The sequence below is a fragment of the Nipponia nippon genome, unplaced genomic scaffold, assembly GCF_047370975.1.
Source record: "Nipponia nippon isolate SJK-2023a ecotype South Korea unplaced genomic scaffold, ASM4737097v1 scaffold_4, whole genome shotgun sequence".
Taxonomy (NCBI): Eukaryota; Metazoa; Chordata; class Aves; order Pelecaniformes; family Threskiornithidae; genus Nipponia; species Nipponia nippon.
The window spans coordinates 50,197,362-50,269,450 of record NW_028262358.1 but is presented as its reverse complement, the minus strand read 5'-3'; the positions used below and the strand labels follow the sequence as shown (position 1 = coordinate 50,269,450).

The window sequence follows — 72,089 nt, the reverse complement described above, 5'->3', positions numbered from 1 at the left end:
TCCCTGCACACCCACGTGTATGTGGTCAATGGCCGGGGACATTTTAGAACATCCCGTTTCTCAGGTCAGGCAGTATGATGCCCTTTGAAAATCCCTATGTCAGGGAAGAAAGGCGGAGGGGAGTTGGGAGGGATACTCATGTTTCACAAAGTCCACAAACTGCAGCCAGACTCAAAAGCGCTTAAGCACAGCCTGACTGCAAAAGGAATTCAATATTCCATTCTCCAGAGTGAATGACGCTGATCAAAGAAGCTGCATCTGAAAAGACAAACTCTCTGCTGTCCCCTTCACTTCCAGACTTGAAGGAAAAAGTACGAAAGATCACTGTGCTGCAGAACTGCCCCCATTTCTGTGGGGAAAATCCTTTTTTTTTTTTTTTTTTTTGTACCAGCCTTCCTTTCTTATACCAAAATAGTCATATTTATTTTTAAAAAGGGGAACACTTAGCTTTACTTGTACTGCAAAACTGGCTTCAAAAAGGGTAGGACAAATTCAGGGTAGAAAAATCCATCAGGAACTGCTAAGCAGCTCTAAACAGAGCTGCAAGTGCAATCTCCAGATAGACACTGGGAGCATATAGCACAGAAGTGCAACTCTGTGCGTGCCCCTGTGCTTCCAGCCTCGTGGTGATACCTACGCTTGTCCCCAGGCCACTGCTGCTGCCGTTGTCAGAGACTGGCTAGGCAGACCTGTGGTTTGACAGAGGACAGGCATCGTGTTGCCTTACCCTGGTAAACATGGAACAAGATTCTTTCCCTGCTACAAAGAAGGGACAGATCCACAATGTCTTCTGTCCCCCTGAGGACTCATCCTGCACACTTAGGCGTTTGGGAGCTGATAAAGCTGTTAGTGCTGAGCACCTTCCCTAGGAGCATCCTGCTCCTGTTGTGCAGCAGCTGCTGCCCAGGGATGCCGTTTGTGGCCGTGGCCACCTCTGTGGCTGCTTAAGGTGGATGTTTTCAAACTCCTCATCCCTGTGCAAGAGCATAGAGTGTTGGAAACGATTCTGCGCAGGGAGCCAGATATAATCCTCCAGGCCTCAGAAGGACCCTCAGAAAGGTTTACATTCAGAACACCAATGCTGAAAACATTAAAGCGTAAAACTGCATCAGATGAAATAGTTGTAATTATAGCAAGCATATGAGACAAAACCTATTGTCATTTATCTCTCTGGGGACACCGCACTTTTTGTTTGAGCCCTATTATTGGTGAAGTATGAGTTCTAAAATTATAATAATTAAAATGATGATTATAAAGTGTCAGGGATTGTAATTTTTTTTTTTATAGCTGGGAACAGTCTGTTCATTACTGAAGCGAAGAATTGGCTTTAAATTCACATCAGTTTAAAAGACAGTGAGAGGGGGAGCATGTTGTGAATGCAGTGAGCATGCCTGAGTGCTGAGGCCCCTTATCGTGCTGCAGACTGGATCCCCTTTCTCCTCTGTTAGGCATGGAGAAGAAGGGAGCTGTGGTGAGGGACAGTTCTGGACAGTGGGCTGGAAACGTGTCACTGCTTGACCTTCTGGGAGCCTATTTGTGACTACTGCTGCTTTGTAAACACCAACTGGGTGGCTGCTGCAGCCCGCTGCTGGGATGTGGGAGCAGGCAATACGCTGTTCCCATTTTCTGGAAAGAGAAACTGAGGATGAAAAATCTAAGAAAACCACTAGACGCATCAGCAACTGGAGCACAGGAGCCCCTTAATATTGAATGCACCTTCAGTCCATCCCTTTATGTTGTGTGTCTCATGCAGGAGCTGCTTCTTGTCACGAACTCAGGGCAGAAGGTGGCATGTCCCCGGCCAGGGCAGCAGCCTGTGCCAAACATAGTTGCCTATCTCGAGGAGCTGGTTTTGAGCTTTGTAGGTTGCCAGGGCTAGACTGGGTAGCTCAAATAAGAAAAAGTCTTGAATGCCTGAGATTCAAAATACTTTGCATTTTCATATCGGCTCAACTTTGGGGATGAAAAGGCCCCAAAATGTCAGCTATGTCTGTTCTGTGTCAGAAATAAATGAAGGCTGAGATGAGTGTTAGCTTCGGGCACCCATCCAAGGCTGTGGGAGAGAGGAGGAAATCTATACCATAGATTTCAAAGAGCCCATATGTCTGATCTAGGACTTGCTGTCTGTCCTTTGCTGGATCGGGCCCACCTCTATGAAGAAGAGGCTGGGTAGCAGCTGGGGGATGGAGGGGAAGAGGAGGAGAAAGGAAAAGGAATCAGAGAAACATTGATAAATTCTATTTAGTGAATAACACAATGCATGTAGCAGCACAATGGCCTTTTCTGCAGGCAGATTATCCCAGCCAGAGTCTTTGCTATATTAAAAAGAGGGGGGAAAATAGAGCACCAAAGAAAAGGAAAGGCGGGCTGTACAGCAGCAATCAATGCTGCCCTTTGTGCTGCCTGACATTTGAGGGACTTGTTATCAACGATTGCTGGCTGCTTTATCTAAATGTATCTCTCCAGCTGCCAGGCACAGCGCTGATAGGCAGCGGGACGTGCCGATGGCCCCAGCTGATACCGCGACCGCCCAATTCACCCGCCTGCCTTGCTGTCAGGGGCCCGACGGCTTCTGTCACTCCGCTGCTGGCATGCTTCTACCTACCCCCTAAAGGGGAGAGAGAGGACATTTTTCCCCCGCCACTCCTCCCCTTTCCTATCAGCCACTTCTTTGTCTTATAAAAGGAGAAGGAAGGCAATGAAGACCAAAAAAAAAAAAAGTCAAGAAACTTGGGATGAGTTGAGGAAAGGAAAATTTACTTTATTTTTTGTTTGTCCTGCAACAGCTCTGTCATCTGTTGCTCTGGCAGAAATTGCCTTATGTGCGCTCGCCTCCTCTGTCCTGCTTTACTGCAAAAGAGTGATAAGAATAATCTACTGCTTGGCTGCTGCTAGGTTGTCTCTCAGTGTGGAAAATGCCTCTCTAATATTTTCTGTTTGTTTATACAACATATTTACTTGTGTCGATGTAATGCAGGGAGCTGTACGCACAAGTTTGCATGCAGTTACTATTAATTTTTATGACCAGAAGATGATGATTGGGCATAAAATAAAGGTTAGCTTGTAGCAGCTCCTAAATCCTGGAGGGTGTGTGTATTTAAAAAAAAAAAAAAAAAGTGTGTTGTAGGCCAGTTCCAGCCAGAAAGTAGCTGCTCTTAGGTGCAAGCTGCCTAAAGACAGTTTAATTCTTGCTAAAAAGTAGCCAGTTATTGACAGGTTTTAAAGTACAAAAGCTCTGGATTGCTGTGGCCTCTTATTTCAAGAGACAGCTTAAATTATTACCTTTGCTGCTAAAAAGGTTTTGAGGTCTGCATGGAAATGTCAGCTCATAGGCCTGCATGTATATTTACTCTTGCTTGGTGCTAATGAAGCCATTAAAAATGCAATATGGCACAGCTGAAAGATTTCCCTAAAAATGAGCATTTTCTGCTGTCTGTGACTTCTTCTGAAGAAGCATTTGGGAAAAAAAGTAATACATAAGCACAGTAATACAGAGGCCACTATATTAACTGATCTGCTTTTAATGATTCTTTGCCAAAATCTGAAAGTAATTAGAACTCTCAAAAAATAGATGATTCCAGGAGAATAGAATAAATTCTTATCTGTCTCATGTTCAGCCGTCTTATGTTAATTTGTGTCTTATGTTAATTTGTGTATTTAGCATACATTTATTGGTTACAGACCCGATTTTAAAGTGTGTGCAAATTGCTACCTTGACCATAATTGAAAACTTCACATGCATGTAGAGAAAATTAATCTTGTTAGTGTATTTTGAGGAAATTCAGGCCTATTTGAAGCACCACATTTTTTTTTTATCATTGCTGTCTCAAGGAAAGACTTCTGGCATGGTTCTCCTTGCATTTCTTCTGTAGCAAATTACACCTACTTACATCAAAAGAGCCAACGAGGAGAAAAGTAAACATGCGTGAGGGGTGTTGCAGACTAAAATCCTTCTGGAGAGCCAGAGCCAAAGCCCAGGTACCAATATGTACCCGTTTAACAGAAGAATAGCAGGATATTAATAAAACAGAAGATTTGCCTTTCAAAAATGAGACATGTTAGCGCTTCAAGTGTCCAAGCTGAGCACAGATGCTGGTGAAGGGTCTTTGATAAAGCTCTGGCTGAGAAAGCAGCATGTTGAGAGTCCAGCCCTGACCTGTGAACTGGGTACCCTCACTCCCCTCCGCAGCTCCTGGTTTTGACTGGGTCGCAGCATTCTTCGTGGAGCCAGTGCTGCTCTTCTGTATGAGAAATGGGAACAATTTCACTATGTAGTGTGGAGCGATGTTAAACAGAGGCCGTTCTGCCTAGCTTTGTAAGTCATCCAAAATATGACAGAAGTGCTTTTAATTAATAAATGCTGGCCAGCGCTGAGTCTGTTTGCCTTCCTCCCTGACCACGCTGAACAAGGGGAGAACATCCCGCACCCCCCGTTACTCCTCAGCCCTTTGCAGGCACAGGCAGAACAGCTTATGGAGCACAAGCTCAGACATGCACATCGTATAACCTTCCCGAGCATTTCTCTTTCTGGGCATTAGGAAGCCAATTCCTCCCAAGAGCATGTTTATATCAAGCTAAAATTCATTTTGGCTGAAATATTTATGATTTTTGGGGGGGAGGCAGGAGGTCTGGGTGTTGAGTGTGGTCAGATCAAGTTAGCTTCAACTGGCAAGGTTGACAAAAGTAGTAATCTCTCTGTCCCTCCTCCTGTACCTAAATGAGCATTTATTCCAAGCTCTTTCTTAATGCTGTAACATAATTCATTAGGACAGCCTTAATGAGCTGGTAATTAGTCTGGTGGGAGGGGGTGAGGAGGGGAAATAGAAATGCTAGACAGAGAGAAAGTCGAGCAGGCTGGGGCACCTTAAAGAGCCCTGAGAGAGCCTTTTGTCAACAAAATGGATCGGGCTTGCAGGCAGTAAAACTTTCAAATGACCTTCGTGTCAAAATATTAGGCTGCTATTTTTCGCTAGATGGTGTTTTCATAAACATAAAAAGCGCACATATCATTCAGAGTGCTGTAAAATTTGTCTCAAAGATGCAGTGTTTTCTTCCCTCCCCCCCTTTTTTTTTCTTTTTTTTTGTTGCAAGATGAATATCACCTCTACGCGGTATGAGTGGGGGATGGGGTAAGGGGAATGGCATCTAATACTGCAAACTTCTGCTTAGTCTGAAAGTAATGTTAATAGCAGCTCATCTTTGTTCCGATGGTTTTGAGTGCTTGGTCTTTCTTTTTTTTCTTTTTCTGGAGGAAAAAAAAAAAGTAAAATACGTACATTAGTATACATGCTAGAGACAGATATTGAGAGATGGTGACATTTTCACTTGTAAAAATCAGGAAAATTACTTATATGTTTATAATTTATGGCAAAAGCTAGATGTTAATATTGCTCTGTGATTTAGAAGACAGATGTGATATAATAAGTGTATCAAAAACAACAACTCATTTCTGGAGAAGTGAAGTACCAAAACAGTTGGCTATTTAAGTGTTTTCCCTTCTGTGAAATCTTTATTTCCAAGGTTAAATTTTGATGTGGGGTTGGAGGGTAGAGGGGCGACTGTTTTCCACAAGGCTAGGAAACGATTACTCAAAGCATGCACTCATTTTGCATTGTGCTCGTCTTTAGGCTCCTTCCCTTTCTGTCCTTATCTAACAAGCCCCAGAGCAGTGGGACTTGTGTAACTTTAAGTAGCAGAAGGCTGATAACACATCGCTTGAGTTGAACTATAGGAACATGCAAGCAGCAATAATGGGGGTAAGTAGCCAACTTAGTAAAAGCAAAAACTAAGGAGATAGCAGAAAGACACGAGAACTTGACTTACCGCTCTGTTGTGCAGTTAATTATTTCTTTTTCCACCATCACATCACATTATGTAGAAGTGTCAAGCTGTGCCCTCTCTGCCTCCTGTTTCTCACCTGTATTTCCCCTTTGAACACCTGAACCATTTATTGCTTGTGAATAGCCATTGCAGGTGATGCACTGGCAGCCAGGCCACTGCCGGGAGGCCAAATCTTCCCCCAGAAATGGCCATGACTGGTGATCACAAAACTTGGGTAAGGGAAAGCCAGAGCTGGGCTTAATAGAAATTTGGCCCAGCTGTCTGGCCACTGGTCTGACTTGGTGTAATTGCTTGGTATAGGAAGGACAGGCATCATATGAAATATTTCTGATGTGGCTGGAAGTATCAGGACCTGATACTGTCTGAGGAATTTCCTGCCCCTTTGGTATGCCAAACAGACTTGCCTATGGCCAGTTTGTGGCTGAGGCTGGAGACTGACTGGGTCCGAGCCTGCGTGTAAAGGCCACGTGGGGCTGGCTGCCTCGGGGATCTGCGGGTTGATGGGCTTTCCCTTTGAGATCTGAAGGCCATCTTTCCCACATAAAACATGAAATTAAAAGAGAAATTTAGACAAGGATGAGATGATGTCTGACTTCTCATAGACACAAGCAGAACAGGAAATTTTACTTGAACTTGTGAAAAGTTTAAGCCTGGAGTTTCACATTACTCTTATTATCCATTGTGCGGAAAAGAAAACAACTTGGACTTTTTTTCCCCGCTACTAGAATTAATCTCAAGTACTTTGCCAGTGTTGCAATCGTGGTCTGTCAGAAGAGCTGAATATGGATCACAACGACCTCTGGAGAACAAGTTGTTGAGTTAATAAATGAGAGGGGTGGTTTGTTTATTTTTAAGCTAACAGGAAAGATACACTCTATCTTACAGCATCAGTAGCCTACAGACCCATTCAGAAAGGCTCCAGGTATGATCAGTTTAGCATGGAGCAAAACATTGGTGTTGCCCTCCAGTGACATTGAACCCTGCTGGCTCGCTACATCAAAGCTACTGATGAAACGCTATTTGTTTCCCCCCTGCCCCCCCTCCACTTTTTTTCTTTTTTTTTTTTTTTTTTTTTTTCTTTTCCAGCCACTTACTGGAATAGGCAACAACTTCTTTCACCTTCTAACATATTATATTCAGGATGCTCCAGGCACACAGTGCAGTAGTAAAGTGCCAAAGCTCAGTAAAGAAACTGGATCTGTTCATAAAGCGCAATGCAATGTTTCTGATACATAACATGCCTATGATATGACCCCCAAAAAAGTGTCTTCCAAAATCTGCTTTTTACAGTACAGTTGAGACTTGGAAGGTTCTATTGCATAAATAGCTGGTGAGGCTGCAAGCTCTGCCTAGCTCTCCTTATTAGAAGATTTTTTTCTTTCTTTCTTTTCTCTCTCTCTTTTTAATATTTATTTTTATTCCCCAAACCTTGACTTGGGCTGAAATTTTCCCTGCTGGGTGTCTCCTGCAGAGTGAAGTTCATCATTCTCAGGAAAAGCAAATTTTAGGAGGGTTAAGGGAAAAGTACATGCTAAATTCTAGTGACTTTTCTTTTTAAAGTCCTACCATCACCAGTCAGGATTGAAAGACAGGATTTAGAGTGGGGCCTTGCATTGTTTTTAGATGGACATATTCTCTGTCCTTCTCTCTGATGATTTGACAAATTTAGCCAAATTCTTAAGTTTTTTAAAATCTGCAGCATGTATAAGCTCAGTAAACATTTCTCAGGTGGCAGAAAAATGTCCTAAGGAGAGGAGAAATAAAGCTGGAGGGGAGAGAGAGGCTGAGAGAGGAGCTCAGACAAAGGAGCTAAAATCCTGCTGGGAATGAGGCTGGGGCAGCGCATGCGGGATCCAACAGGTTTTGAGGAATACACAGGGGATGGAGCCAGGGACCTGGCTTGCCAGGCAGGAATTAATTGCCTGCGTTTAAGTGCCTGAGGAACAGAGGAAGGAAGCACCTTGGTGAAGAGAGGGGGACTGTGAGGGAGAGGCTGGACAGATTAGAGCAGAAATGAGCAAGAAGGTCACGTGTTGTGTCAGTAAATACAGAGTTATCTGTGTCCATTGCAGCAAATGCCTCCCTCCCCGCACCAGAGTACCAGGAATAGAATCTCAGGTCCTTGAGTTCCAGGATTTGTCTGCTACCAGCAAATAGCCACCACATCGATTGGCAAAGCCTTCCACCCCCTCTGAAAAATCAAATCGAGTCCCAAATTAGTGGTTCCTTTTGGCTTAATATCCCCGTGACTTGCCTTTATGTACCGTGGAAGTAAATTAACTGTGAATTAGTGCCAGAGCCATAAGGAACTCACACAGAAGTTAATAGTTCTGTCTTCATAGCAGGGACTGAATAATGTGCAGCAGAGTAAGAGCTAGGCGAGTACATAGAAGAATACAAACAAAATATTGAAGAAATGTGGTCTGTGCTGAGGCAAGGGTTCCCAAGGCAAAATATACGATTATGTAATTAAGAGAGGTATCCTAATGTGGAGGCAGTGAGTAAAGGCTCTGCAGGCATCCTTCATTCTAGCGTGACCTAGCTCTGCTTTGCCACCTGAATAATGATCTTTAACTTACACATTTTGTGAGATATATTTATCATTGCACTTTTCACCTACCTCCTGCACAGTGTTGAGTGTCAGCAATTCACTGTACACCATCCCTCAGTAGCAATGTTATTTTTCTTGCTCTGGAAATGCCAAAGCTAAAGTTGCCCACATAACCGCAATTCTGGTCCCCTGTGTAAACACGTTACAAGACAGTCTTTAATTACATGAGCTTATTTTTTTTTTCCCTGCTGCATGATGCTCAGAGACATCTGGCCATATCATTCAAAGTGTGGCCTAGGCCTTATTTACCTCACACCATCCAAACAGTGTACTGAATACAAAATTATTGATTTGCTCTTGGGAGTTTCAGCTGTGCTCTCAGCAGAACATTTGAGTACTTTATAGATACACGTGGATTTGAATTCACAGCACCCCCGTGAGAGAAGAGGGTGAGAGTATTCCCATTTTACAGATGGGGAGCTGAGTCACAGGGAGATTAAGGTCAAAGGACCCACTGATTGTGGGGTCCCAGACTGATGTTTCTGAGTACTTGGTGTTTTTATAGCACAATATATGTTCAAAGCACACCTCCCAGAGACTTCAATTACAGCTTCCAGCACTCAGCACTTTGCAAATCAGCCCCCAGGGTTTCAAGTCAGGCATCCAGAAAATGAGGAACACACAGTTAGTGACCACCTGTGGTTTATAACTTGGCCAAATGTGTGTGGATTTTCATGGTAATAGCAAAAGGCACCTCTCTTATTCCTGGGTGATGCTTTTCTCTCTCTGTCAAGCCTGCAGTAAAACACAGAGTGCTGCTAAGGTCTCTCAGTGGAGCAGTCCTGCACCTTGTGGAGGAGGGATGCAAGAGGAGGGGACCATTGTCATTATTAGCAAAACAATACTGTTTTCTTTGTCATTTGTGACAACAGCTGAAATCACTTTTGTGAAAATTTTAACATGGCTTTTCAGTTTCTAAGATGCAGCAACTCACTTCCAAAGTCTTAAGCCTCAACAGTAAAATTGGGTAAAGTTATGGGAGACTGAAAGCATGATCTCAGACTGGGAGGTAGTGGGCTCCCTGCTGCAGGGGCTGCTGCCTGCTCTACTTCTAGTGCTCTCTAGCAGTATACTGAAGGTGAAGGGGTGATAAACCAACGCCAATACTCTGCTTCTGCATAGTATTGGTGTGGGAAAAGGAGTACCTTTTAGCTGTGTTCAGCCTTGACAAATTTTTATGGCAGAGTGATGAAACCCCTGGAAGTGATATTTTTAATAGAGACCTCCCTGGCACACCACAATTATAGCTATGCAAGTGGCTTTCATAAAAAGCATTTAAAATTTGAGCAACATGGAGCTGGAATGTCCAGACATAGGTCACTACCTTTGATAGTATTAACAATAGAAAGATAGCAGTGAGTATGGTAGGGAGGATGCAGTATACAAATATATAAATATGATTTGTTTTCTTGAAATCAGAGAGTTAAAACTGAATTAATCTCGTGGTTTTATCTATGTTCCACATCTTGTTCTCTGTGTTGGCAGATGCTTATTGCTGAATAAGGTGAAACATAGCTGATGAAATGAGCTGGAGGTTGCTTCAATTTCACAAGGAGAGAAATACTTGAAATATCAACTCATAGAATTGTGTAAACTGGGGGGAGTGCCACTGTGGGGAGAACAGGAGGCGCGATGCACTGAAAGATGCAGATGGTTTGGACTGAGAGAGGAAAACTACATTGAGAATTGATCCCTGGGAACTGGTGAGATCCTGGGAAAACTCAGAAATTATTTCAAAAGAAGTCAGTATAGCCAAAAGAAAGACAGAAGACACTGGGAATGGACCACTAAGAACTCACAGAAATCCAGCCTCCTTAGAGAAGCAATATGTGTGAAGAAATGGCTGCTCTTAATTTGCTGGGTTTCTTGTTTACCGTGAGTTCGTGGTGCTGGTGATGAGTTGTTCCTTAGCAGCAGCATCGTATTTTGCTTATTAGTTTTTCCACTGTTTCACAAGAAAACTGAGAGGGATCGCTGGTGGGCAGAGTCAGATCGCAAGGCAGCAGGTCCTCCTGCATTGACAATAATTGAAGTCCTGCTCGTATGTTCACACTTGCTGTTACCATTGCAGGCCATTCAAGGTACAATGGACTGTCTAGCATCATATCTTATTATCATAAAAGCTTGGAAATCTTAGATCTCAGAGAAAGTAGTGGATAGATTTCTCCCTGCTGTTTCCAAATAATTCCCCTTGTTGTCTCTAGGTTGGAAAGTATGTTCTGAAGAACAACATTTGAGACCATGCCTTAAAAACATAGAAAAAGGAGAAAAAGATACCTGCAAGGACTGGAACAGGGAAGAAAACATCTTCCTTACCTGAGTTGGGCTGAATCCTACTCACCTTTTGTGAGCAGCTACCTTATATCAGTGAAATTACTTGCACCAAGCAGGTGAGCAGGATTTGTTCCCTGGTAATGTTCAGAGAGCTCGGAGAAGAAGCAGCCTATACCCAAAGGAAATGAAAACAAATACAAAAGAAACTTCCCAGCTTCTTTTATCAGCAGTCCTTGACAGGTCACCTTTAAAAGGTTTGCATTTATGGCATCAGTATTTGAACTTCCTTTCTGTACAATCTGTATGTGTAGGCTGAAGCAAGAGTACAAGTGCCTGAAAAATGCAGAGGCTAATTACAGCAGTGTGAAAGCAAAATAATGAGAGCCTGAGAATGTGAGTGATAAGCAGTTAGATAATAGGCTAACAAGCAGGATGTCTATAGTCCATCAAAGGGCTAATGAAGGTCTCTATGTCCTCTGCTATTGCCTGCGGAGGATGTACAGATGGAAAATATCCCAGAAATGGCATTTAAGGATATACACCATGTACTGACTGCGTAGTGATATAATGACTGGATTCAGTGAGTGCTTAACCTATGGATAAAGTAATTACTTGATTAAAAAGTGCACACTAGATGCTGATAACCAAGTGGGACATGCTTGAAACAAATGTTTACAAAGGAGGTGGTGCTTGGTTTCTTTGCACTGAGTATTCTGCATGCAGTCCAGCTACCTGCCTGCTGAGCTGGGATTGCAGCCTGTGGTGCTGTGTTGGTTTCGGTGCCCCAGCAAGGTGGCATGGCAAGACTCAGAGGGACTGGTGCCTGGGGGTGGTCAGCTTGGGAATGGGCAATGGAGCTGCTGGTCTTAGAGTTAAAAGGGGCATCTGGCTCACATGCTCACGTGCGTCCCTTCATGTGTCACAGTAATGCAAGAGGACCTTTACTGATAACAGCTCTGTGAACATTGATGCCTCGGCTTTATTTTCAACCTCTGTTGGCTGACTGACTTTTCTTGGTAAACATGCAAACTCTGACCCTTTGGGGCGAGCTGTTCCAGACAGGGAAATTGGGGGGTTGAGCACTCTGGCAGGCTCAGAAAATGGCAAGAAAACAAAAGAACAAACAAGCAAACCCATGACCAGAAAAGATTAATAAAAAAAGACGTTTTGGCCATTTGGTCATAAATAGTACTGTTCAATAGCACAAGAAATCATGCAGACTGTGCAGGGAGACATAAACCCACTGAATTATGTATTAATATGTCATATAAAAGGAAAAAGTACTAAAGAAATACTGTAGGAAAAATAAATAAAACCACCATTAAAAGTGAACATGTCCCATTTGGTCAGTTATGCCAAACATAAAACAACAGAAAGCACCATTTGGAAGTTAACAACACTTTTAATTTTACTACTGACTTTTCCATTATAAGCCATACAAAGGTGTGGTTAGACCATAGGCTCAGGAATTGATTTTATGTCTGTGCTTATCTAAATCAGTGGGCTTTTAAAATATATATCTAGGTCTGTATCTCTCTGTAAACATGTATGAAGGAAGAGAGGAAGAAAGAAGTTGGAAAGCTAGGGATGTGTGAGCTGGCTGATGTTAAATTGGAGCTGATACCCTCTCAAAGGGGCTGTTTGGATGAAAGAAGCTGGAGCTGAAATCTGCTGGCAGTGGCCGCAAGGCTGGTGCTTTCCAGCCGTGGGGTCTGCAGCGGTGGGACACATGCACACGTGGAAAAGTGATGTCCTGCTCGCAGCAGCCCAGGCTGTCCTGTACAGAGGAGGCACTGTTCAACAGTACCTGTGGGGGAAAGCTCAGCCCCGCCCAGGTTGCAGCTTCAATTTCATTCCGTCCCTCAAATGTCCCTGGCTTTAATGTGAGATGACAGGTGCCGCAGCTGGCCGGCCTTGCGGAGTTAGCTCTGGAAGACTGGCAGGATGCGGGAAAGGGGCTGCCCACGTTTGCACAGCTGGGCCCGCTGTGACAAGGCTCCAGGACCACCAGTTTGCCCACCGAGCTGCCCGGTGCATCGCTGAGCAGGCTCTAGCTGCCCCTTTTCATGCAGGGGGGCTGCGAAATGTATCTGTCAAGCCTGGACTGCTCAGATCTGGATGCTGCTTCAGGACCATCAGCTGCTGTGAGTCTTTCCCTTGCTGTGAAAGGCAGGGCTGCAGACCACAGCGCAATGCTGCCTGGCCGCAGCCAGCTGATGAGCCCCTGCTCAGCTGCGAGCGCCAGGGTCTCCTCTCTCTCACACAAACCTCTGGAGGGATTAAAATGAAAAAAAAGGGGGAGGAAAGGTTTTGCTAGCAGAAAGCGCAAATGACACGGAAACTGCTGTGCCGCTGCTTCATTAAATACATTGGCCTGCTAGAGCTGCATTGCAGATATCCTCTTGGTGTATATTGAACAGCAAAATTCCCTTTGGTTGACTGCTACAATTCGCCTGCTTTTCTTAGTCAGCCCATGGTGATGCTGGTAACATCTTTGTTGGGAGGGGAGAGGCCGGGAGCTGCGGTGGTGACAGCTGGAGCTGGGCCAGGTGCTCCGGCACCTGCGCTGGGGCTGCTCCCATCTGCTGCTGCTTGTTCCTGTTCCCCAGCTGGGGCCTGATGAGGCTGTGCTGGCTGCACTGGTTAGAGGCTATAGACCAACACCAAACGGAGGCAGCGAGACCTACCAAAGCTTGTCTTCCCTCGTGGGGATAAATGGGGACAACTGTAAAATGCGCTGCAGTGGATGTGTCACCTCTGCGGTGGGAAAAAGGGCCTGGCTTGGCTTTGGCGTGCGAATTCCCAGAGCTGGGTCTTCAGGGTCCTTTTTGGCAGAGCCCATCTCCAGCACTGAAAAAACACTGCCTTTTGATACTGTTTTCCTTTAATTTTAGAAGCCTGGGATGGTGCTATAGAACATGAGAGCAGAGAGAAAGAAAGAATAGGAGGCAAGTATGTAAATAATCACAATTAATCTGAAGGTCTAATGGCCTGCCTTGCTTCCCACTGTAATTTACCATATGCTCTAGTACTTGTGCGAGACTCCCCGGCTCACGTGTTGTTAGTTTATGTAAGTGTGTACAGACCTTTGGCAAATTTGTATTTTTATTATGTAGAAGCTCACATTTAGCTTTCTTGTTGTGGGTATGTTGTAGCATATGTTAGTGTTTATGTTGCAGGGAAAATGAATCTCTTGACTAGAAAATACCTTCTTCTAATATTCTAGCAATTTGTTATTTTGACCTTTTTTGTAATGATGTTTTGTCAATAGCAAAGGCAAAGCTGAGTGGGATGGGCCAGGTAAAGGCTAGTCATTTGTGTGTGACACCCATGGTATATTATTTCTTCTGGATCCTTGAGGGGATAATCACATCCAGGCATGATTCAGAAGGTCAACCTGAATTGGAGGGAAATGATTTCTCAGAAGTGGATATGTAATGGGATGTGTTTGGTTTTTTCTTTTCTTTTTTTCTTCCCCATTTCAGTTGGCAAAACCTATATATAGCAGGGATGCTACACCTTTTTTCTTAGTTTTCTGTGTATATGTGTTACTCTTTGAAAATTTCTTTTCAAGACAATTTTCCTTTTAACTTTGTCATGGCAAAATCTTCAATGTTTTCAGTGGGAAATTTGTTTACATCATTGATATCTGTTTTCTCCAGGGCCAGCAAAGAGGAGCCCACAATATGTCATTACTGGACCAAGGCCAATAGATAACATGCTGTGATTTTCCACAATTAATGAGAAAAAAAACCTTAGTTCTAGCAGCAGTTTGAAGTGTTTCAAAATTTGTGGTCTAGTTTTCTTCCAAAAGCCTGTGTGGGAAATGTCAAAACTTCTCTGAGTTCCAGGGTACCTGGATTGGGCATAAAGCCTGAGCCAGCCCTAATGGTTGGCACCGCAGCCAAACCAAGAAGGAAGTCCCCGCAGTGGGCTCTTTTTGCGCCCTCAGACCGAAGCCTGTCCTCTGTGGTCCCCAGGCTGGAGCAAGTGGGCGTAGCTTGGAGTAGCTCTCTGAGGCTGCTCCCATGTCTGGAAAAGCCATCTGCCTGTTAAAGGGAGAGTGGGATTGGTCTGTCTTTTTCTTTGGTTCCCATTAATTTCATTTTACATCATTCCCATGTGCTCTGGGCCTGACCTTTGGTGTGTTTTTGGAAATATCTGCCTTCTGTGTTCACAGAAAAGTCTGATTTGATTATCTGCAGTCCTATGACTTTGTATGCTGTGTTCAGATCAGATTCAGTAATTATTGTCTATAAGTTAATAGCTGTGGGTTTTTATGTCCTCATGTGATGTCTCAGGCAGTGCATTTGAATTCGCAATGAACAGTGACAAAGGGTGCTTTTGCCTGCGTGAATATTAGGTTCTGCACTTGCAGCACTGTGAGTGTTGCTGCTTGTGACTTCCATGCAAACCAGACCGGAAAAACACATGGAAATCTTTTCAGTTCAGAAACAAAGTCTCTTTGGACTCTGTGTGACAGGCTGTTTGGGAAATTTTCCCTTTATTTCCTGCAACCTCGATTTGACTGCAACACGTACACATCTAAAACTATGCTCTGTGTTGAAAATAATGTGACGTATTATGATTGAAGTCCAAAATAATTACTACCACAAGGATTAGAAAAGAAATTATTGTTGAAATATGCTTTTAACCTTGATGTGACAGTATTTATAGAACTGATGTTTCCTGAATCTCTGCAAGCAGTATGTTCCAGGGCTGCTGGACATAATACGAAAAGACTCTGACACTTACTTATTTATACCACTACGGTGTTTCTGTAGAAGCTGCAGCCCAGTATCTACCGAGTACAGAACATGACCCAGGCAACAGGGAACCAGAACCTCATTTAGTTATATGGAAGCCTAAGTTGAGCAGTGGTTTAAAAATCAACAGGATCTTAAAATGAGTCTTGTAACCCACTCAGCAGCAAGTGAAAGATTTTTGGATGTGAGGAGGGTGTTTTTGACCAGCTTTAGGCTGCACTGAAGCTAGGACAGCTGGATTCTATGCAGCTCCCACTCCAGGCAAGCCTATGAGAAAAGACATATCCGTAATCTGGTAACTGTCCCTGTTTCCATTTTTAGCTGTTTTGTCTCTTTGGATGCTACATCAGAAACAGTTTTTTGTTTCTTTCCAGCCAGTTTTATTGTAGCCACCCCTTCAGTGTTCTCTAATGTGATACTAGGAAGCAGAAATCTTGCTTCCAAATGATTTGCCAAAAATGGCAAGAAAACAGAAAATCTGAGGCTCTCTGGCATAAAGCCATCCATATGCATTCTCATTAGATAAGGTTTGCTGGGTTTTGGTTTTGCTTCCCTTTAAATGAGAAGTTTGTTGACCCACGGATAATAAGATGTCACAAACCGCCCTAACTGATGTATAATGGAAATGTTGAGATGAGCTCTCTGCGTTAGATGAGCAAAAAAATACATGTGGGGGAAAATATCTGCACAACTATGACAATCTTCTGTATGGTGCATAGCTAGCATACAGTCACATTGTGAAAGCATGAGATAGTAAACAAGAGGCTTGAATATCTTGGTATGAGAGTTTTCTAACAGTATTACTTTTTCTTACTTGGGTGCTTTCTGACATGTACCACAAAGACAGGGGGATGTTTACCTAGGAACGGCTAGATGATTTTGTGAGTAAAACACCAAGGAAAAGGACCAGATCTTCACTGTGGAAACTCTCTACACTGTCGAGTCTCCAGTGTCTTCAAAGCACTTACCAGGTGGTGCAAGGCAACAGTTATTAATAATGCACTGTCACAGCCTGCTCAGCCTCTCCCTCTTGGATACACACCAGCCCACTCTGGGTGTATCCCCCAAATTGGAGCCATGTGTCTTCAAGCTGTCTTAATTTGGGCAGAGTCCAGGGATTGTCTCCAATCTGGGTTTCTAGGAACATTTTTGTGGCATGGAGTCTTTCTAGGACTGCTTTCCGAGCTGAGATCCCAGAAGCACAGAGTTGTTCTTTTCCTAACATCTGCAGCCCAGCGTTCCCCATGATCAGCTCTGTTAGTTTTCCTGCAGGAAAAAGGGTGCCCTGCAGTACAAGCAAATGCCTTCTGATCTCCCTCTCCTGCCTGAGATTTATCTCATCTCCTGCTTTTCCTTGCCTTGCTCTGTTCTTCAAAGCCCTTGGAGAAAAATGTTTCTTTATAATTTTGTTCCTGCTAGTTAAGATCGATGGTGGTGCTGATAGTCCTGACTGAGCAATCTATTCTGAGACAGAGATGTAGCCACCACTAAAAAAAAAAAAATACAGGGCATGGACTTATAGCAAGTATTCATGAGGGTTTCAATGTACAAAAAGTCCGTGATCTCAAAGAGAATTCACAAGCTGCACCTCGATTCCTTGATCCGTGGCACAGAGCTACTTACCCCATGTCTGCACCACAGTAGCTGTGGTTTTTAGAATGCTATATTTGCAGACAGATTTTTCTATGCTTTCTAAGCACACCTTGAAGAGGTTTTGGTTTGTTCTGAATAACCAGCCACATCAACAAACCAAACTGTTACATATGTCTCTACTTCTGTGGAAATACAGTACATGCTGGTAAGTCTGACCTACTAGGTGCTATTTAATGCTGTTAAAACGTTCCCATGTAGGATTTCTTCTGGGCAAAATCCAGCTTTCTATGGAATACAATGCATTTGAATTGGAACAGATTGTTCCTCCTCAGTCTATCAGTAAAACCATTGCATTGGCCTGACGTAGCTGGAAACAGCTCTCTCTAACATCTTTAAGCCAGAAAGATCTGAAGTTGACAAAGTGTTTGTGGCATCTCTTGTTTCTTGCTATTTTTCTCAATAACTAGGCTCTGGGGAAAAGTCTTCAAATCCTTAAACAAGCTGAAGAAAATCACTCCCTCTGATCTGCACTCCTCAGTGGAAACTCCTCACTGCTTGCTCTGCACTTGTCAGTGGAGGAGCCGCAGATGGGACACCAGTGGCTGTTCCACCTGCAGAAAGGGCACTTGCTGTGGAAAAGGGCCCAGTGGCTGCACTGGCCAGGAGGAGGGATTTTTGTCTCCTTGATGAAGCTTTGTTGGCTTGAGCAAAAGAAAATGTACGTTTCCAGAAAAGCTTGAAAGGATGCCTGGTCTGAAAAAATGAATGAGTCTTCCAGATTCTTGTTTCTTCCCTTTCCGAGGGAAAAATTGAGGGACCTGTATAGTTGATACTTGACCCTTTGCACAGCAGTGTCAGACGCTAGCCACTGTTTGCTCTCCAATAATAAGCGTAACTGCTATGATTTGGCACAATATAGGTAAACGTTCCTATTTTTGCTTTTTATGTTCTATCTAAACTTTTATACCGAATTTCCTACCATGAACTCTGAATATAAGTTTGGTTATGGGCCAGTTAAATACAGCATATATAGCCACTTGGAAACTTTTATTACAAAACATTTGCTTAACTTCTTACTGCACGTGTGCCATTAGAACAACTGAATCACAGTAATATTTTGCATCATGGTTGCACCTGGCAACTGAGGATCTTGAAGCGTTTATGAAGTAACTAGATTTACTCTGACTATATTTTGCCAGGCATCTGTTTTTTCCAATTTGTATAAGATCTCCATGAATAATTCCTTTTACAGATTTGAGCTTTTTCTCTGTGTGAGGAGTCCAGTCCAGCACTTCTTCCACTTCCTTGGTGGTTCTTGTAAAGAATTATTGCTGAGCAATTCTTGATCTTTATACCGATCACGCTGATCAGACACATAAGTAACTCAGTGTGACTAAGGGCCTGATTGCAAAAGTCACGCTCAGTAATATCTACCTTACATTTTTATCTTTCAATTAGTGTTAGTTATAAGCTAATATTCATTATAAACTATTAATAAAGAATACTTGCCTAAAATTTACTCTCATGGGAATTCCTAAAAATTTAGGATATATAATGAAAAGGGAACACAGAAAGTGTGCATATTTTTGAAATTTTGGAGGTATTTGCATAACAATAGTTATGAAACCGGTGCTGAGAAACCTGAGGCCCAAGCATGGCACTCTTTTATTTTTCCTTTTATTGTTTAATGTCATCCAGCAGTTTTGTGACAGAGTAAAGTTGGAACAGCCTTCAAACTCGAACTCTTATCACTGGACGATAGTTCCTCATTTGGAAGAGCTGGAAGGAGAACAGATGCGTACAGAAAATGTGCAAGGAAAGGTTTCCAAATCTTTCTGTGCACATCCAGGACTAGCGACGCCTTAGGGGCTCTGCAGGTATTCTCCGGGCAAAACTCCTGCTCCACCACTGAGCCGATCCTCCAGCTCTCACTGCTGGAGGAGTTCTTTCATGTTACTTCTCCTCTTTTTCATCTATGGAGAAGCACAGTCAAAGCACATCATTAAAAACTCTGAAGCACTTGAACATTTCTGTAAAGGAAAAGATGCCGGTTAGTAACAATATCTTACCACAAACAGTCATGTACGTATGTGTGACCTTGACATGTATCAGAAACCTCAGAAAGCTGTTCATAGTAATGCTTCTCATTTTTCCTGGAGGCAGAGAACATACTGGCAGTTCAGCGTTTAGGAATTGCTTTAAGTTGGGAAAAGTCAACGGACCAAGCTACATTGTGCTGCAGGTGGGTAAAGCTCCTTTGAAAGAAGTACTCGTTCTCTTCAGTGATTTTGTTCCTGCAGCAGTGAATTTGTTCCACTGTCCCTGGCTCATGAGACCACCTTCTCTTTTTCTAGTCTCTCTCTCTCTCTCTCTCTCTTTTTCTTTCCCCTTTATGTCTTAATTCACTGCTGTCATGATTTATACTAGCAATACAATGTGCAAGACGTGAAAATCTATACATCTATCATATCCCCGTCTGAACACTGGGACATGACATTTCAAAATTATTTTTTCCCTATACATTTATCATACTTTTTTTTTTTTTTTTTTTCTTCAAAAGGAGACACTGTCTTCTGTGGATTGAGCAGGCTGAAGATGGTCCAGCACCTTTACTCTCCTATTTCATGTACTCCATGTGGCTCATGGGGTAGAGAAAGGGACAGGAACACTATTCTGCTGTGGTTCTCTGTCTGTTCCTTTGGCCAATATTGTGGAGTGACATATTTTATGATTCTTGTAGAGACTAAGGTATGTACATTTAGCATGTTGTCCATCAGTGGCAATTTGAGGTTTAGTGTAAATGTAAATTGTTCTTTAGGGAAGCGTAAGGATCTGTGATGGCTTGTTCCTGCAACTGGCTGATCTTTATCTGCCTTGTGACAGTCCCACAGGGACAACTGGTTGTAATTAGCTCATTTATTATTGATTTAGTCTTTGGACAATTAATCAGAATTAATCAGGGTTCAGCAGTGTTTTAGAGGTCTGAAAATATGTACATAAGAGCTAGGGATGCCTGAGCGTGCTGAAGGAAGCACGAGGTGAACACTGACTCAGGAACCAAATGCAACTGCATTTTTCAAGGTTTGGAAACAGGTAGCAAATTTTTGAAGATATCTTTTGCTTTCTCTCCCTCATCTTCACTTCCCTGTACAGTGTAACTCTGGGAGAGGCTGAGCATAAATGACAAAACACACTGAGAGAAATGGTTCTTAAAAAATTTCCAGCCCAATCTTAAATCTTTCTTCCCTGGTCACTCCCTCCGTAGGCAAAGTCCTGCCTCCCAGAAGCTGTAAGGCACTGGAGCCTGAAATTAGCTGTGTGATCTTATTACTGCAGCCCTTGTGCTTTTTTCCACGCATCCACATACTGGTAGTTACTCTCGTTCTTTGTAATTTAATTTTAGACATAACATAATGTTGTTGGAATAAATGCTTGTGTCTCTTTGCATATTTTTTTTTTTTTTTAAATAAAACATGAACTGTAGTGTCTAGATGCTAGGGAAGAAAGTTGGTGTAGTGTAAGGACCAGATATAAACATGTTGTAAAATCCTTTAACACTTCTAATGTCTGTTAAAAATGGTCAAAAATTTTGACTGGAAAATGAAAGTCTTTGACATAACTGGGATCTGGTTAGAAATAGTTTTTCACTTTTTTTTTTTTTTTATATGTGGAGCTTCTGAACACAATGGAAAATTATATTTTGTTTCCTCTGATATCCATATGTTTTAGAAATGAAACCTTTTTTTAAAAGTGCAAATAGGTTTTTGAGTTAGGAAAATAAGCCATCATCTGTCTTCATATCAGAGTGTTTCTTGGAAAAGTTTTTAATGTACATTTTTCGTGAAAGAAATTGCCTCCTCTTCTCCCCACTCCCAACTATTTTTGTCTAACTTACACTTGGATTGGAAATACCCTGAAAAAATATTCTGTGATTTTGCAGGCAGTGTGATAGATAATTTGGAAAGGAAAAAGACAGACAACTGACTAATCCTATAAAAATAAGATATTGCTAAATGCTGAATTTTGCCTGGATGTGCATTAATTCTGTTTATATTAGATCTAAGCTAAGTACTAATTTTACTAGCAGCAGTAAGTCTAAAATTCAAATATATAGTAAAGTGGAGCAAGTCAATATCTGTTATTGGAACAAGAGTAATTAGTTAAGTAATTAATTGAACCATGCTTGAGGTTTTTTTTCACTAGAGCTATTTAAACTGAATACGTTGTTCTTTATCTCATCATAACGAGTTGTTCACAGAATGTGTATGTTACATTCTGCCACTGACATACGGATTCTACCTCATGTCATTAATACAGTGGTTAACATCCACAATTAATTAAATAGTTTTGGCACACTATCTCATCCAAGTCAATGAGCAGAACCAGATCTAATTTGAAGATTCAATGCATTCTCCTGTGTGTTTGAATTTTCCTCTGAAGGGGGTGGAGATGCTTGGGTGAAGAGGCTAAAGTTTTGTTGAATTACTCCCATTTTTGAGGTAAAGTACCCTGGCGTGTAATTAAGACTGAGGTGTTGGTGCATTATAAAATTATTACCAATGACATGTAGTATTTGAGATTAATTTAGCCATAAGTCTTGTTGTCTGAAAGATTTAAGAGTAACATTTTAAATTAGAGTCCCAATTATGCATTTAATTTAGATTTAATATGACAGTTATTTGTTCTGCTAATAAAGGCCCCATTGCATATTAAAAACATATTAATTGAGGATTAACACAGATGTAGTAGATTTAGAAATCTTTGATGAAAGCATTTTAAAGCATCAGTTGGCATTTATGATTACTGTAAATATATTAATAGCATTAATGTGACCATCTACTTATAAATCAAGCAGATTTTGTCCAATTCAGAACAGAATGCTTCTGGTGCTATGGCCAGCCATCTCAGTTGAGTTTTTTTACATGGTGTTTAAATTATTGCCTTTTCACTACTGTTTGTAGGTGCAGCCACTGCAGATGTGCAGCCGCTTTGCTGGTCTGTCAACAGAAACTGTAACTGTGCACTGACTGCGAAGATCACGTACATCAAGTGATGCCTCCTTGCAAAACAAAGGTATTTCAAAACAGACACTTCAGTCTCTTCTGGAGGGTGGAAGCCTCCAGTGAGGAGGTATTTGTATATTTGTATGTGCATAGTGATTGTATCACTCAACTGGAGTGGTCGTATGCAGAAAGTTGCTATAGCTTCATTGCAGCATGGTACAGGTCAGCCTGGGGCATCTCACTGCCCTGCCTCAGCGGCATCCTCTGTGCTCTGTAGGGAACTTAATTAATCTAGCTGTCGGTGTTTTGTAGTTCATAATTTTCTGTGAAGTATCATCTGCTGGGGAAAGCCTCTGACTGTGTTAATTGACAAGGTAAGGACAACCGGAGCTGTTGGTGGAGTCTTTCTGTGGACTATGCTAAACTGATGTCCTGTGTTCCCGTTCTTGTCTTTTTGGACGATGTGATTTATGACCCAACTTGCAGAGGAGTGGCTGACGAGATTGACCTTGCAAGCCCCTCGCTGAGGGATACCTTAGCTTGAAGCCTGCTGGGAGGCAGGAAGGAAAGGAAAGACTACATCTCCTCCGGGAGATCTTTTCATGGAAGATCAGGGAATGCTACAGGCCTTGGAAGTTGTGGGATAACGTTTTCCCTCTGTGTGTGTATGAGCAATTTTTTTAGTTGGTTGGCTGTTTTATGAGATGGCAGTCAGTGTGAAGGAGGATGTGCTTTGCCAGCACAATAGTCTTCTGCTTTTCTTCTAACTTTTAAGGAGATAAGAAGAGAGCGCACTATATGGCTGTGCTGCTCTGTGGCTCCAGCCAAACTTGTCCTCTGCTTTCTGCTTTGCACAAAAAGTAGCCCTCTCTGGCTCTGCTGATCAGTTAATGCCTCAGCAACACCCTGTCCTGTTATTCTCCTACTACTCCTGCTCAACAAGCTGTGAGCCGATTTCAGGAAGGCACCAAATTTGATCTGATGACAGCAGCATTCCCTAGTGCGCTGCAAGACACTGGGCAGGCAGTACACATGGTCTTGCCTTGAGGGCTGTAATGCAGCCTTGTAGTAGGATTTAGTAAGGATGTATTATTATAAATCCTTATCATGTTTATTTCACTTTTCATTCACATTCCTTCCAATCTTTAGATATTTAGCCTCGGGCAGATTCAGCTATATATCTAAAGATGCAACTTTACATTGAATTAATGTGTATCTCTTTGCCAGTGAAGAAGTTAACAAAAAAGGAGTAGGTGTCACTATTTTGCTTATGGTGGGAATTTGACGACGCACTGAACCAAGCACAACACACTTCTAGAATCTTAACTAGTTTGATTGCACCATCGACACTGTTATTTCGACAGCCCCGCTCTCTGGCATCTGGCGTAATTGGAAGCAGCAGCCAGCAGGTATCAGATGTCAGTATGAATTGTCTCCTGCTGCGTGAGCACTGACTATGAAATTGATTTGCTGTCTTTTTTACGCAGTTTTGTAATGAAAGTAACGTAAAGTCCCAAACAGACAAATTCCGTATTTGTGTACATACAATTAAAGTAGGCATATGTATAAAAATTAGAGAGGGGGAAATATATCAACAGGAAAGCAGTGTAGCACCATCGGGCACAGGCGGTTGTGGTGGCAGTCCCCTCTGTGTTTCTAAAGAAGCTGAGCTAAACCACTAGCTGAAACCCAATTTCTTTGGGTGCTTGTATGGATCAAAAGCATAAAACATGAGAAAGAAGAGCCCTTCAGTGAGTGAATTTATATCTCTATTTTACTCACTGCCGATAATAAGGCAAGAGAGAGACACTGTGGAAAACAAGTCTCCAGCCTGGAGCAGATTTTCCCCTGATTTGTCATCAGGATGGTTGAGACCCCTAGGACAAAAAAACTGGCCTGAGCCAGTCAATGGCAAATTTCTGTTGATTTACTATAGCCAGGATGTTGCCTTAGGGCACATCAGAAATAAACGACTGTCAGCGTCTTCAAGATGCTGTCATATAGAACAATTTCGTACATATAAAGGTAACATCTGTGAGACTGGGTTTTTGACCACCAATTTGAGGAACTATAAAGGAGGATTAGACCAGGTACAAAAGCGGTGCCATTACCCTGAGCCTTGATGAAAACCTTTGAGCACTCCTTAAGGATTGCTGACATCTAGGTGATGGCAGTAGGAGCACAAAAGGCCAGGCTTCGCTGGCAAGAACTGTCGCCTCTTCTATAGCAGGGTTACAACTGGCTATGAAACAACCGTGTTTATGGGCTTCTTCCTCAGCTTGAGGCAATACTTGGCTTGGATACAAGGAGGTTTAATCAGGTCCTACTGTAATCAAATTATTTAAGATTTTTCAAAGAGCAAATTGCAACAAGTTCTCTTCCTAAGAAGTCAGGGTCAAAAATCTTTTTAGCAAAATCAGCTTGAGTATTGGTTACTGACTGTGGCCACCTTTTAGACAAATGCAATGAAGAAAAGCTTTCTCAACATCTGGTTCAGTGGGGCCTACGTCCAGTGTTTAATTGTGTTTTTGCTCTGACACCCAGTTGCATAGCAATAAGGGCGAGCATATGATACAATAATCTATATATAGGATAGGTGGGGCCGAACCTTTGACTGGAGGCCAGCTAGTCTGGTATTCCAGTCTTGGTGCTGACACGAAGGCAGCCAGTAGCCTTCGGCGGGTCACTTGAAGTTCTTCCCAAATTTCAGAATCTCTGTTGACAAGGGACCAGTCTGTAACTGTCTTGGGATTGACAGTTGTCATAACATGATCCAACAGGCTATTTCACACACAGACAGATCATGGGTGCCCAGAAAATCTTTCCCCCCATCCTGGATAATCACAAGATAATTTACAGGGAGCTGGCTGCTCTGCTCAGAAGGCAGTTTCCCCACAGAATCAGCAATATACTGTAGTTTTCTTCCCTGCAGAAGCAACCAACCTGGTTTGAATCTGACCTCAGGGGGAGATAGAGGGCAGTCATTTGAGCAGCTGGTCCCCTTCTTTTTCCCCACACAAGGCACAAGTAATGATGCTTTGGCTCCTCATGATACCTGGACTGCTTCCTTTCCTCAGCCACCTCCTGCCCTAGGTAACACCTCACTTTGCCTATTTCTGGGGCTAGGTCTGATTCCAACAGCAAGACTACAACCAGATGCTTATCCTATCTGACAGACTTAGGCCTTTTTCCACGGAACCAGAGTTTCCGTCAGCTTTTAACCCTGTACTTTGACCCCAAGGACTTACTGTAATTCCACCTGCAAGAGGGTGCTGTTACAGGGGATGCTCTCCGCAGCTCACTCCCCAGAGGGACGTGGTAGAAAGAAATCCTCCCACCTCTGTGCTGAAGCACTGTGTGGGCTTGCTCAAACACAGGACGCTGCTGACTTAGCCAGCCCAATTTTCCATTATGTTTTTCCCTTCATTTTCTTAGGAAGCTTCCCTAGGGTGTGCAGGCCTCCAACGGCGAGGAGGAAGAGGACTCTACTCTTCTTCCTGCAACTGCAAAAAATTGTGTGTTGTATTAGGGAAACTGTTGCCTACTGCTCTGGCTGTCATTGAAATCAGGAGAGGAACAGGGACGTGACCCAACACCATTTCCACTCCTGTGTTAAGGAAGAAAAGTCTCATCATTTATTTAAAGGGTGCTGTTACCAGAGTCAACAAAATTTTTCATATTGATGCATTCATTGGTGGAGGAAAGAGGATTCCTACAAGAATGAAACACAAATCTGGATAAATTAAACAACAGTCTTACAGCAGTGCATTTTATAATGCATTTAACAGATCCTTCCAAGCTGTGTCCTTCCAGTCTGTTTCCTTCCCTTCATTGTTGCGCTGTGGAGATGAGTGAACAGTAACACTGGGCATCACGGTTTCTGAGAGCCTGCTCTCACTCCTCCCCAAAACATTTTACAGTGACTTTTCTTGCTCTCCAACTTCATCAGACCCCTTATGGGGATTCAATAACTTGCATTTCTCAATAGAAATTAATAGCTAAATCCAGTATGGTAGGTGAAGTCTCTTCCAGAAGTGGCCCAGGAGGATCCTAATGTGCTTTCCCTCACTTCTCTCAGGTGACTGTTCAACTTTTCCTGCTCTTCTCCCCCAGTTTATTTCTCTTAAAAGGAATAGGCCAGTTCAGGCCTCCATTCTTGGATTCTCTTAAAGAGAAATTTCAGGGGGATTAGTGTAAGCAGCATGGTTAAATTCCTGTCTGCTTCTTGCTGAAAACTTACCCTTCAGCTATTGTTTTAGTAGCAGTAAAACTTTTGCAACTGCATGACTTTTTCTGAACGTTTTACTGTTCCCTTTATAGTAAATATTGCAGCATGCACATATGATGTCAAGTTCCTCTTGTGAGCATTTGATTTTTAGTGACATGAATATTACACAGATTGACATGAGAACCTGGCTGTTGACTCAGTCTCTCAGTGCCCTTTTGTTTATGTCTGTGACCTGGTCACATAGTACAAAGAGTTTCCTGCTGAACTACATGCAGCTGCCTGACTGAAAAGCATGTGAGAGCTTTATTTGTCCAGCCTGCAGCCCTGGATCTTCTTGGAACTGGCTCCAGGATCCCTCCCGACATGGAGGTGGGTGATATCACTGTGTGGCCTTCCCAAGGATCCTGGCCTGTCTGGAATCTGCCACCAGGGATCTGCAGGGCATTACAGCCTGCGTTTTGGCATACTGCTCCAAATAAATTGCCTGAGTAAGGCTCTGGGCTCCCTGGGGCTTCAGAGCAGTGCCACCCATTTTTGTCAAGGAGAACAAATGGAAGTGACACGCAGGGAACGTAAACTGAGGCTTGACTGGTTCATGTCCTTTTTCTAAATTTATTTTAACATTTACACACCCCCATGCCCGCTCGCCGCCCCCCCCCGAAATCCCTTATGCTGTCAGGAAAACTACTCAAGCCTGTTTTCACGTTTTTTGCTGATACGAAAGACCTAAAGATCTGTCTTGATCCAGATGCTTCTTGAGTTGGCTGCACCGCATTGCACCCCACCCACAGCATGGTAGGCACACAGCCTGTGGTCAGAAGGAGTCAGAAATGTTTGGGTCATGCAATGGTCTGCAAGTCTGGGGCGCTGGCTGGTGGGTGGACAGTTTTGCCTACAGGCAAAATGCAGCTTGCTTGGCAACTGCCCGGCACAACCTCAGGTGCCCAAATGGCAAAATGGTGTGTTGCCCAGATGGCACAGATGTTTATTAACTAGTCTGTCAAGAGGTGCGTATCCTGAAGTTACCTCTTTACCACTGGGTGTCTGACAGCACACCTTGGGGCCCAGGCCTCATTGTGTTAGGTGAGCAGAGTCACGCTCCTTGGTACAGCATATGTAGTCCCAGAATGAGATGAGGTTACAGATACAGACAGAAGAAAATGTAAAAAACCACCAAACCACAAAAACAATCTACACACTTCTCAACAACCTTAACTGAAATGATATAATTTCCCAGTACATCCAATCATTTTGCATATCTATTTCCTTTCTGAAGTGGGAGTCTGATTTTGCAGCTTACATTCCCCTGAAGTAATCCATGCCTCCCTTTCCCATCTCTAGACTTGTGGAGCGCCACTCTTCCACCTCTCACATCTTCAGTTTTCTTACACCCCCATTTCAACACTAGCTAGTGATCACATGAGAACGCAATATTAGGAAACCATTTGGTATATTTTTAGTGGTGCTCAGGCTGAAGTAGCAACGAGAAGGAAGGAGTGCCAGCCACATGTGACCAACCAGCTGTCTGTGGCCCACATTTTGGAAATCACTGATTGAAGTAACTGGCAATAGGTTATGGAAAGTTTCCCTTTTAGATTGCTATTTCAAATTGACCCCAAACTAAACAAGGTAGGAAGGTCATCTTGGCTGTAAACAACTTTACGATGTGTGAGCAGCCTTCATCCAGTTTCTTTGCCTTTTAATGGAAGTGAATGAGTTTCTTTTGTGCTACTCAGCTACAGGAGCAGCCGAAACATTGCTGTGGCTGGGACGGAGAGGCTGTGTGGCTGCTGTGTGCTTCTTCCCCACTCTTGGTCACACTGTGATAAGTGCTGAGGTCTTGTCCTCTATTGTGTGGAGAGAGAGGAAACCATCAAGCAGGTCTAGCTCTATAAATCTTAATGTGACAGCCATGTAACCAAAAAAAAACCCACATTAAACATGTAAATCTTCTTCCTTCTCCAACCTGCTGTCATGTATATCTGTTGGCTATGACTTCCAGCTCACCTCCTTTCCTGTCTTCTTAATCTGTGAGTATTTTAGGAGCCCATAACTCCTTGTCAGCTGGCACCTATTGCTATATATGCATCAAAGGCAGCCGCCTGCTAGAGTTCTGCATGCTTCTGGGGTTATTTAACTGCACATATAAGTAGATCCTGCATTCCTTGTATGTTACCCATCTGTGAAATTCCCTGCCCCAGTTTCAGCCAAGCTTGCTTTATCACATTCCCTCCCTGCAAGCCCAGCAACCCGCTCCAGTCTGTTCCCTGTCCCACTGGGGAAGGGGAAACTGTGTCTTTAATGTGTCTTGCCTGACTTCTTATGATTTTCAGCTTGGTTTCTCTTGCTGTCCCTCAGACCATCTCTGAGCACAGCAGAAAGTGGAGTTAGGACCCTTTGAGTTCCCAGCACATGCACAGGGTAGGGTGAAGAATGACTCCTACGTGCTATCCCTCCCCTTACCCCCAAATCCTGAGACCAATAATCAGCTAGGTCTGCTTATTGGAACAAGACCCCAGCCTCTAGCTGACATGGGGAAGCAACCAGAGCAGCCCAGTGGGTACCCTATAAGGGCTGCTCCATCTCAGTGTGAGACTTGATCTTCCTTGTAGAGCTGAAGCTTTTGCCAAGCTCCCTGCTCCGCATTGCCTGCCGAGGAGATGACAGGCACCATGCACCAGCCATGATGGACGTTGTGGAACTGAGTTCCTGTGTGTTTTGACTGAAGCCACAGCTTGATTCCAAAGAAATGCCCCCAGCAACAATCTTTCAACCTCCAGGGAGACTATTTATTTTATTTTTTTAGGATGCATTTTGTAAATCACTCAGGTGATGGCAAGTTTATGTATTTGGATGGCAAATTTATGTTGTGCTATTAGTTTCAAGGAAATCCAATTGAGTGTGTGGATTTTGGACTCTTGACCTTTAAGCAGAATGAGTTTTTTGAAGAAGTGTGAAGTAGCCTGTTCATCTCCATGAGGTATACTCTGCTGAATGAAAATGCCCTCTGAAGAGACACAGAAGTGAGGGGTGTGAACTCCTGCATTTGTCTCAGTCAGTGGTACATCCTTTCCCAACCCATTGCCAGTGCTTGGGACATTGTGATAAGCACCGACCCAGTGCCTTTTCAGTCTTGCGCTCTGTGTTTTGCAGAGTCTCCCAGGAAGCTGGAAAGGGCTTTCCTAGTGCTGGCTCCCATGAGGAGTGACAGAGTCACCACCCTCACTAGATGGGATGCAGGGCAAGGGTTGTCCAGGTCTCGCTGAGAACGGGGAAGGGGCAGGGAGAAGAGGGAGGCATTCACTCCCTTGCCTTGGACCTCGGTAGGGCTGGGAGCACAGCTGTGCTTCTTCAAGTCCTGTCCCTCTTCTCATCCCCTGCCACCCCACTGCCCCATCCCCAGACATCCCCTGCCTCCCTGCACAGCTCTGAACTTCTCCCCTCTCCCTGGCACACGTGCTATTTATTTAGCTTCAATACTACCTGAGCTTTCTGCTCTGCTGGTTTGATTTCTCTCAAACTACAAACTCCTTTGACAGAGGCAGACCCTGACAACATCCCTCGCTCCTCTTTCCTTTTTCCCCTCGTTTTCTGCCAACGGTCAGGTTTGAACTGATATTGCCTGGTTGTAGGTCAGGTTCAAAGGCATCAAGCACTGCCTGAACATCCCCTTGAGCTATCAGCTCATGTGAAAATGAGTAGTCTAGAAAACCTCTGTGACTGCGCAGAGTAATACGCTTTATGGGTGAGTTCCTAGGGTTGGCAGACTTCTCGTTTAACATGGGGTTTCCCACATTTTAGCCTGAAATCTTGCCTCCTGGGGTAAAGGACAGGCTTACTAATTTCCCTGGTATGTTTTCAATAAATCACATAGATTTCTAGCCTGAAATATGGAAAATAGCCCCACCTTACCCTTTTCTTCACAGCTTCTTTGATTGTCTTAGAGCTGCTACCTTGCCCTGCAAGTGAAGGTGGTTATAAGGTGGCAACAGGGAAAGGGGGGTACATGAATGATAGATGGGGAGCTGCACAGAGAAGTGCTGTGACAGTGGGGTGGGAGCATCCCATATTTTAAAAATGCCGATTTTAAGGATATTGCTTCCCATTTTATTTCTCAAAAATTAACGGATGCCATAGAGCAGCTTGTGGGTGTGTTAAGTGATTAAGACCCAAAGGTGGGGGGAGAGACAAGAACCATCGCCCCAATTTGTAGTCACTGAAACTGCCTGCCTCCCCATAATTGTTGTACGCTCTTCTTAGGAGCCACTTACATAAATGTCCCCAAATCTGGTGTACACAACCTACACTGACGTCCACGATATTCCCAGTCTTTGTGTATGTGTGGATTTTAAAGCTTTGTAAAACTGAATGTTTAAACAAAGATGAGCTTCTCTACTGTAATTGTTGGGGAGAGATTGTTCTGCTTAAGTCAGGTTGCACATCTTTAGCCTGTTTAATTCAGCATCAGCTTGAATGAGACTCTGCTAATTGACAGCAGCAGAGGATCTGGCCTTTTTTTGAGGAACTTGGGGTAAAGGGAAATGATGGGCAGTAGCTTAGAATTCACAATACCCAGCTTCTGTGTGTTTTCAGTATGCAGCACTCATAAGCCATCACTTGATGAATATGGCCTGAAGTGATGTAGGCAACTTATTGTAATTTTTTGCTGTGCTGTGTTCGGATTTATTTCCTAGTCAGTCAGGTGGGACACCCTGTAGATTAAGACTTAGCACACACATTTTGAATCTGTAGACTAGTACTTGAGGTGAAATAGGAATTGCTTTATGTTTCAGAGCAGTAATGGCCTGAATTGCCAGAAATAACCATAATAACAAACTGCTTGTTTCCTGAGTCAGGCACATAGTGCAAACAGCCGTAGTCTTGGTGCACCAACACTCTCCCTGTTTTTTAATGAAAATAACAGGGATGGGAAATGGTCCAAGAAGAGTTTGTTCCCTTGGCTTGTCTGATATTCTTTTTAAAACTGTCTGCTGCTATGAAGAAATATAATTACAGAACCATTTAAAATGTGTGGGTCTTCTGAGGAGAAGAGTGGATGGGTTGTGTGTAAACATGGAGCTGTACACAGCACATAGGCAAACCAAAAAGGATGCAGGTGCTGAAATTTCTGTTTTATGGGAGGTCTTTGGGCAACTCTCCTAATTTTATTAGAGCCGTTATATAGAATCAGACTTTCCAGCTGATAGTCCCTCCCTTGCTTGCGTGTGTCTCTCAGACATCCTCCCCTCTTATATCCACCTTCTTGTAAGATGGTTTATCTTGTCTCTTGCTTCACAACGATTTTTCAGGGTGCTCTGTTCAGATCAGCAGCCTGGGTGGGTTTGGAGAAATCTGCCAGCCTTCCGAAGAAGGGTTCACATCAGAGGTTTTCATTGCATTCTTGTTCAAAGTCCTCACCTTACAAGAAAGTCCTCTCTGACTCTGTGGCTTTCCTTTCTTCCCAGGATCTTCTGCATTCCTGTCTTGTATCATGCATTGGCTGTGAGACTTCCCTCTTTGAACCACTAAAATGTCTATAGTGGTCTGCTTAGAAAGGCTCATGAAGGCACTAATAAAGTAGGGCCTAAGTAAAAATGTAGGGCCTAAAATTGTGGTAGCAGTGATGGAGATGGTAATGAAGACGTGTGATGTCAAATGCGTTTATCACCATGGGGTAGCGGCTGTGTGTCAGAGCACCACTCGATCCCAGCAGAAGTGGAGCAGACCTACCCGTGTTCCCTAAGCAAGCTAAAGACTTGCTCAGGGCATGTTTTGGGATGCAGAGATTTTGACTTTGCTGGTTTCTGCCGGCTTGAAACAGGAATTTCTTCTTGTCTTGTGGTGGACTGTGCCAAAAAATAGGTCTGATTCCCCATGAACGTGAGTTTGTACGATGCAAATGAACCACAGGCTCTCATGACAGAAGTGGTGGCTCATGTCGACTGAGATCGAGGGAGGGAGGAACCCAAGGAATGAGCCCTCTCATCAGCCGTCCTGTCAATCGTGATCAGTCAGCTGCTGCTTATGATGAAACTGGTCTTTGGGGGATTTCATTCTGCATGGCTGGCCAGCTGGTATGTGTTTCTGTCTGGGCTCTGCAGCCCTGGCCCTTATTTGAGGAGGCAGGCCTTTTGTTCTGTATCAGGCTTCAAATAGTTTGGCATCTGTTGGTTTGTGTTGTCTGCTTGAACATTTGTTGCATTAGCGAGCTTCCTTCTAATCACAGCTCCTAAGCAGTCTGCTCCCCTGTGACGGTTTCTGCTTTAAAAAGCAGAGGTAGATGCGTGCTGGCTGTGAACTCCCGAACCTGCTGTCGTTGGAGAGGTGAGGATATTTGCACACAGGAGAAAGAAAGTAGCTATCAGGGTTTGCTTCTGATTAACTGTGGTCACACTACAGTTTCTTACCATCAGGGCATGTTAGTGGCGAAAAGAACAAGTCATGTGTAATCCATACTTCCACTGCTTTGCAAACGGCAGAACTGATGGACAGAAAAGAGTGGTAGCGATTAGATCCGCAGCAGTGATTCACAGCCTGGGATTATAGTTTCTGCAATTTGCTTGAGTTTGTACAACCCAAATATCAGATAACATTACGATTTACATTTTCCATGGAACGCTGTCTCAAGAACATATTGATTTGTGCTGCATCAGATTGCTCAGGGATTGGAGAAAGCTAAAAGGAGAATTTTACTTTTTTCCTGCTGACATTTGAAAAACAGGATTATACAGCTTTGCATCTAGCCCTGTGTAACCTTCAGCAACCAGCCTTGGAAAGTCGCTTAAGAATTACAATTTTTTAAGCTTTCTTTAAACAGTTAAGAACTCTCTTCAAATCCCTTGAAGGCAAGCATTAGTCCGTTCCTGCCACCTTAGCCACAAGCGACATGCAGAGCGAGGCGGGGGAAAAGAAGGTAGATGACTGCAATTCACCCTTTGGGTTCAGCATCACCCTCTTTCTGCTTCAGATGGATCCAGAGCCCACTGGATGTTTGCTCATTCACGTCCCTGGGCTTCTGGATGTTCAGCCCTGACTTAAAAAGCTGCCATCTTTAGTATGAGTGAGCTACCTGGAGAAAGGAGGGTACTGCTCAGAAATGGTTTCTGAGAGTTGAGTGGGATCAGTCATCCCTTGCCCTCCCTAGTAGTACTGCCTGTTGTAGCACATGGTCTGTGTCACATTGATGGGAAAGCAGTCCTGCCACTGCACAGCCTGCCACTCCCCCCTCCATACTGCAGCGTGCAATACCTGCGCCCCCAGTGGTACTCAGCGTGGTTAATGCTACAGAAACCAGACATTCAGTGTTTGATTTTTTTAAAATTAATTTTTTATTCAGTATTCATTTGTCTATACTCTCAAATTAAACTGTTTCCAGAAGAACAAATTAAGACATTGAGCCATTAAAAACCCTAATGTTAAGGCACTTGCCCAAACATACCCAATTTTCAGAGGAACTGAGTCTCTGTGTTCCCCAAGAAAAACAGTTTTGAAGCAGTACAGTCCCTGGGCAATGCAAGTGCTCAGTACCTCCCAAAAATCAGGTCATTCTTAGTTATATGCTTACTTTAGTCATCGTATTTTGGCCTCAGATCTAATGTGTGTGTGCAAATGAGTGGGGAGGGGGAAGCTGAGGTTTATTTTTTTTAAACTTCTCAGCTGCTTTGCTTAGAAGCCACAGACTGCTCTTTGTAAGTGTGCAGCTGTGGCTAGTCCGTCACACAGTATTTTATTTTAGGATGAGACAAGCACCAAGTCAACGTAGCTCCTATTGTTACTTGTCTGTCATCCTATGTTAGCAGAATTCAATGCACGCAGTGTTCGCCAAGGAGATGTGGCATTAGAGCTGCATATGTAGATGAAGGCTCTCCAGATGTGTTGTGCTGAAAAGTTCAGAGCCCGGAGCATGCAGTGGTTACTTTTTCTCCCCTTGGAATCTGTATAATTCGATGAGGCACCACAGACTCGATAGTCTCAAAGGAACTAATAGCCTTTGCCACAGCGGGTCACTCTCTGATGCAATGGGAGGAGACATCTTCGCAGTGCTGCGCCCAGAGTTATGCAATCTAAAATGTCAACTTGAAACATGTCCAAGCACTACTCAAGAAATAGCTGTAGCGTTGAATGCTCAGGTGCTGGAGATGCTTGGGTACTTGGAGAGTATGGTGGCTCAGCAAAATTACTTTTGACGTGCCTAAGAAAACAATGGCACTTGCAGAAATTGAGCTATTCAGAGATTCAATTTGTAGGGAAGGAGAAGGAAATTACCTAATTGTTTCAATGCACTAGAAGAGGAATGGATTTCTTGGGAGGGAGAGCTCTTTTCTTGATGTAATGGTAGTGTTAAATCCTGAGTCTCTCCTCAAGAAGGAGGGATGCCATGGGTCTGTCTGGGATCAGTGAACTTTCCACTCACTTCCTGGTGTTATTGTGGGGTGCATTTGCCTTCCTTTGCAAAGGACGGTGATGTATGGGCTCTTGTAACAGTTCATTTCGCCTCTTTTCTTGCTTCCTAGTTCACTTCCTCAGCATACTCCATTGCAAGGACAAAGCGTGGGGACCCTGTGTGAAGAATGATTCTAGGCTAAGGTGGAGACTGTAACCAGCCCAGATTTGATGCTCTCATAATATAGGTCTGTCTCAGTTTTGTGGCATAGGCATTTTCCTGGCTTCAAAGGATTTGCCAGGATAATGAAACCGCTCCATGGGGAAAAATGTTTCTGTGATATTTGCTTCTGTATACTAGATATTACAGCAACACCTCTCACTAGAGTAGCTATATCCAAGTATTTCATCTCAGGCATTTGAGTCACCCTTCATCATTTCTTTTGCAGGGTTCACAGAAGTATAGGCAACATTGAATTGCTAAAGAAGAGGGTATGGAGACAAGTCACGGTAAGGTCAGCAAAAGCCGAGGGTTAAAGAAAAAGGCCCAAGCTAAGCTGGGTAGGGCTGGCTCAGGAAACCAGAGGAAAAGCCTCAGAAAGTCTGGACTACAGCTTCAGAAGCCATTGAAGAGGTGAAATGGTGGATCCTAAAAATGGTGCAATGGATCCTAAAAATAGAGACACCAACTGTGGCTGCTACTCCACGCACTGCCACCTTCTCAGTAGTAGCCATAACAGAAAGTCTGATTTTCCTTGGCTTATACACAGAAAAAGCAGGGGAAGGGGCCATGGCCTGTGCCCAGCAGTCTTGCGCCCCAGAGAGTTGCCTGTGTTTGGAGGAGCTCTGTGTAGCCTTGTGTCTTATGCTCAACAGCTCCTTTCTCAAGCTTATTTAAGAGTTAAAGCGAACTTGAGCAGTCACAAAACCAATTACCAAGGAGGATTTCTGGAGATGGTAGATGATGCAGGAGGGAGACCATTAATGCCAGTTCACAAACGAATGTGTGAAGCGGTCTGTGGTGTTGCATGGTGTGGGATGGGCAGAGGGAGGTCTCCCAATGTCCTTCTAAAGCTCCAGCAGAGGAACTTGGATAATTAAACATGCCAGAGCAGAGGTAGGTTGCATCCTTGGCAGATAGGTGCTCGCCAATGCAAATGGATTGGGAAGAATGTGAGGGGAAAAGAGAGGTAAAACCCACTAGTCCATAAATGTGACGTGCTGTTTCTCCCTGGATGAGTTACGAAGGAATGCACTGCTTGAGGATAGGACTGGGCTGAGTGACAAGGGGCCGTGATGATTGTGTGGAAGGAAGACGTAAAAAGACATGAAGTGACATTTAATTCCTCAACTTTTCTTACCCCTTATCTTTATCCAAAGTGATCCTGAGAGATTCAGAACTCTGGTAGATACTTTTTTGACTTTGCAAATTGGGAAATGAATTACAAAGTAGAAATAATACGTATGATTTTTAGTGCTAAGTGATTGGCAACTCACAGTAGCTAAGCATTTTGAATGATCAGTTTGTAAATTCGTTGTCTAAAATTTGTTTTCACAAACAATCCCTGAGGCAATTAGGAACATAGGAATAAATTCATAGTGAGAATGACCTGTTTGCAGATAATTTCTTTCAATAAGAAAACCAGAGGTGGTTTAAAGACAAAACAACTATTCTGTAGTGAATTATTTGCTCATATCTGTTTCTGAGATATGTCTCATGTACTCCCGTAGATTTCTAAGCCTTTATGCACAAGTCACTAGCGATACGATGAAACAAAGGATTTGCATGAAAAAAGTTCCTCCATCTTTTTAAAACACATTTCATCACTTCTTCTGTGCTTCCAGCTTTTCTCTCTCCACAAAATCAGGATAGAAGAAATACATATAGACTATATACCTAATGATATCCTGTGCAGTTCTTTGTTTCCACCAAACATTCATATTATTCATGCTGTTATTTTTGAAGCTGTTATTGATCGAGAGATTTTTAAACAATTTTTCATCAGCAACCTGTACAATGTTTTAGGGACGTGTTTTGGAGAGCTTGCTTTCTAAAACAAGGTTTCTCATCAGCAGATCTTTTTAAAAATTATAATGTGTGATTTTTATTCTTTGCCAAAGTATCTTTTTTTTCTACGGAAGACTGACAGTAACTCAGTCTGCAGTTGTCTGTTTATATAGCTTCTAACTCCATTTCTTTTGTAATGATGTGCTGTGCATGCCATGCATGGATCCAAAAATACAACAATACAGTAAATTAGAGAAAGATGATGATTAATTTAACAGACCTATTATTTTTACCACACTCCGCTACCGGCATACCGGGACTGCAGTTTTAACCAGGCGTTCCACTGCTATCGGTATCTTTTAGATAAGCTTTAAATAAATACTGGAAAAACACTCTGGACAGCTTTATGAAGATAATAGCAATTAAATAATGATTCTTTGGGAAGAAACCCTTAGCAAACCACAGATGAAAATTTCTCAGTGAAATCTCCTCAGTCGGGTGTACAGAGGCAGAGAAACGCACTGCATGGGCAGGATTAATAGGGCCCTTGTTGGGCTGCAGCTGGCGTCGCGCCCCAGCAGGTGGGCAGGATTTGGGCCACGTGCCTCCATCAGACCCCCATGCTCCTGCCCTCCTCCTTCCCCATCCTTCTGGCAGCTGGAGGGGGCTGCCCTGCTGCTCCCCCCACTGCCCTGCAGCTCCCTGAGCCGAGCCCTGGCGAGCAGCTGTGCGAGGGCTGCGAGGAGCCCCGCTCCCGCTGCGCACAGAGATCTCTCTTTATGGGAAAGGCAGAGAGCGGCGGCCCAGGGGGGTCAATAATGTGTGCCAGGGCGCTCCTGGGCTGGGGAGGGGGCGTGCTCCCGGCTCTCCATAAGACAAACAGCCAAGCCCTGCCTTGCTGATTGTGAGGGCGTGGACGTATTTACTCATTTGCACCGTTTCTTTCTTTCAAGGATGGATTGCCTGTCAAACAGCTACTAATGCCTCACTGCAATGATCTGCCACCTGTTTTCTGCATTATGCTGGACATAAGGCATGAGAGGCTCTGGGTTGCAGGCTTGGGGACTCTGCAACGGGACCCACAGTTTTGCAGGAGGCTTCTGCATGAAGCGTGAGGGTAGGCGCTGACATTTAGCTGTGGTGCAGTTAGAGACTTTACTCTCTTTTTTTCTCCTCTGTGCTCTTTAGAGGGTTGCTCCCACTCAGGGCTAACAGCAGCAAATATGTGGTGGTTCCTTGCTGGTGGCAGGGCATGGCATTGCAGGAGGCTGGGCTGGCACTGACGGGTACCCCGGTGCACTGGCTGTGCGGGAGGCAACGTCTCCTTACCCTGTGCACGCAACCCCAGTGGAAGAATGTTCCTGTGGACAGCAGGGGCTGTGTGTATCCTAAAGTGCCCGCTGGACTGACAGCGGTGAGGCATGGTGGAGTCCTGTCTCTGCTGGGGACTGACAACTTGAGAGCTTTACCTATGGTAAAGTACTTCACACTGTCCCTCCAGGGATGGGTGAGCCCTGTCATTTGCTCTTCACTCTTTCTAGGACAGCAGTGGAAGTGAGGCTAACCATCTGGGTAATCCCCTAGGTTTTTTTGCCCCGGGTCCCCTGCCTGTTGCAGCCACAGAGTGAGACCCTAGTCCAATCTGCATTTCTGTGTGGAGACATCCAAACATGTGTCCTGCAGGCAAAAGCTGATGGCCTGTTGGGTTTGGTAGGCCCTGGGCAGGAACTGGTTCCCCCTCAGCAGTGATGTCCTGCTGTTCTTCAGCAGTTTATTGAGAGATGCTACCTAGCCCAGCAGCAGCCCACCTCCCAGGGGTGCAGACCACTTTCTCCCAGCCATCCATTAGCTACTGACTAGCAGCTGTAGCTTGCACAGAGAGCAAGTAACAGCTGTGGGAGTGGATCCCCGGCTTTTCCTGCTCTGGACATTACAGACCCACAGAAACGGGAAAAGCAATGACAAGCTGCGATCTTGTTTCAGGCCTCATGTGAACACCAAGATGCAGAGCTGTGGAAAGGGGGTTTGTGAACCAGCAAAGCTTTGGTAGAGAAGGAGAGGATATCACGGGTGGAGTGGGAATATCCAAAAAGCATGAATAGCTGTTCCTGGTGGGTACAATTACCTAAGTCATTGCTTCATTTATATTCCTCCCATACCTAGCTGAGTTCTCACTGACTTCATGGTGGCCTCCCAAATGTCCTGAGAGTTGTCCCTTTGCTAGCTTCCTCCGGGAATAAATAAAATCGAGCAGTTAACACGGAGTTGTGGCTATCTGAGGACCGCTACTTTTGTGGGAAAAAGCTTGGCATTATGCGTGTGGACAGCAAGCCAGCAGTGAAGTGAAAGTGAGGAATAATGGTGCCTTTAGAGCTTCTTTTCCAAATGCCTGCCATTAGGGTTTTAAGTTCTGAAAGGAGCTTATTGCTTTCAGGCAGGACTGTTTTACCACAAGAAAATTGGAAAGAGGAGGAAAAAAGAAGAGGGGAGGGGAGGGGAAAAAAAGGAGTCCTGTATTGTATAAAAACAATTGGGACTTAGTGGAAAGTGGAATTGGTTACTAATGATCTGTGGCTAAGAAAGCATTAAACACATTCAAACTCCAGCCTCTGTGATGATAATACTCAGTTGGTGAGAGGAAGGCAACATGAATGTCGGCGAAATAGGAAAGAGCTATAGTCCTGCCGCAGCGCAGTGTGACTGCTGCCCTGGTTTCACCGCTCAGCCGGAGCCTGACTGCCTGATGCCCACTGGGTACCAGCGATGCAGTCCTAAACTAGCGATTAGCAACTGCTTTCCTGGCTGCTTCTTTTGGAAAAGAAAACAAACAAATTTTTGTCTAATATCTGTCTGTTCCCTTCAGAGTCCTGCTGAGAGTTCATTTGAAAGGGGGTTGTAAGGAACCCCTCCTGCAGCAGGGAAGAGTAGGCGTTACTGCTGCAGGAACTGCTTGATAAAATCCTAGGGCTTGTACTATGCAGGAGGTCAGGCTACATGATTATTGCAGCAGTTCTTGCTAGCCTTAAAATGTACATCATTGTCTGCTTCAGCAGGGCTGACTTGCAGCCTAGAGGCTCTAACGCAGGTTGTTTTTTTCGTGAAATGCTGATGTTGGGCTCTTTCTGCTGCCCACTACCTGTGACTTTAATTTATGCTACTCAGAAGAGTTCGTCTTATGCACTGGGTTCATACAAACTGCTTTAGTTTTCATTTTGTTTTAAATATTTGTAATGCCAGGTACTTTTGTTGTGGCCACAGCCTCTGTGGGCAGAGAACACTTGACATGGTTCTTTGCACCCCACATCTGTGGGACACCTTTTCCCTCACCCTCTAAGTAGATCACTTGCCCTGTTCAGCCCTTCTGAGAACTGGGTCCTGAGAGTGTCCCTGCTCTGCCCTAGTGGGCCTGCACCGCTTACCTCTGCAGCCAGTACCAGTACAGTGGGAAGAGCAATCTCTGGCGTCATCATGTTCCCTGCCTGCAAATGTGTCAGGCAGCAGTGAGGAAGGTGAAGGCAAAGGTGCCTCCTTTCCCAGTTCTGCAGGTAGTCATGGCTGCCCTGGCACTGGATGGGGCTAAGTGCAAAATCTGGCTCACGTTACCGTGTCGGCCACTGCACCCTCAGGTAAAGGGAAGAAGCTCATGAATAGGTCCCAGTATCACTTCACGGTTCACACAGTGATGTGCTGCTAGATAGACAGGTTTTGTGTCAAAACCTCAATCCAGTCCCAAGAACTGAAGACATCTGGAGTAACTCTGCTTTTCTCTCTGTGTGTATGTCCAGGGCTCAGCCCTGTGAGGCAGTGAGGTTGGCTGTATATCATGAGCCAAAAGGGAAAGAATACAGTGGTTAGGTAATCAGGCTCCATTTGGAGCCTCTCATTTTATTACTTTGCTAGAATATTTTCTAGTTTGATGACTTCGGTCACAGGCTTCTTTGTTTATTTGCTCTGCTGCTAAGCTGTGATTTCTGAAATCACTCCCTGTTGGCCCCTTTATAATTCTCAGCTTCCTTAATAACCTTAATTTTCTGTCCCAATTTTCTTCTTCAGTGTTAACACCTGCTATTTTATTTTTCTTTGTAAACTAGAAACTCTTATGGCGGAGCTCTCTTTAGCACAGTGGTTATGGTGAACTGACATACTCCAATAAAATCCTGTGTTCATATGGAGCTCAGATACCAAGGAAATTTGAAAGAGGTATAAAACAGTTTTCTATTCAAACAATGAAAAATCATCTGTCTTCACTAATATTGTATATGAAATTCAACAGAAACAAACGGTATGGTCATTTCAGACTACAGCTTTTGATCTTGCTTGTATACCTGAATTATTAGGGAAGGAAAGGAGGAATCCATTACATACAATTTTTAATGTAATTAATGTAAAAACTATGTAATTTTTAATGTGTTGAAGAATGCAACTATATGAACCAGTAGATACTGAGCTGTTTTTCACTCATCAGGAAGTTGATGGGGAATCTCTTCTTTATGCTGTCTCAGATATATGAAGCCTAGTTGTGCTAGTTCTCACCATCACACCAGAAGAAATGCAAAAGAAAAATTAGTTTTTCTTTAACAGACCTGACATGTTTTGTGTTGCAGATAAAACCAACTTCTGCTTATGTACCTCACTAGGTTTCTGCCTGGAATTGTCACCTAATCTTGGTCTCATTTGTTTCTGTATAAAAGTAGCAAAAACTGTCTGACAGTCCCAAGTTATCACCCAGTTTACAGTGAGGGCACATCAGTCAGAACTGGCTTGCAAGACTGAACCCTTCATCAGTGTAAACCTTGGCATGACGTCAGTGGCATCACTCTGGATCTGCATCAGTGAATGTGAGACGACATTTTCCCTTCTTTTGAGAAAACTTCTTTTGAGAGTTCTCCCAGTCTTCAACAAAAGTGCAGTCCCATGGGGCACCTGGTAATATTTAACTTCTCTTGTTAGCTCGGAGTCAGGGAAAGTCAATTATCTCCTCTAGGTAGGGATTGTATCTGGAGTGGATTCCCTCTTCCAGTTGTTTTTGACCATAAGCAGTAGAGGAAGAGACTTCCTACATCACCTTCCATAATAGAAAGATGATACAAGAAATTGGAGTGCAGAGGATAATGAAAAACCAAGACATAATGAAAGTAATCTCTGGACAGGATGAAAGCAGAAGGCTCTCTCCAAGCAGGCACCCTGGAAATGGCTATGTTAAGCAATGTACAAATACTCTTACTACACATGCCTGTTCTTCATGTTCACAGTTCAGTCATTGATGTGTGTGCATTGCTTGCAATACAGTAATTTATAGTTTGTCTTCTTAGCATTTGTTTCTACCCTTGGCCATTTCTGGTCTAAACAGAGACAATTTCCTGAAGACTGATAGTAATATAATGACTGAATTAATGCAAAGAGGGAACTGGAAGCTATGAATTGGTCTAGTGCTTTGCTCAAGTGAAGTTCCCCATTGTGAACTGACCCCTAAGTCTGTAATCAACGTATTCATGAGGTAGGCTGAATGTATATAATTAATTATTTGTACCAATAGCTCCAGAAAGTCCAACTCAAGGACTCTGGACCTGAAGAGGTAGATACAGAACAACATGAAGTCCTTGCTCCAGCAAACAGACACTTTAGATATTAAACAAGATGTGCCAAGTGGTACAGATACCTCTTCTGTGAGGGCCATCTCTTTTTGTTTAAGTCTCGCTCTTATAAGCTTCATTTGACACTCTGCTTCTTGCAGTAGATAGACAGCGAACAGTCATTTCCTATCCACTCGCTCCACATCATTCGTGAGTTTTCAGAACTCTGTAAACCATTATATGATTTGTCATAGTTGATCTTTCTCTGAGCTTTTTCCACCTCAAATGTGTCCTTTTTTGAGATGAGGGGACCCTAACTGAAAAAGTATTCAAGCTGCAGATGCACAGAGTCATAATTAGGTTTTTGTTTGGCTTTTTGTTCCTGGCATTTGAGTTGGTTTTTTGAGTGCTGATGAGCACTGAGCTGATACTTCCATGGAGCTGTCTATCGTAACCTCAAGCTCCCACTCCCAAATGGTAATTGTGAACTCAGAGTCCATCATTTTATTTCACTGTGAAGGGTATTTGTTCTGTTGCAAGGACAGACCTTCTGTTTCATGTCTTTTGGCCAATTATCTACTCCTGCCAGGTCCTTCCCTCTTATCCCATGGCTGCTAAGTTTCTTTAGAAATCATTCATGGGAGACTTTGTCAAAAGCATTTTGAAAATCCAGTTGTATTTTGCCTGACTGTCTCACCTGACCCATATGCTTGTTAACTTCAAAAAACTCTGTTGGATTTTACAAGGCAGAATTTCCCGCTACAGAACTGTCATTGGCTTTTCCGCATAGATTGTGTTTAGACATGCCTCTTAGGTAAAGTCTGTCCTTTATTGTAGCTTTTACAAATTTGTGCACTACGTTTACTAACTTGCAGGCCCGTAGCTCTCTGGATCCTCCCTGGCATCACATTTGCTAGACTTCAGTGGTCATGGTGCCCAAAAAGTTAACGTGGGAGATCACATAGCCCTATTAGTGATTCAGCTGTTACCGCCTTGGGTTTTCTCAGAACTCTTGGCTAAATACCATCCAGTCCAGACAACTTGTTAGTGCTTATGCTAATGTTACGATAGCTTCTCCACACTCACTTGTGTTTCAGATGGATCCTCTGCAGCATTGCCTTCCAAAAAGGCTTTTAGTGAGGAAATATCCTCAGTTTCTTCTACAGCGAGCAGTGATGTAAATATTCATTCTACTTCTCTGCAGCAGCCTTGCCCTCTCTGAGTACTCAACCTGGCTGTCAGTGGGCTCCACAGACTGCCTGGCAGGCTTTTTGCTCTGATGTGCTGGAAGAGGAATTTAGTATTACTTTTGATTGCTCCAGCCAACTGTTCCTCAGACTCTTTTTTTTTTTTTTTTTGGCCTGCCTAATTATATTTTTGCATTTAATCTGCAAGAGTTTATGATCCTTTTTATTTTCTTCATTTGGATACAGCTTCTGCTTTTTGAATGATGCCTTCTCAATTCTAATAAACTCTTTTTCTTTGCAAATCTTTAGCTCACTGCTCTACTGCGCCTGCTTCTTTTTATTGTTTCTCAAGTTTTTCCTAACAGACAGTACGCACTGAAGCTCTGCTTTTACTAGGGTGGTTTTTTGGTAGTCCCTGTGCTGTCCATAAGGATTTCATTCTCTCAACTACCTCTTTTAGCCTCTTTTTTAACAAGTTTCCTCATTTTCATATACTTCCATTGCTCAAAGTTTGGCACAATTGTGGTGGATTTTTGACCTTTGCTGCTCCAGAGAGGATATTAAATCTAAGTATGTTATGGTCATTGCTCTTGAATGGTGCTTTTCCTGTGAAATTTTGAACCAGAACCTACATAGTCTTTAGTACCATGACACAAAGTATTCCAAAAACCTGAGATGAACAGAATTTAGGGTAAAAAGGAGACAGCTCAGGTACTTGTACCAGTATCAATGGGATTGATTTGAAGGCAAAATGGTAGAAGAGGTTTAAGACATTATTTTGAACTATTAAACTGTGATGAAATTTATCACAGACCAGGAAAGAGGGTAGTGTGGAGATGGACTGACTGAGGCTAATATCACTGGAGGAACAGAGCTGGGGTCAGCTAGATATGACGCGATGGAGTGACTGCAGAAGGTGTCCAGAACAAGCAGAGAAGAGGAAATGATGGACCAGGAAGGTAATTTTGGCAGCAGTACTTAGAATGGATTCGAAGGGTGATCAAGCAATATTATAGTTGCGGGGTGTGGCACAAGGAGATAATATGGCCTTTCTCCATGCTGATTCCTTTATGCAAACAAAGCTTCCTCTGTGCAAACTGGGTCAACATCCTGAATGCATTTGGAAAACTGGGACCTTGTGTGAACCGGTTTATATATTAAAAACTGATTCAAACCTTATAAAATCTTAACCTGAATAATGCATGATAGAAATTAAGGATTAGAAGGTGTGAGTAGGGCTGATGGCCTTGAAAATATACCAGAGTGCTGCAATGCTATGAGATTACTTGTGCCATACTGCCTAGAAGATCCTCCAGTAAAAGGAAAATTAGCAGAAAAAACTGAGGTCAAAAATGGTAGCAGAAGGCTAATCCTTCAATTAATTAAATCATTGCAGATGAACCTTCTTTATGCAAAGGGAGCAGGTAATTTTGCATTACTGTTTTGCACATGTGGGCTTTACCCACTGAGGAAATGTAATCAGCAGTCCAGGCAGTGCTTTTCTCCTTGCCTCCCAGCCTCTAGCTTAGAAATGAATATATGCAGAATGGATGTATGTGGTAGTAGCTATATTCTTTTCCCCTGATTTATTTGGTCCCATTCACACTGAATACATCAGGCATTTGTTTAAGTGTGCCTTTCTGGGTAACTGTGGACTGGAGGAGTATTGAACTTGGTATAATACGAATCTCTCAATAAATAAAAAATCTCCTACTAAATCTCCCTTTATAAAGGCTGAGAAGAGAGATCTGTAGCATTCCACCTGTGTATGAATCGATTTCAATCAGCCTTTAGGAGGTTTCAGGCTGCATTAGCTGTAGGATAGCATAGCGCAGCGGCGAAACTGCCCTCACATCCCTTATTGACAGGTTTGTTATGAAACATTGAATATTTAGATTGAGGAGATTCATCCCAGTACTGCAGACACCCAGCCCTGTTGTCTTCACTTCAAGTCTATTGTAATGCTATCCACAAGCACACCAGCTTCCCCATCACATGCAAGAGGACACCAGCTTCTTTTCTGGAAACTAATTAGCTCTTTAAAGAGGGGGAGGGAAGATATTTTCTGGTTACTTTTTTTAGAGCAATTTCTGTGTTTAGGAAAATGGGCCAACTTTCCCATTTCAGAATCCTCTGATTCAGATACGGGCAAGGTGAGAGGTTAGAGGCCTCGTTGTTAATGAGAGAGGCAGCCTCTGATTTTTACACTAATTGAAGCATTTACATTTTTCAGCAGAACTAAAATGCAAAACTAACATATTCCTTGGAGATTTATAACCCCACGATGGATTCTCCTATCCTCTCTCCCTTAATTATCCCAAATTATCTGAACTCTCATGAAGAAGAAAGAAATTAATATTAATATTCCATTTAGAATATACTCTAAAATGCAGTAGAAAATGGAGGCAATAATAATGATAAAGAGGGTAGCTGAGATGATTTGGAATATATAATCTTTCTTTTCTTCATTGCAGCTTTCTTATACGAGAGTAAGCCAGGAAAACTCTGTCTTGCATTCATTTAGCAGAGCAATTTTTGTGCTGCATTGACTTCTAGTATATAAGTAAAAACTTGGTAAAATATTGCTCTGTCTGTTAAATGTAATATTTTGCCTTTGTGCCTTGATCCAAAAAAATTAAGGATAAAAGAAATTGGATAACTTTTTCTGAAGAGTGTTTGTACATGGGGGCAAATAGACAGGTAAGGCTTATCACTGGAGGGTAGACAGGAAAAATAGCGAGAAGAAAAAAGCAGCTATAAACTGGACATGAAATGAAGCAGAAATAGTTTATGTTGAAAGAAAGGAGGGAATTACAGTTATCTGAAGAGCAAACAGTGGGGTCAAATTAATCAGAAGCTGCAAATGTTGAATCCGTATATATGGGCCGTAGGTCAGAGGAGAAGGTCTGCTTGCATGAAAGAGATAGCGAGGTGCCACAGCGAAGGGAGGGAGGGGAAAAGGAAGAATGTTTCTTCATTTGGATGGTGAGACCAAAGTACCTGGTAAATCTCCAGTTAGCCACTGACTGACAACTCATGGTGAGTTACAGGTTTGTAATTGGCCTTTACCGCTCAGAGATGGCTCCCAGCTGCTGCCTCAAATTCCTTGCTCCCAACTCTAGGGCATTGGCTTTGGGCTCCCAGTGCCCTGGAAGTTGGTGGTTATAAGATATGATGAAGGAGAGGCTTAGTTTTGGTTTAGAAGTGCCCTAAGATGGAAAATAACCTTGAGAACTGTCCTCAAGGTTACAAGTGGTGGGATGCCATTCACGCTGAATGCAAATGTAAGCCCAAGTTCAGCTTTAAAACTGAAGGAAAATTATAAATGAGTCCCGTAACCACTTCTTCATCTTGTCCTGTGTAAATTTGTTCAGTGTTTCCACTCACTGAGAGGAGCCAGAGACTTTCAAAGGACCTGCAAGCATCTTGGCTTACAACTGCCTTGGTGTTAGGCTGTCAGCTCTATTTAGAACTATGTTATTCCATGAAAGTAATGTTTGATTTCTCAAATAATGTTTTGTGTCAAAAATGTAACTTTTTAAAGGCAGAAGGGATATAGACTAACCCCCTGCTCTCCTATTCTTATAAACTCTGTCTTTCATACTATCTTAATATAATGTTGGCAGGTTGCTGTAAGGGTGGAAGACATCAACCAAAGTGAAGTCCATCTGCAAAGCTTTTACATACGGCATCACATATTGGGCTTGAGGATGGATTGTGGGAGAAAAGACTGTCATATTGAAAAAAAAAAAAAACAACAACAGAGAATGATATTAAAAATAGTGAACAGACTTGAGATCAGCTGTGAAGTAAAGAAGCCATTTTGCTGTTGCTTTTTAGCTTGAAAATAGCCTTTACTCTTTTTCTAACACTTTGCCTGCTTTTTTTTGTTTGCTTGGCTTTCAGAGGCTGAAGACGTGTTTGTAAGAAGTATGGAGACATGGAGCTAAGTCTAGAAATATATAGAAGCTGTTCATGGTCAACATCCAGTACAGCTGGAGGTCTATGGTACATGGGACCAGGCATACTTACCATTGCAGGTGGCCTTACCTCAGCACTATCTCAAGGTAATAATACACAGAAAGTAGATGGAGGATGCTGTGGACTTGCTGGTGACAAGCACCACAGCACCATGTGTTGCAATGCTGCAGATGCTGTGGAGCTAGCCCCTGGATTGCGTGTGGCAGACAGTCCACAGCACACATGCAGAATTGCACCCGGGGAAGTGCTGCACAGGACTGTGCATTGCTGGCACAACCACTTTGCTGCATGTGGCGACTCTGGGTTATTGTATGCCAGTACAATTGTAGCGTAGCTAGGGGATGTTGTGGGTTGGATATTTTGGTCCGTTTTCTGTCTGGAGCACCTGTGAAAGGAGCTTGTGTTTCTCAGCCTTCTCCAACAGGCCAAAATATTTGGGAAGGAACACTAGGTCCTAATGCAGTGTTTTGTTGTTCTGTTCAATATAATGACATTCAGTCTCAGGCAAAGCAATTTTGTGATCCTGTCTCCTTGCCTTTATTTAAAAGTGAGAATGAAAATCAAACCAAAACCCCCTGCTATGGATGTTAGTAGTAGCTACAGGTTTTTGGTGTGAATGTGTGTTTTGAATACTTGCTAGCGAATATGTGACCTTTAAACATAATGGAATGGGGAAACTAGATTTTATTTCGTTTAGCCTGATGCAACAATTTCAATGTTATGCATTGCAAGAACATTTGAAATCCACCATTGAGAAACAGTAATGTGATGGATAAAGCACTGGACTGGGATTTTATTCTATGCATAACTGTAGACTTTCTACATCAATTTGTCCAAGAAAATTAACCGCTCCCCTTAGCCAGGGCTTTCTTATCTGTGAAATGAGAATGATAATCCCACAATACCAGTCTGGGAGAAATACATGAATATTACTCATATTTACTAAACAGTTTCAGATTAAATTTTTCTCTTGTCCAGTTATTTCAGAAAACATCTATCAAGAAAACCTGACTAAATAAATGAAAGCTGTTACATTACATGTCTAATGTGAATTGGGTGACACATGCTAGACTGTTGAATGTCCCAGGATGAGAAATTAAAATAATTTGTTTAAATTATTGAACAACTGATTGCTAAAAGTATCGTATGACCAAAGACACCTCTTACCGACTTCATAATCACTGAAAATTTCTGCAGCAGTCATAAAAAATGATGCATCTTAGTTACATTCCTCATTAATTTTGTTCATTAAGTGAGAAATATGAGGCTAAAATGAGACAATTTTATTATTAAAACTACAATTTGATTTCCAAATACCTTTTTGTTTTGTTGTGTGGCAAATATTTTATGGATTGCTTTCTTGTTCATCATTTAATGAGCAGCAAACTATTCTGCAAACTGCCACAGAAGAAAATAACACATATGAGAGGATGAGGAAAGAAATAAACCAGCACATGCTTTAAATTGAACAAAATAAATACAAGGTATCTATGCATGTCTTTTATTACATGTCTTTTTCTGTATTGCTCTGGGTGAAAAGAAATATTCTACATTTCTTCATGTGAATTAGAATAAGACACTGAATTCCAGAAGGTGCCTGGTACATTTTCTTAATTCTGAAAAAGAGAGTGTCTTTTCTTTTTCCGTTCTTGTTTTCATTTCCTTACAGCTATCTCCTGTGCATCACATATCGAATGTGCAGTGGTGCCCATTTGCAGGTGCCACATGTGTGTGCACGAGGGTCTGATTGTGAAAGACTTGCCTTCCTTCCCCTTTCTGGAGATCCCGAAGGCCACATTTGTCATATAGTCACTTTGCTATGAGTGTGTAATTAAACGTAAAGCACTTTTGGGATGTTCAGGTCTATAAAGTACTGCTATTGAAATGCAAGCTGTTTTTCTGCAGACAAACACAAAGGGAAAAAAACAAATATACAGCAACAAAAAACAAATGAAAAGGTTTCTAGGGATAAAAATGTGAACACTGTTAGATAAATAAAACATTAGAAAGAAAGGAAAACACTTCCGGAAAACAAATCAATAAGATAAAAAAAAAGGTTTATTTGAGAAAGTTGACAGGCTTGCAGAAATTTCTAGCTTACAAGCTATTTACAGAGAGAAAATATGATGAATCAAGACACAATCATCAAAGTAAAAACCCTAGGTATTAAAATTTTAACTCTAACTTGTAGAGAGTCCAGATCTTTTCCTCTGTGACATAAATTTGCACAGGCAGTAGAAGCTTCCACTTTACAGATTTTCTTCTGTATTTTACATCCTTGGAGGTAATGTTTGTCCTTTTGTAAAATGAGTGTGAGATTCTGTCGTCCCCAATTTATGACTGCTACATGACATATTAGGAACTGGCATTATTTATAAAAACAGAAAAAAATTAAGGCTTAACAAGCTCATTGGTGGATAGTTCTATTTATTCACTGCAAAATGACATTTTTGCCATAATGAAACAGTGGCAGGATTTACCCTGAGTTGTGGTTTGGCTATGGACTAGACCCCAGGTATGTAACCTTTCAGGTAAATGCCCTGACCACAAGGTTGTAGAAGTATAGGCATAATCATGTATTTTTTCTCTCCATTGGTTCTAGTGGTTCACGTCCCATACAACAGACTGCATGAGGTCTGTTCTTCCAGGAGAGCACTCCAGCCCTCGCACTGCTAAGTAGGCAGTCGAAGAACAAATATCACCACATCCTACTCCTCCTTGCTGTTTTTGGAAAGGGAGCCTGTGTCTAAAACCAGGGACACTCACCTTCTCCTTCTTCCATCCAGGTTGTTTTAGGAGGTTACTGCTCCACCTCCTTGTAACCCTCCTCAGCGAAGGTTACCATGCCCACAAGATCTTCTGAGGGAGCTTCTGTGTCAGGGAGGTGGCGGGCAGCTTTTGAAGCTGGGCAGAAGCACACGTTGTCTTCTGACTCCAGCTGTGCTGAGCACCTCTTTTTTTTTTTTTTTTTTTTCATTGATAGTGTCTGGAAAGTAAATGAAACTCTCACCAAAACAGTTTTGGTTAGCTCTTTTGGCATTAAATGCAGTGAGATATGATGTATATTATACACAGATAACTTCATAACCAAAACAGTTAACTATCAATAAATGCTCTCTATCAGACTCCTTTGTTTCAGCCTTGAATGATGACTTCTCATCAAAATTCATGTTCTGAAGGTCCTGGGTTGCTTTAGCTTTGGTAGCTTTCTCATACTGGACCATATTAACTCCTCTTATTATTTCCCAGTAGGTCCATGCTGAATTGAAACTAATGGGTTGATGGCGGCTCTCTTTACAAAATGTTCATACTTCTCAGTTTTGGATTGTTACGTGTTGAAAGCCAAAGAATAACAGAAGTGGGAATTGTCTTTCAATTTTCTAGTTATCCTCTGCGCTTTTAGTTATTTCTGATAAAATATCTCAAATGTGTCAATTCACCTAGTCTTAGAAGTATGATTTCATGAAAACTGTCTTCTCCCTGGTTTACAGAATACATAGCAACAAACGTTTCCATGCCAGGAGGACTTCAGAGCAAGAAGTTGGACTACCCTTTCATATTTTGGTTAAACTTGCTCAGTTTGGGCTAAAGTGGCTCTCCTGGAATTTGATAGTTAGCTTGAGTAATGCTGTGCACTCTCACTTTATTGCTAGGTATCTGAAATCATTTTGGTTAGACCTGGCATATTCTGAATGTTAGCTTTGTGTTTCCCGTTTGTTTGGAGAAATAACCCAGTGTATTTGATTTCCTGAAACACATAACTACAACCTATTAAGAAAACATATCTTACTGGTTGCTTTGCTTCTGCCCTGGACTGAAATGCAGTGGGAAGATGGGAAAAGGCCTCAGCTGAGTTGAAATTAGAGAGAAAGAAAGAAATACGCTTGCACCATTGAAACCTGGATCCATAGAAGGTAGTTTTTATGGTAGCTTTATTGTTCGTGTGTTTCTAATAACTTTCTCATTTCATCTTATTGTGAGTAAGGGGAGATGATGTACTGCCATGAACGCTAGCGCATGGTCTAAGCTCCAGCTTTCATTATTACTTCCATTATCACAATGGATCTTCATTGCCCTGAATTGCTAACATTCTTATAGGAACGATAAGACTAAAATGGCTCTACCTGTGATTCACTGATGTGTGAATCGACAATCAAATGATTGATCAATTTTTCTGCGCTTCAATAGCTTCTTTCAAGCCACACATCCTGAGTTACAGTATAAAATGCTGCAGTTCCAGCTAAGTTTTCTAAGGAACAGGTGAAGTATATTAGGCAATTAGACCTAATCTTAGATTTAAAAATTGAAAATCCATCAGTGTCTCTGTCTTGCAAATAAAATACATTGCAAAATCTGAACGGAAAAAGTATCCTTACAAAAGAAAACTCCTGTAGTCCTGACAGCCTGCCTGTGAATGGCTTTCATGAATTTCTAATATATTTTTATTTTGTTAATTTTTTCAAAAAAATTGGACCCTAGAAGCTTTTAAGAAGGAGGGTTTTTGAAAGTGGAGCAATGGGAAGTGCTAAATATTTTATTAGTGATTTATGAAAACATGTTTTTTGCTTTATTCCTTTAATAGAAAAAAATCATGACAGTTAGCAAAATGATGAGGATTAATGTATGAAAATGTATTGCATGGCAGCTTCTGAGTAATGGATTTATAAAATGTTTCTTTTTTTTAAATTTTATGTCAAAATGGATTACAAGAAGACTAGCAAATTATTGTAGTCAGATGAAACAGAATACACAACCCATGAGCTTTTGTGTAACATCTGCTGCACCCTGACTGAGATCACCCAGTCTTCATCTAGTTCCCCCTCTAACAGGAATATCATGTTACTTTTGTTCACTTCCTTGGTTTAAAGCAAAGAGTAAAGCAGGTGAACCTCTGAAGAGTTTAATGTAGGAAAAATGCTTCTTGATTTAAGTTAGGTTTCACCCCAAATCTATTTTTCAGTCTATTTAGTCCTTTTTGCAGTTGTTGGTGAACCTGTGCCCTTCATGGTGTACAGGTAATGATTTGTTTTTAAACACTAATACGACCAGAGTTATATGTTCTACATGATCTGTCAAAACTAAGAAACAATAAAGAGCTGCAGAAGGAAAAAAAAAACAACCCAAAGATAAAGGACAAAAGTGAGACAGAAACCATCAAAATAGAAAAGTTGAGGCAGACAAAGGCTGGGTAACCATTTTGACAAGCTGACTGGAAGCCACTGTGCTTTATGCTGTGAGGGCTGCATCCAAGTTTCACTGGTGGCAGTAGAAAGGCTTCAGTAGGCTTTGATGCAAACCTAATTCAGCCAATTTATTGAATGATTTCTTCATTTTTGTGACATCAGTCTTGTTGCTGAGCAGGGATGAGGAGGAAGGGGACAAGGGGAGGCCAAAGGAAAGTTGGCCACACAAATGTAATGTTGGAGGCATTAGACTGCATGGGGCTGTTCAGCCTCCACAAAGAACCAAACTTATTCCCATGGAAACCAATGTTCGAAGATGAATAAGTAGCCTGGCTCTCAGCAGCTCCCTTTCCTTTTTCTCTTTTCTTCTCTCTTGGGATGTTTTGTTGTTGTTTTTGGTAAAGGGAAAGAAAGAGGCTCTTCACCTCCAAGCAGCCTGAGAAAAGACTGGCAACATTCATTCCACTAATAAGCTGGCAATTAATGCAAAGAAGAATGTCCTGGATTTCTCAGAGAAGTATTTTTCAACAGGACCTAGTCAAGATGTTGATGAGGTTTTGTTTCTCTTCTTTTTTTTCTGGTTTTGTTTAAATGGGACATACACTTTCTGGAAAAGGGGGCTGCTAAACTGGTGTTGTAAGTCTGCCCTCACGTGTTGGATTTTAACTCTTCAGGAGAGAAAGTATAAGTGAGCTCAGTGGAATCCACCAGATGTATTGTGGCACCACCCAGGTACAGATCCTCAGGTCTGCTCAGTTCTTTAATTTTGAATTTTAGGTGCTGATGTACGCGTAGCAATGGGTTACACGCAGAGGGAATACACAGAGGCATGCACTATCCATTTGGTGTAGCAGATATGGGTCATTATCATTCCTTCGCTAAGTAGATAATGAAGTCAAAGGGAATGTTACAAAGGTGTTGCTGATGGTATCAGTGTTATAATGTGTTGCAACGATTGACTGACATAAAAAGAGACAGCCAAAGGTAGGCTGAAAAACAGGAGAATTATCAACTAACTTTCACTGAGTAAGGAAGACACTCTCAGTCTCAGTAGTCTGAAAGAAATCCTTTGCATTTGGCTTCTTGTGAGGAGAGTTTCTGAGAATAGGAAATGTCATAGGGAATAGCATCATATGGGAAATTTCCAGTGTGAGTCAGCATGAAACTGTGCTTAGATGGGGCGCGAGTGGTTCTGCAGGCTTTGAAAATAATGAAGCCACATCTCCTGCAGGCTTGCATCTGGGGCCGACTGACTTTGGTGTCTCTGAAAGTGTCAGTGCCCGCTGAACTTTTGGTGCAACAAAATATATTTTGATGCAACAAACAGCATCTACAGAAGACCTTTTCCATCCAAAGGAAGATTTCTTCTGTGTGGATCCTCTAATACCTAGATGTTGATATCACACTGCAGCCTTTCCTTTAGCAGGGAATAAATTTTGGTTGCTCTTCCTTTTTTCTCTCCAGACATCTGTTTTTACAAAACTTGTAGAAACATAATTGTCTTTGAGAGCTCTGTCCCTCTATTCCACTTGGCTGACATCAGTCAGTAGACTCAAAATTATTAAGGAAACCAGCCAGACAAAATGATTGCCTAAGCTTCATTTCCTTAGGAAATTAGGCTAAAAAGTTAATATTAGCAATAACTCCTGAATTGGAGCTACCACTGGGGGAATGCAGCGTGGCACCGAAGCTGTGTATGCCAAAGCACAGTCTGATGTGTTGCTCCCATTGTGCTTTCACTGTAAACTTTCTCCTGGGCCCTGTTAGCAAACAAACCTTCCTCCAGCTGCTGTGCGGGTGAACGGTCATAGCAGTGTCCTCAGCAGCAGGGAGTCAGAGCCTCTTCGCTCCTTGGCTGGGCAATGTGGACCCCTGCTCACCAGAAAGCGATGGAGACCACACATCCATTTAATCTGGAGATTCCCTGGCCTTCTGAACATTTTGGACCTGCACTCAAATCAGCAGTATGCAATGGGTTTCATCTCCTTTTACTGAGTAATTAACTTCCATGGCAAACTTTCTTTTTAAATCTTTTAAAAGACCTACGTGTTCTTCTCCACCTGAGTATATGAGTGTCAGTTTGGTTTAACCTATCTATCTGCAGTCCTTAAACTGTTTTTGAATTTACTTTTTTAAAGTTTTACATTTTCTTCCTAGATAATGATTTATGGATGTGCAGTGTGAGAAATGTATTTTCTGCTGCAATGGGTGGAAACCTGGGTCTCCATTGCTGCCTAGGGTCTGCATTTTTATCTGCACTGTGTCGTTCATGGTATGTTTCCTCCCTTTCCTCCTTCCCCTTTCTCAGAACAGTGCTTAAGAAATTGCATTTATCTTTGCAGAAAACTGAAATGCTCATCTCTGTTTAAAAAAAAAAAAAAAAAAAAAAAGAAAGGAAAAAACACATTTCACGGCAGACTCTTCCTTCATCACATATGGTCAGTGATAGTTGCCTCGCTGAGATCCGTTCAACTCCCAGTGTGTTTTAAGAAGTTCTTTATATACTAAGAAAGGCATATGGCCAAAGCTGCTTGTGATGAGATTATTACTGTGTGAATATGAAGTGGGGCAATGGCATTGTAACTGCTTTCCAGCGTGAGCTTATCTTCAGTATTTTGTTTTATCCTGAAGCATTGACCTTTCTATTATTAGGCCCTCTGAAAGGAAGGAATACAATCATGTCTTGTCTGTATCATCTTGTTTATGGTTTATATGTGGCTCAAAGTTCTGCCAGAAACTTAGTGTAATTTTACTGCCTGGTTTTACATTCTGCCTGTGATGTACTAATTATCGGGGTGTGACAGAGCACTTATTTCCTATCATAAACCGGGGCTGTTATCCAGGAATGAAATTCTGTTCAAGTCATGAAAGGATGTAACAATATGAAATATTCTCTGAGGGCCATATTCTGATCCTGTTGACATTGATGGGAATGTTACTTTTGTCTTCACTGTGAGAGCCACGTAATGAAAGACAATGGCATTACAATGCCTGCTTTTATTTATTTATTTTTTTTTTTTTTAAGAAATGTTTCCCCACAGCACTGTGAGCACTGGACAGTTGTATACCTCAGCTGAGTACCTGATGCAGCACTAGCACAGGATACTTAGTATGCTAGAGAGCCACAGTCTTTGTGGATGTAAATCAGCATAGTTCCTTTCACATCAGGGGCAGCGTACTGTTTTATATTATGGGGAAATCTTGCTCTCAGCTTCAAGCTGCCATTTCCTTCCCCTTTTAGAACGGAAAAAGCAAAAAGACTGCACTTTTAATCCATTCCTAGTAAGGGGAGTATAGGAGGAAAGAAATAAAACCGTTTGGAGACTGTGTAGTAGTTTCCTAGTTCCCTACTAGTAGCACACATTTAATGCACATGACTTAATGGGAATACACTTGCACTCAGCCGCACTTGCCTACGGCAGAAGAGATAATGAAGTATTTCTGCTTATACCATCGCAAGCCCTCACTTGCACAGCAGAATCACAAGTAGAGACCAGGTTCAAACCAAAAGCAAAGGTGAACAGAGCACGCCCTCCGGCCTGACCAGGGCTGCTCAACACTGCTCTTGGAGATGCTGGGTGTTGTTGGACATTTATGCATTGTGTTAGAGCCTCATGTTGCTGTCGGTTTCAGTGTTTTGTATATTCACAGGCTGATGGCTATTTCTGCCTCCTCTGTGGAAGAGATGATAAAATTTAAGGACAGGTAAGAAAGTTGGTCTTTTTAGCCAAATTCCAGCAGACTAGACAGCCCACAGTGTGATACATGTGTGATATTATATTATAGACATTTCTTGTTGTAAGAGCAGAATTCAACTCTGAACTCATTTACATGATTAAAACGAAGCCAGAATGTCCCACCATACTTTTATAGCACTGGAATGCAAATTTTGATTTACAGTTCCAACTCAGTTCCTTTTCTTACTAATATCCCCCCCCTCCTTTACCCTCCTTCGCAAAAAAAAAAAAGAAAACATTTGCATCTTTTACTTCTATCTTAAGCATCTCTTTCTGATCTTCTACAGACTGCACCTTGACAATTTGGTAAGGAAATAGATGGTTCTTCTATTCTACATGTCCCATAATTTATTGGCTTCTTACACCTGTCAAATGCCACATCTCCTCCCTCTGGGAGCATGCCCCTCTTCATGTAACCCTCCTTCCCCTGTAACTAGAGAAAGAGATAAAATTACAGGTGTCAGTTAATCCACGACTGTTTCTTTGATCTTTCCTAGTTATTTTTTTATTGGCATGTTTCTTCCTAAGTGTTTTTCCTGTGTAACTTTTCTTTCAAGTAGAGCAGCATTTGTTTTGTTTTCAGTAAGTGTGGAGCCCCAATTCTGCTTGAGCACCAGTAAAAAATGGAAGTGATTCCCCTGATCTTAGCAGATCACACTGGGTTAAACCTTATCCACAGAAAGAGTTCTGGCCTCCCTGTCATCTTGTTCAGAAACGAGATCCCTGTTTGTGAATAACCCTTCAAAGTGTGCTTCAAATCCACCCCTTATTTGAGAAAGCACTCAAATACTTTCCTGAATCAGGAATATAGAAAATATTCACTTTTTTTAACAGGACAATATCATGATAAAAAAAATCAGGTATATTAAAGGAAAAACAGATCCTTACTTATTTTCTGTGGAAGTGACATATTCTTTGTTAGGAGCGGATCTCTTTCTAACTGATGTTCTTTCTGTAGCTGAAACAGAAGATGAAGGTATGAAGCACACATTATTGGGGAGGCCATTTCCTAGTGCTGTTCAAGAGGTTGGACATAGTCACTGCTTGCTCTCCCTGCATCACTGAAATGCAAACAGTTGGGCTCATCTCTGTGCCCTCCAGCCCAGACATTCAGACACTTTAGTAGTAATAAATCCTAAAAAGCACATTTTTAAAACTAATGCTATTAGCCAAGGCAGGCATTTTGCACGCCTTGAGCTGGGCATCTAACCTGACCACTTTCATTTTTGATTCTGATCTTTCTTTCTCCGTCTGGTTCTCTTCTTGTCCTTGCAACAAGACACCACTGCTTGTGCAAAATGGCAGGAGACCGTCCATGTTTCTAAAACAAATCATTACCTGTGAGGTTTTCAAAAACCCTGAAAACATTTCTGCATACACACTTTTTTTTCTTCTTGGTAATGCTTTCCCTTTCTTTCCATGTCGAAGCATTTGCCTTGGGGCCGAGCCCTGATCATTTCTTTTGGGCTTTCTTTTGCTGCAGCTAACGATGCCTTTTAATCCCTGCCCTCATGAAAATGCCCCCAGACGGTACTGCAGACCTAGCACAAGCCCCCTGGGCTCCCCCCCCAGCCCCTGTTTCCCCCTCCTTCACCAGTCCATGTCCATCCATCGGGGCTGATGTGAACAGCCCCGCTCTGGCAGGTGCAGCACTCAGGCGCAATGACGCCCGCTGGTGGCAGGGCAGGACACCTATGGGAGCCTCCCAAGGTATGTATACATATGTGTGTGTATATATGTGTATATTTTAACCCTCTGTGAAATGAATTTCTACCTCTTTTCAGTATGACGTGACAGAATTTATGAAATTTCAAACTCTTTGGTTCAGCTGCATTTCCCTGTACTTCAGCACCCCTACATCAGGCAAGGTGGCTGGGCAACACAAGCCAGAGGTTCTCGGTAGTGTATGTTTTCTCATGTCAGCCTATTGAACTATTGTCTTAAAAATATTTCTTGTAATATCTCTTTGGAAGTACATGTTTTAAAAATGTAAGGAGGATCTGTGAGCTTTCTGCTATGTTTATTCAATCCTCAACCCTCCAAACACTTGAGAATTCGAATTATTCAGCTAGGCTTAATGAGGCTGACTCAGAGTAAAGTTATGTGCATAAAAGTCAAGGATAGGAGGCCTTGATGATATGCATTTTTAGGTGGTTATGGGGTTTTCAATATTAATGTTTACTACTGAACAGTTTAAAGGAGAACTCGAGCTGTACCTTTTCATCAATGCTTGCTACTTCTTACCTTGATGCAAAGGAGCTATTTGGGGGTGGGTCTGGGATGTGGTTTGAAGTTTGTTTGTGGAAGCACTGCGATCCATCAGTGCAAAACTGAGGGCTCCATGTCAGCCACTCCAACCTCAAACCTTGCTAACAGCTACAGCTGCTAGATCTGTGTAAGTTCATGCCGCTAACCACTAAGCTCTTGGGTCAATGACTTTCCCTTTGCCTCCATTTTCCAGTTGGTAAAATGGGGAAAACCACTTTGGATGTCTAAAATGACCAGCATGAAGCATCACCATGGGCTGTACTGTGATCTCTAACACAAAACACAAAAAAATGGGTAAGAAATTTTGACTAGACCAAAAGCCTGCCCATTTCCACATCCCAGCTTGTTTGGGCTTTGCAGGTTGTTTTTTTTGTTTTCTCTTCAGTTGCCTTTGACCCTCCTTTTTCTGGTCCTGAAGAGTATGAGAAGGCCAATTTGCTTGTGGCCTTAGTGGTTCTGGGCAATGGGATTGCAGGAAGGACTGCTGGCCTTGCGCTGGAGACCTGAAGAAGACAACCGCTCATGTGGCTCTGGAGGGGAAATTGTTCAGGTAGTCTGGTAAAGATGCACACAAGTGTGGGAACTTTTCGGTGCTGGTCTGAACTAAACCTCTAGGGACTCCTCACAATTAATCTTACAAGCTTCTCCGGGGCTTTATCCTGACCTCATCCCTGCTCCCATTCACACACATAGTAAGAAAAATTCCTGTTGAGTCACCCTTAGGAAATGTTCAGAAGAAAACTCATCTTTTTCTCCTAGATGTGCTTTTTGCTCTGCTAAAGCAGCTGCTGGACAAAGCCAGGTGCCATCCTAGCCATGCTATGTGGAGGATTTTGCTGAATGCAGCTGGAGAGCGAGAGTCTCTTCTGGCTTGCCATGGGCGTACAAGGGTGCAACTCTCTTCATTTCATTTACACAGTATGAGAAAGGTCTTAGTATCTCTGATGTGAGAGTAGAGGAACAGGTACCTTTTATTTTTCTAATTATTTTAATTCTGATTTTACTCAGACCTTCAGATGCATTTTTGCATATCTGTCTTTATAATTTTGAGCTGGTAAAGGAATTCGGTCAGAAAATGCTGACTGCAGGAAATGGAAACTTTTTGCAGAAATATCTCACTTTAATGAAGTAAATATCATGTTATACTCAGACCACTCCCATGAAATTGAATATTTGTCCTCCACAGCGTGCTTTTGGGTTTTACACTGTGTTGCAATATTCATACTACAATTATAAAAAATGCATAAACATAGAATTGCTTTTGGAATATTTTCTTTCACAGTAAAGTTATGAGATAACTTTTGACTTTTTATCCCCGTTCTACTTGAAGGAAAATGGAAGAATCTGAGAATTCCCCACAAAATAGGAATTCCAAATTTTAATTAGGTGTACTAAAATGATCATCTTCCCCACCTTGCATTACAGGATTTTGGAAAGAAAGTCCCACCTGTTTCTTCACAGCATGTTGGGGAAGAATGAAAAGTAGAAGGACCGGAGAGGGAGGTATGTCTGCTGGTGATTTGAAACATAAACAGGACCCCCCACTCCAGTTTTATCTATAAAACCCTTTCTGGTGTGAGACAGCTGCTGCCTCTGAAGCCTTCTACATATCTCTTGAAATCCCAAGGATCCTTTTTTTTTTTAACCTGTATTGTATCCCCATTGCCCTTGAGATCCTATATTACAGCTGCTCTCCTCAGAAGGATTTGATAAGAATATCTCTTTTGGACCCTGTCAGTGTTAAGGAATTGCTGTCAAGCATCAAGAGATGCTCTCTCTTTTCCCCTAGGGCTTTAAAGATGCTATTCTAAAATTAAAGCGTTTGGTATAGATAAGGTGCTTAGGGTTATAATGAGGTCAAGAGTTGCTGGCAGTTTCCAACTAGACTTTTTTTATAAGTCGATCAGATTTCTTACTGTGTTGTTTTCCTTTTAGACAGATAAATATAGACAGACCAGGTAGAGAAACAGTCAGGAATAGGAAGCTTTTGGAAGATATTTGGAAATTATTCTGATTGCATTGTCTAAGCCAAGTTGCCCCATTTGATTATGCTGGCAACCTCTGCAATGCAATATGACATGGAATATGTGATGTAATGAGATATGCCCGCCAAAACGCAATGTGCTTTGTTTTAGTCAGAATGTATTAATCCACTTACTGAATAATTGACCCAAAGAGATTCTGTCAAACAGTATTAAATTATTCACTGGATTTCTAAACCAGCAGACAGTGTCCTTTAAATATTTAAGAATAATGTCAAATAATTTTCCACACCAAAAATATTCTTTTTTGTGTTTGTTGAGGTTCTCTGGCTCTTCTCTGTTGTTTAAGGAGGGCAGGATAATTAAATAAAAGCCAGTATGCCCTTCAGAGGTGTCATGTGAATGGGAGGGCAGAGGCTTTCCCACCTACCAGCACCCCCAGAAGGAGAAGTAAATGCTCACCTGGTTCGGCTGTCAGACCCAGCCAGACGCCATACCATTAGTACATTTTCACTGCCTCAGCCATGCCTTTTTAAGCAAAACCCAAAGTCTCTACACACATATACATATATTTTACCACCTAGCTTGTGCCTCAGCAGTGAGTTCCCCAGAGAGGGTGCAGCATTGCAGGCTGCGCTGCCGAGGCTGTGAAGTGCCCTGCTATTCCCTACCCTCAGGCCTCGCAGTACCTCTCTAGGTGTGCATTATGAGATAACAACCTTGCCGGATCAATTTTGGTGTGGAAAATAGGTTTCCTTAAAAAAGGGACACCAGTATAGCAGCATTCAAGTTCTACCAATTACAGTGTCTGACACCTTTCCCCTTGAAGGTTGCATGCTGAACGAGTGCAGGGTATATTTCTGGCTTGTTTAAAAAGGATGAGGACAGGCATCTGATAGCTTACCTTAATTATTCCATTTCCTCCTCCCTATATACATTTCCAAAATCTAATTATAGTGCTCATGGCCCCTGCTATCAGCCAGTATCCAGAGATTAATATAAAGCCATGGGAAGGACAGCTACCTCCCTTCACGCTTTCCACAACATTGCAAATATGTTCCAGCAGTCTTTTGATACGAATATTTTGATACATTCATCATTGTGTTAGCATTGGCAGTGAGCAATATTTACAGTTTATAAGCTCTTCCAGGACCAACTGCTCATATTACTCCTATTAAGTCCATTCAATTTTCCACCTGAAATACCACATTTGTCTAGTCAGAGTATGACATCTATTTTTGGGGGGGGATAGGGGAGGGGTGTTTTTAATAACGAGTTTTATTTAATTGTATGTTCTGCTTCTCCCAAAGAATACACTAAGGCAATCTGTTATGTATTGTCAATCAACTAAGATACATTTGGCTGCATACTCAGGTTTATTATCTAGGTTCTGATAAGGGGACATTTTTGTGTGTATGCATCTGTGTGTGTTGAGGTGCAGTTGCTTATCTGTTCTTCTGCGGCTTTATTTAGACTGGAATTTGCTGCAATGCCCTCACAAGTGCAGGAATGCTGTCCAGGGGTGTGCTCTGTGTGCATTTGGTGGGCAGTGGGCAACCCTCCTCAATACGTTTGCTATTCCAAGCCACAAGTATTGTCACACTCCATTCCTTTTTGTAAACAACCAGACTCCAAACCCATTAAATATTCTTTATTTGTCAAAATAAATAAATACAGTAATGATTCTCTTGCATCTGCTCTCCCTTAAAGGCGTTTAAACCTGGTTTTAGGAACCAGCAAACCCTATGACTCTGCTCAGACACAGTTTAATAAGAGGTAGCAAAGCCCAAATGGAACAAAAATATATAGGAAATTCTTCTTCTTCTTAGTATTATTATTGTTGTTATTTAAAGGGCAGGGGGGTAAATTATACCAGTACTGAAAATAAACTTTTCAATTCCTGCAAGGACTAAAACTCAAGACTTATGTAGGTCTCTGAGCCTTTAATACTAGAGTTGTCACAGACATCATGCAATTCAATGTTTTGGCACTTCGGAACAGCAACAGCAAACCAAGACTTGGCCAAAGAATGCATTGGTCCATCAGTTTGCCTGACAATTCCCACGCCGTGGGCTCCCCTGCTATAGTCTTGTGAGAGACTTCTTTCTGCATCGAACTTCCACCTTTTCCTCATATTTCCTGTGTGCAGAAATGCCACGATTTGTGCCTGGTCGCAGTGTGTGAAGAGCATGTCCAAGACCCCTGTTAGCAGTCACTGCATGCAGCAGAGGTGATGGACGGAGCTGGTTGGGAAACAGGTTGCTGTTTTATGGGAAATTCTGCAGTTGCAGAGCATCTTTCTGTTAAATGGAGCAGGAACAAACAAACAACGCCATAGTAATTTCCAGAAAAAAAAAAAAAGAAGGAAATTAGGGTCATACCAAAGGCTTAATAGAATCAAAATCTTTGATTCTAATTTCAGCCTTTTAAAAATTCTTTATAATAAATGTACGCATATAAAGGAATTAAAAGCCATAATATTGAAACAGAAAATCTAAATCTTCTTTTTCAGAAATTACACTCTAGAGCACTCTGATCTGCCTTGGATGGTTAATTTCTCTGTGTTTCAGGTTTCACTTCTTGCAGCCTTTTTCCTTGCTGATTTACTGATATCTCGGGTGGTTCAAGCCCAGGCTTCTCCCTCAGCATGCTGTTCGTACTGTACCTGTTGAACGGGGCAGCACAGAGCTATGGCAATGACTCTGCTGTTTCGAGAGGGACTTCCTTGAGCAACATCCACCACTGTGGAAGATGAAGAAGACAGGAGAGGAGGGCTCGGCAGTGTTCCAAAGACCTGTCCCAAAGGGTATATCTTCCTGCAGGGTCATGCCCGGGTGGGTGGAGGCTCTCCTCCAGCCCCAGCATGAAGGAGAAAAGGAAAAGCAGGGATGGTGAAGGTCAGGGCATGGATCCACTTACCGTTCCCTTGGGCAGAGGATCACAGGTGCTGCACAGGCACCTTGCCCTTCCAGTGGATTGGAAGGAGAATTTCTCCCCTTCAGCACTGGGGGAAAGCCCTGGGGCTAACAGACATCCCCTGTAACCCTGCCTTGATGGGGATCTTGCAAGTGTAATCCTCTGGCTGTATCTGAATACAGAGGTGGAATGATTTTCCCAAATCATGCAGCTAATGGCCATTAAAGCTGGGGTAAAAAACTCACTCTTTAATTCCCAGTCCGAAGCAACAAAACCTACATTCTTCCTAGTACAGGCTACAAGGCAGTGCCTATGGTGTGGCAGTCTATAGGTAACATTCATTGTGCTGACAGACATATACTGTATAGTTTGCATAAATCCAATTAAATGAGTGTGGAAGCCTTGCCTTGGCTTGCCTGCAACGCCAGCAGGATGCTGAAATGTTGCTGGCTGGGTGGCAGTCCTGCAAACCAAGCTTTTCAGGAGAAAGGCTGCGGAAGATTTACAGAAAAGCACCTTAAACCTCAGGTGCCGCAGCACCAGCAGGCAGGGCGGTGACACGCCGGGATGTGCTCTCTGTGTGTGTGTGCTGGTGGGCTAACACCAGCGTGAAGCAAATGTCTTTTGAATGACTTGGTGCCAGAAGGGACATGCACAGCATCCCGAGGCAGCCTCAGCGAGACATCCAACTGATTAGATATTGAGGTCAGGCGCTGAGATACCAAGGTCGTGCCATGTCCTGCTTTCCTCATCCAGCTGGGCCCCGATAAAATAGCAGCTGGTAAGACCACCAATCAGATAAGGTGGCAATTTTCGACAGTCTCAAATTATTGTTGCAGCAAGGGAGGTCCAGATAAGATCAATCAGACATTGGAATGATTTAGCCATTCCTGATTTTTTTTCCCTTTTTTTCCCCCTTTCTTCTTTCTGAAGACACAGCCTGTTTTGTGAATGCGAATGCAGGGAACACTCGCCGAGTCCCTCACCATCCTCGGAACAAAACACGAGGGTTGATTTATGGGCTGGATGACTGGGAAACGGTAATTCTTTGCTCTTTATGATGTTTTGTTGGAAGGTGCAGTACCCTCCAGTCAGAGCAGCGGGATTGCAACGAGGTTTTTACAAAACGGGGGAGAGAAGGGGGATGGTGGTGAGTACGGCAGCTCCTTTAACACAGCAGTTAATAAGACACCAGCACATTAATCATGTGACAGGTATTGAGTCTAACAGGGCAAGGCAATAGTTTTTAAAAACAGCCAGTTAAGTTACTACCTGGTAGAAAAAGGCTGACTGAATGCCACAGGTTTTATGCCACTATTTGCAATTAAATTTATTTTTTATCCCTTTTTTTTTTTTCCTGATTGAAAGTTTTTAAATGCCTTTCTGGACCTATAAGAAAATAAGAGACAAACCACACAGGGCTGTTACAGAGGGCTGCGCAGTCCCTTTCCTCTCGACCCGCTGTGCCCTGGCCTGTACCTCAGGCGTTTGCACAGGACCGCACTGTGGTCCCTCTCCTGCGCCGTGACCTCAGATGCTAGACACAGCTGAATGACTCCTGAGGGTCATGGCACAGAAGAGAGACTCCAATGCTGTGATACAGCCAGGATATATTCTTGATCAAAGGAGATCTGATTCTCAGCTGCAGCCTAGAGATGTGGCTCTCCTCTTTCATGTGACTCTCCAGGCAGCTTTATCACACCAGAACATGTACACCTTGCCCTCTTTTATCACCACCCGCCCAATTAGAAGTGGCAAAGTCAAAAGGGAGGAAGAGTTGGAGTAATCCTGATGCACAACTACGGATGATCCCATACCTCCTTGGTGTCCTTTATTTAAAGGAGCTCCAGTCACTTTAATCCTGCAGTTACCGATGTTATAGTGTAACTCATTTTCATTGCTAAAACCTGTTCATTATCAGAAACACTAAAACAAAGGAAGAGAACATTACTAAATGAACCATTCCCACAATTTTGTAGGCTTCCTGCCTGTGGACATGCCCTTCACTTTGAGCCTTTGTCAAACATCGCTTGCCACAAGAAGTTGGGAGCATTGGGCAAGACCAAAGCAGGCAGAGTAGTCATATATGAGTAGGTAAAATTTTGTCTTGCTTCCCATATGACCAATAAAGTTTTCCAGGACCATGTCTCTTGGCCACTGCTGTATGATGAAACAGGCCCTTAAAGTAGGTCACCATTGAAAAAGAATCATAAGAATTGCCTTCGCAGAGGACGTAAAAAGTCAGTCTTGCTCATTAATCTGTCCCTGACAGTGATCAAAGCCTGATATTTCAAGGGGAGATAAAAAAAATAATTGTAATAAACAGAGACAAAAATGCACCTTGCTCCAATCTGGTGCTATGGGGAAAAAAAAAATGTTGTCTTGACTCTGAACTAACCATCAGCAAATGCCAAGAAACAAAAGGTGAACAGCATAATTATGTGTCTCTGCTGCTGAGAATCATAAAATGGAATTTAATGGTCAGTGCTGGCAGTGACTACAGTAAGTACAGCTTCCAGGGGGTGGCTATGTTTGCAAGATGCAGCCCATAAATTTGGGGGTAGATCATACAGGTAAGACACCTGACTTGCCTGAGAATCACCAGTTCCAGGAAGGCTTGTGGTCTGGTCTGAGGAGCTTCTTTATTCCAGTGGATACAATGACTGGAGCAACTCAGTACAGCTTTTTCTGAGCTGATATATGTGAGCATTGCTCCCCTGAAGGCAAGGAAACCATAGTGATTCTCAGCAGCTGAAGACCCGACCCACAGTTTTCAGATGTTGTTTAGTTTTGTTTCTCCTTTTAAAGGTTGCAGATTGCATTTGGAGGTTTTTGTGTTTGGTTTTATGGACTTGAGAAGACATTTCACAGTAGGAGTGCTGAATAATGGCTGCATGGACTTCATGATGCTAATCAGATGAATTCTTCTTTTTTCTTTTTTTTTTTTTCTTTTTACATATTTTTTGTGCTAAAAGGTTGAGCTGAGACTAGGAAAGATGTGCCTAGGAAATAATTTCTCTAGCAAGTTCTGATATATTTTTCTGAAAAATAATTTTAAATTTATTTTATGTTCTCCCAGCTGTTTCCTCTCCACAATTTCTCTTCACATCACAGCATCAGAATATACTGCAGGTTACAAGGTAACCAAGGGAGATGCCTGAGCTAGTTTTAACTGAGTCGTAGTTTGAAATAACACTGCTGCAGATACATTTCTTCTGGTATCTAAGCCAGTTTAAAGCAGTTGGCTATCTGCTTCACACTGCTGTCTGGGATGTAGATATACGCTTCCAATCCTTAGTCAATTAACAGAAAATATTGACAAACACTCTCATACTTTAATATTTGTTTCTCAGTGAAAAATCTTTCCCTAAGTCCATTATGGAGTAATTTCACTTGTAGCTGACTAAATACAAACATAACTCATGTAGCCATGTTTGCCACACACCTCTGTCTCTGCAGAGCTCTATGAGCAAATCCAGGGACACTCCAGTTCACAAGAGCAGCGTGGTCGGCTGAAGTTGCTGCTGCTGCTGCTGGCCTGGCTACCCTTTCCTAGCCAAAGGAAAATCTTGGCCCCATTGAACCCACGGACAAAACTCTTGTTGATTATTTGTGGGACCAAAATATGTACTGCAGCAAACACTCAGACTGCACAAAGAACGAGACTGCCTGTCCTCTCTCCCAGAAACAACTGGACTTGGCAGCCGGACTGTCACTTTGAGCCTTGGTGCTAAACAAATCACCTCTCTCTGCCATCTTCTCACTCTTGCCCAACATAGCTCTTTTTTCACTGTGTTGTTCTGAGCATATGGTATAATTATCAACATTAAGAAAGGTTTTGTTTCTTTTTTCCACACTTGGCAATTGGATTATATTTGCTTTTGGGTGGTTTTTTTCCCAACGCAATACTGAAACACAGGGAAGCATGAAGTTGTCTTATAATTGCCAGAGCACAGATAACTTGTGAAGGGTTTGAGTCCACCTAACTCCCACCCAGACTGGCTCCATCTCACCTAGAAGCCCTGTCTGTAGTCCAGTCCACTGACTTCCCAGGAGTCCTTTCTCTGCAGACACTTGCAAGCGCTAGATAATTTTCTAATTAGCCTGAATGCGCTCCGATGGCTCCGTTTTAGCTGCATATCCATGCTTGGAAGCAGCCACTCTGGTGCAATGGGCACTTTTCTCTGAGCCAGAGCTGTGGTGAAGTGGAAGCAGAGGTGGACAGGCAGCTCACCTCCACCTCCTTCCCCAGGGGTGTCTGCGAAGTTTCCTGAGGGACTGTGCTGTGACACTACGTAGGAAGGCAGAGCTCCACTGCTTCAGGACTGATCCCAAGGGCAGCAGGCACATAGAAGCTCTTACTCTTTCAGTCTCTTCTCTATGGCAGAGGAATATTTGTGGCTTAAACCTCAGGAATATCTAGATTCCTATATAGTCAGTGGAGACTGAAGGGGTGATTAAGTTATATGGATAGATCACTCTCTGGAGATCTGCGAACGTATCTACTTATTTGCACTTGCTAGAAAATGTAGGAATCATCTGGCATCAGAAACTTAAAATTTTCTGAGGCAGAAGCTAAATAGGACACTCAAAGTAGATGAACTGGGTTCCACTTTTGGTTAGTAGGCTAACAAATGGTCTTTAAAGAAATAAAAAAAAAAAAAATTAAAATAAAAACAAAAGGAGAAAATGAAATCTTCCAGCAACAAAAGCGACTTTGTCTTTTGTCATTCTCATCTCCTTGCAAATGCCTCAAACCTTCTTTTGGTAATTGCTATGCAAACATTTTTGATGTCTGTGCAAAAACATCTGGAAGCTTACAGTGGCATCTGGACATAAATATTAAAAGATCAACAAAAACCTGATATGAATTAGCCATGTGGATAGCCATAAAAACCACAACCACAAAAACCTGCTCCAAGTCTTTGGCTGCAAAAGTGGATGCTTTCTCACTTGTTTTTAATGTGTGTATGAGCTGGCATTCAAAAAGTGAGCGGTCGTGACTAATAGTTGGGTTTTCTTTCATTTTGACCATTCTTAATCAGACTAGAAATTCCCTGGCCTAATTGAATGGGTAGAAAATGTCCCTCACTCCTTCTCCAAGCCCTCTGCCAAATTTTTGATGTCATATGTGAAAGTTTTGTTTCTGGTTGCAAAACATGTGCTTGCAAGGCTCCTTCTCCTGCCGGACACAGCCTGGACTCCCACTGAATTCGTCCTGTGGGAATGCAGTGCCATTGGCAAAGCTACCTGAGAGCAATTGCTGTGGCAGCCACTGCCCTGTGTTACGAGAACGGTTTTTTTGGTGTGCTCAGGTCTTCCTCTAGAATTTCCACTGGGGAGATGTGCTGTGAGGAAAGAAACGTGACTCTAAGGTCCATCTCACATAGGGCAGCTGAAGGAAAACAGCAACTCCCATCCAGCTCTCACGATGTCAAAAAACAAGCTAAAACGGTAATTCCATGATTATTTTTCAGCTTACGCAGTCTAGTCTCACAACTTTTGAGCTCCTCAGGTTGGCAGCATTGTGAGTCGCTTTTTCAAAAGTGGCAAGGACATGACGACACCTAAATCTCTTTTCTTTTTAATGAGTCTGCGGTGCACATAATCAAAGGTTATAAAAGCTGACAGGAGTCAAGCATGTAAATGGGTTTGATAACACAGGTCTTATTACCTTGATTTTTTTCTTGGTAAAAACACAAATAATAGCTTTTCCCCTCCAGAAGTGAATACGTGAAAGATTGACCATTGCTAGTACAATAGAGATCCTTTACATTTGCCAAAGAGGACTGGAAAACGCACGGTTCAGTGGATATGGATCAACTAAGCAATGCTGGATCTTCTAGGTTCCATCACTTGATCTCATCTCATCTTTTTCTCATTCTTACTGTTTTCTTCCTGGTCTTTTAGCTTTGTTTGCTCTTTCACTGCAGGCTTCAGTCTTATTCACCTCATTCTCAGGGCTGGTCAACTGCAAGTCATATATATCCCACCACCCGAGCCAGACTACTTATGGAATGGACTTGGTTTTATAAAGGTATTTCTGTTTCTTTATTTTCTGAAGACATACGTAGCATTTAATGATGGAAACAGAAATGTTGTAACTGGCCATTGCCCTCTGCAGTTGCTAACCCACTGGGATATTCTGGATAGGACCAACTGCAAGGTGAACAAATTGCACTGAAAGACTCTCAAGAATGGAAAAACACAGATGTTTGTATTTGATTTCTGCCCTAATATTTGGTGAGGACTCTGTAATTTAAATAAAAGGGCTCATTTTTCCCCAATTTAATGTCTTTTTAACAGTGTGGGAGTTACAAACATTATAATAATTTTACTACTTTCATATTTAAAAATATGCCCTCTAAGCATTTACATTCAAGATTTGTTTTTCTTCAGATGTGTAAATAACGCATAGCAATTTGCATCTCATGCATAAATCTTTCTCCTGTTGAATGCAAATTAAAAAATAATAATAATCCAGCCCCCGACCCCTTTAATTTGCCTTTTTTCCCACCTCTGCACATTTATGGCAAGTTAGCTGGCTAATTCTTCCATGGAGAATTTTGGGGGTTTATGTGTGTTTAAAAAATTATCTGACTGAAGTCTTCTTCCACTGAGTAATAAGAAGCCTAGAGCTGATTAATAGTGTTTCCTTTTCCAGTGCTAATGAACATTTTTCAGGTTTTATGTATCCCAGATGAACCTATTTTAAATAGTGTGTGCGTATGCGTGCATGACTGTTGCTCTTTCTTGGGATTTATCCAAAGTGAATTTAGTTTCTTGGTACCTTGTAGGACAATATCGATGCTGGCTTAATCAATTTCAATTTGCTGTTAAACCAGAAACGAAACATTTATCAGGATGAGCCAGGAAGGGCTGAATGGACATTTCACATTGCTGAGGTCTCTGTGAAATTTGCTCTAGGAAGTTGCTGGAGATCCAAATTGACAAGAAGCTCTTCTCTGACTTGCACTTACCACCTCGTCTGGATACACCCGCAAGGTGGTTTTCACTCTCCAGGTTTCCTGCACTGGCAGTTTCTGTGCCTACTGATCAGTATCGCGGGTCTCAACCCACTAAAAATACCTTCTCTGGAGAGTCTTGCTGCCTTGATAAAAATGCGACCAAAATATCTCATTGAATCATCTTCCTCAGCTCAGACCGGCTCTGCTATTTATGTCTGTAGAGTCACTTCTGCCTCTCCGGCTGCTTCACACCGGGAGCCAGAGCCAGCCCAGGCAGACGTATGCGGTGCCAGCAGCGGTGGGAGCTCTCCGGGTGGGTGAGAGCCTTCTGCTCGGGTGGCAAGCCCCGGCCCCGGGTGTTGCAAACTCCCCAGCTCCTGGAGGCAGGTGCTGTTTTAGTGATCGTCTCTAAACGCCGTGGCAAGCAGTGGGTGAGCATTTCCTGCACTGCCGCCTGATCACAGCGATGCTAATTTTAAAGCAGTGAGGAAGCGCAGGGAGGTGATAGCAGGACAGTCCCAGCTGTTCATCCCAGGGAGGCGAGCGGCACTTTTATTTGGAGAGGGAAAGCAGGAACTCCCGTTTCACTGCACAGGCCGGGGAAGTGAGGAGAGGAGATGAGAGGAAAACTTTCCCTAGGTTCCTGTTTTCTTTCAGAAAAGTGTTTTCAAAGACTCATTCTCTCTTCACCTCCTGCAGATTATATTTAGTTTTAAGCTCTCTTGGCTGCTGCATTGATAGCTCCTTACCATTTCCACTGCAATTAATCAGAGCGGGGTTGATTATGCTTTTGTCTCTGATTGTGTAAATCAGGACCCTTCGGTCTAAAATGAGGAGACCTTTGCTGCCTGGGCACCCTGCTGCCCATCCCATCCCATCCCATCCCATCCCATCCCATCCCATCCCATCCCATCCCATCCCATCCCATCCCATCCCATCCCATCCCTCCAGCATGTCCAGGCAGCCATTCATGGCCGGATTCATGTGGGTGCTGTTGCTCCCGGGCTGAGGAGGGCTGAGGTGAAGGACAAGGCAAGCATTGCAGCTTCGGTGTGAGGAGCTGTGAGATGGATGAAGCCACCATTTCAGGGAGCCTGTTTCCCACTTTAGCGCTGCAGTATGAGGGGGAGATATGAGGGGCTGGAGGGCTCTGCCCTGCCTGCTGTGCAGCACAGCCAGTTTCATCACTGTCAGTACACTTCTTCAAAAGCTGGTTGAATACAGTATAGGGTAGCGCTTGTGCAATATGAACTGAGAAGAAAGAGTAGTTTTGGATAGAAGAAAATATTCACAGTAAAGAAGAGTCCCAAGGAGCTCCAGGTCCCAGCAGCTGCTTCTAACAGCCCACGGGCTGCTTCTGTCCCCGTTTCACAAGGAGTGTCAAGCATGGGAGATTGGGAAGAAATCATAAGGTCTTTGTCTCTTGCCATGGGCCTGTCTGGGTCACCCTGAGGCAGCCAAGCTCTCACTGAGATCAGTGGTCATTTTGGGAAAGTATGAGCACAGGAACAGCTGCGTGGATGTGTGACACCTTCTGTGTATTTGGAGAGGTTAATTGAAAGAACAAACTGTAATTGCAGGAGTCCCT

General features: G+C 42.7%; 1 long non-coding RNA gene across 1 annotated transcript; it reads left to right on the top strand.

Moving 5' to 3' along the window:
- The first annotated feature begins 19,714 nt into the window (after positions 1-19,714).
- On the top strand, positions 19,715-47,523 carry LOC148053296 (uncharacterized). Its single transcript, XR_015708805.1, has 3 exons — positions 19,715-19,833; positions 22,047-22,158; positions 47,373-47,523. It is a non-coding gene; the product is annotated as an uncharacterized LOC148053296 (long non-coding RNA).
- Positions 47,524-72,089: the final 24,566 nt, after the last annotated feature.